At 40.6% G+C, this 71498-nt stretch overlaps 4 protein-coding genes across 4 annotated transcripts; 1 reads left to right on the top strand and 3 right to left on the bottom strand.

The window, feature by feature from the left end:
- Nucleotides 1–30052: 30052 nt before the first annotated feature.
- On the bottom strand, nucleotides 30053–39871 carry apbb1 (amyloid beta (A4) precursor protein-binding, family B, member 1 (Fe65)). Its single transcript, XM_063906870.1, has 14 exons — nucleotides 39714–39871; nucleotides 38456–39104; nucleotides 37074–37279; nucleotides 36936–36995; nucleotides 36722–36801; nucleotides 36548–36614; nucleotides 35972–36118; nucleotides 35240–35367; nucleotides 34116–34230; nucleotides 33923–34004; nucleotides 33760–33840; nucleotides 33510–33625; nucleotides 32665–32841; nucleotides 30053–32509 (listed from the first exon to the last, which is right to left on the bottom strand). The coding sequence occupies exons 2-14, from the start codon at nucleotides 39075–39077 to the stop codon at nucleotides 32354–32356; spliced, it is 2037 nt and encodes a 678-aa protein (XP_063762940.1). The 5' UTR covers nucleotides 39078–39104; nucleotides 39714–39871; the 3' UTR covers nucleotides 30053–32353.
- A 1223-nt stretch (nucleotides 39872–41094) lies between these two features.
- Nucleotides 41095–53856, bottom strand: LOC134879980 (integrin-linked protein kinase). The gene is made up of 13 exons (XM_063906603.1): nucleotides 53718–53856; nucleotides 52161–52423; nucleotides 46877–47042; nucleotides 45832–45927; nucleotides 45636–45732; nucleotides 45464–45547; nucleotides 45282–45367; nucleotides 45079–45188; nucleotides 44753–44880; nucleotides 44459–44580; nucleotides 44222–44321; nucleotides 42938–43068; nucleotides 41095–42797 (listed from the first exon to the last, which is right to left on the bottom strand). The coding sequence occupies exons 2-13, from the start codon at nucleotides 52247–52249 to the stop codon at nucleotides 42648–42650; spliced, it is 1359 nt and encodes a 452-aa protein (XP_063762673.1). The 5' UTR covers nucleotides 52250–52423; nucleotides 53718–53856; the 3' UTR covers nucleotides 41095–42647.
- Nucleotides 53857–54987: 1131 nt separating this feature from the next.
- rrp8 (ribosomal RNA processing 8) lies at nucleotides 54988–59210 on the top strand. The gene is made up of 8 exons (XM_063906602.1): nucleotides 54988–55213; nucleotides 55313–55429; nucleotides 55924–56182; nucleotides 56321–57164; nucleotides 57716–57845; nucleotides 57934–58040; nucleotides 58131–58227; nucleotides 58718–59210. The coding sequence occupies exons 2-8, from the start codon at nucleotides 55325–55327 to the stop codon at nucleotides 58829–58831; spliced, it is 1656 nt and encodes a 551-aa protein (XP_063762672.1). The 5' UTR covers nucleotides 54988–55213; nucleotides 55313–55324; the 3' UTR covers nucleotides 58832–59210.
- Nucleotides 59211–59643: 433 nt separating this feature from the next.
- On the bottom strand, nucleotides 59644–69886 carry si:ch211-149e23.4 (uncharacterized). The gene is made up of 14 exons (XM_063906600.1): nucleotides 69735–69886; nucleotides 67173–67502; nucleotides 66788–67096; nucleotides 64552–64833; nucleotides 64308–64464; nucleotides 63820–63989; nucleotides 63436–63717; nucleotides 63007–63306; nucleotides 62634–62918; nucleotides 62336–62498; nucleotides 61614–61774; nucleotides 61403–61478; nucleotides 60174–60201; nucleotides 59644–60045 (listed from the first exon to the last, which is right to left on the bottom strand). Exons 1-14 carry the CDS (start codon nucleotides 69799–69801, stop codon nucleotides 59896–59898), a joined length of 2760 nt encoding a protein of 919 aa, XP_063762670.1. The 5' UTR covers nucleotides 69802–69886; the 3' UTR covers nucleotides 59644–59895.
- Nucleotides 69887–71498: the final 1612 nt, after the last annotated feature.

The raw sequence follows: 71498 nt of genomic DNA, 5'->3' as shown, positions 1-71498 counted from the left end.
CACACAGACTCGTATACAAAAGGGATAAATTGGAACATGATATGTAAATGGGGACAAGTTACCTTTACCCCAGAGCCTATGAAATGATGCACGCTTTTATTATCTCATTTGTAATCAATAATGTGGGAATTCTCTATGGAGGCACTTAAAGGTATCCTGTGGGAGTTTCTGTGTTTGAAAAGCAAACAGGGAAAGAGGGAGTGGTCAGGTTTTAAGCGACTGCGGGTTAATAGGAGGATCAAAAGGCGGCTGGTTATAGCAATGAGTTAAAAATGCAAAATACATGCAAACGTCTGGTCTTGAGTGAACTTGGCAATGCCACATATTTTCCGGAGTCACGGGGGATTCAGGCTTTGTGTGAAAACCGCACAACGGCAGCATTTACACTTGCTGTTGCAGAGAACAGCGAGCAACCAAAAGTGACAGTGATTCAAATATTTATGGATTTCAAGACATTTTCTTCTTTTCTCCTTTGAGGTCAAAGGATTGAGATTAAGCCTAAAGATATTGCTCATATCTGCAAATTAGCTTTAGTCATTGTAACTGATGTGTATAGCATTCAAAATGATAAGAAAGGGAGCACAATAAAACCAGAAACACACTATTCACTGTGTTTTTTTAGTTGCCACATACCACTGTAAAAGTCCTTTACTGCCTCCTGAATGGAGTATCTGATATCGAGTAAGTCCTATTGCTGTAAATTATGGAGTGTGCCTGAATGGGACACATTGTTTTGTCCCTTTACAGAGAATGGAAAGCAGCAGACAGATAAGTAAGTGAGATGAAAGAGTGGAGCACCTGGCAGGTCCACACTCTAACATCTTTGATCCGCTGAGGCAAAACATCAAAGCTCTGTTGGGGGCTTTGTGTGGACGCCAGCCTGCAGGCACTCACCACTATAAGCACCAATCCTGCAGGGTAAAGTGCAGCTCAACAAGGGAGGAGGCTTAAGAAAGATGTTTTTAGGCGGCTGAAATTACAACAATTGTGCAGTCTCTCTAAAGCGAAAGTAACTCAGATGTGATCAATCCAGGGATAATAGGACGGACACTTCAGTGCAATTACTGTCAGAGGAAGTGTTTGTGGGAACATAAAATACCCATCAAGTGTGTGTGATGTGTTTACAGTTAGCTGGAGGCCGATAAACTAAAAATGGACAAATAGATAACTATTAGTGGGTGCTCGTGTCCACATGATCATTCTATACAGACTGCACATGTCTTGCCGAGTGGCACCCAACCTTTTTGACTTTTAACAGTTATCTGTTGTGACAGTTTCAGTTACAGTATGTGATGTTTGACATGGATGTGCCAGTTGTTTAATCCTTTTTTATTCTTTTAGAAAAAATAAAGAGACCCAACATGTTACGTCTGGGGCACAATAAAACGATAAAACCCAAATGCACGACTCGACACAAAAAGAGTTTCCCAAAAAAGTTTTTTTACTAGAGGTAATATTCCATAGTCACAAAAGTCTAAACACAACGCACACTAGCGCGGCGAAAACCCAAAACGATCTGGCCCTGGGCACAGAGACAAACACAGCTTAAATGTACACGGTGAACACAGGTGTAAACAATAAGGGCGGGGCAGTTAATCAGGTCAAGGGGAGGGACAACCAAGGAGGGGAAATCAAGCTACCGAGACACAACACAACAGCCCCGAGTCAAAACAGCACAGAGGTCTGGGTTGGCGAGGGGGGATTGTAACGGCTGACACAATGAACAAGTATCCTGCAAACTGAGTGACAGGAATAGATGAATGCAATTGAAAGTTACCAAACTGCAAAATAGAGAATGGCTGTTTGCAAAACTTAGAGGATTCATATTATTACACAAGCAACATTCAAAACAATAACATTGTCGCACTTGCAAACTTGTTCTTGCATTGCAGCAAATTGTCAATATTTGAGCCAAAGCCCTGCATAGAATTACTCCATCCAAGTCAATGAGACGGGTGGTTTTTTTTTTCACGCAGGGCTGTCAATTGTTTAGTTGTGGGGATACACCAATGGGACTGCTTGTGTTTATTGCCAAAACAAGAATTGAATAAAAAAGTCTAGCCCCTGAGAACTTGGTTGTGTGGTTTGATCAGATAGGATCAACGGAGGCCTGGCAACAGAAGCAGTCGGCTCCAACTCCAACTATTCGCTGCTCACAAAGTCCTTTCAAACTCACAAAGTCAGTTCTCTTGAAATTATGCATTTCACATCATACCTGCAACATAGATTTTCATAATTCAAAAGCAACAGCCATGACAACCTGGCACATCTTTAGTTTTTGCAATTGCTGTTTCTTCAAAACTTCCAGAAAACAGCATGCTATACCAATAAGCATCAATTCCAATTACAACTCACTGCTGGAATGAGTAATAAAAAGGTGGAAAGTCAGAGGGAAAACACTCAGAGTGTACTCTTACATGTGAATGCTCTGCACAACAGTTAATAACATAGCATCTATTTATGTACTATGCAATGCGTGGGGAAGTTGCAGATGTACCTGGAGCAGAATGAGACTAATTGTTTTTGTGAGCAGCTGTTCTTACGAGGCAGAAAGATGTGATTATATTGATATAAGATAAATATATAATGTTCACAAGAAAAATATATAATTAGTTTTTGCACCAAGTAGATTGGCAGGATGTTTTACAAGGGATGTTAGAAGTTCAGGTTTTACAACAGCGATAACGACTCAGTGAAAGATATTAAACTGAGTTTAAAATGTAGTTTTTAATTGTTCAAGGCATCTCCCAGCAAGTATCTTTGTATCCTAAAATAACATTCTCATAAATACTCGAGCAGACAGTTTTTTCATTAAAAGATGTTATTCACTGCAGCTATGCATGTGATTAACATGAAGGCTGAGCAGATAATGAAGGTGTAGGATCTACCTGCAAATTAGATGCAATGTTCTATTTAGTTTATTTGGTTGGTTCTGTTCAATTTTGTTTGTAATTTTCATTGTTTTCCCATCAGTGTGATTTAATTAGCTGTGGGAGAACAGGAACCCGGTTCACTCAGTGAGCGGCTGGTATACTGGCAGTGTTGAGGGAGTAGTTTGAGAAGATGTAATTAAACTAATACATTTGCATTAAATTGTGCAGTCCTCTGGTGGCGTTTCAACTTAATTAAAATTAAAATTGAGTGTTAATATTTTTTATCTTAATGGGCACTGGAAACATTTTGGCCAATGAATAAGGTATTTTACTTTCTGACTAATATTCAACATATAGTTTAGCTGGAAGCATCTTGGATGTGTACTGTAGATCATACAGTATGTGTGTGTGTGTGTGTGTGTGTGTGTGTGTGTGTGTTTGTGTGTGTGTGTGTGTGTGTGTGTGTGTGTGTGTGTGTGTGTGTGTGTGTGTGTGTGTGTGTGTGTGTGTGTGTGTGTGTGTGTGTGTGTGTGTGTGTGTGTGTTGATCCTTGATTGGGTCACTTGAAGACTCGTGACCCAATCAAGGATGTTTTAGATTATGAGCAGAATCAATAGTGTCTATCAGAAATTAAATTGTCAAAATGTTGTCAAACTCATCTAAAAATGTCATTAGACAAAGAAGGCAATCTCATGATACAATAAATTAACATTTTTAGATGAGTTTGAAAAGCATGAGTAAAGAAAAAGTTTGTAGTTGCTCAGATTTATTGAATTTAGAGATGCTTGTGAAAAGGTTTTGAACCACAGCTTTGTGAGTATGTATGGAAATAGACTCGGAAAATGTCAGGCAGCTTGAAGAGGAAAGTAGACAAAATATCTAGCAAGGTTGCTGTCTAAATGGATGAATAAAGGACATCAGAAATTGCTATTTTTACAGGTTTTACAAGTTAAAGTAATCCAAATATGCACAAGCCATTGGAAATGACCCTCATCCATGGAAAGGAAACTTAAAATTCAGCGCTTTCAGTTTTCAGAAATGACTTTCCACACCAACATTATTAAGTTTCTATTACTTGCAGATATGAGTCTAAATATGCTATTTATCAACTGCTACAGTGTATGATAGCTAGCAAGTTAACATTAGTGTAACGTAGCAGATACCATCACATAATTGTGGTTAAAATGTACTTTAATGGAAAACAGCTATTAATTCAGTGATACCAATTTCTTCAATTGGTAGGTAAAATGTAATAAAACAAACAAATGTATCAAATGTGAAATTTCCTGCCATTTAGGACAGTTTAGAATATAAAATACTTTATTTTTTAAAATCCAAAACAATGGAATTAAAAAGGAATATATAATTTTTCTCGTACAAGTCATTTTCAGCTCATTAATATATCTGAATAGTGTAGTGCAAACTACAAATGAGAGGCAAGCCCACCCTGTGGTAGACTGAGGGGAGTCGGCTTATTGTGACTCTCGAGGATGCCCCGCTGATGTGTTGCTCATTGAGCTGCACAGTCAAAAGGGCTGACGACTGTCTCCAGTATAATTGGACAAATTAATCAATTACATCAATAGCAAATTACAACATTCATAATTGATCCCTGAACAAATGCAATATAGATCAACCCGGCGCTCAATAGCGATACCACAATATTCATGTTACACTGAGCATATTCAGGGACTAATTAAATCTCAAAGGAGAGGATCAATATTGGAAGTAGCATGAGAGAACTATTGATCTTACCAACATCCTCTCTTACATCACCGATTTCAACTGCAGGTCATGATACAAGTATTTGTTGTGTTGAATTTGTATTTTCTTCTGGATAAATGTGACTTTTATATCTAGCACCAATTTGTGTGTGCTGTGAGGTATTTCCCCTAACACTCATGTGAAAGCAATTTTGCCCCTTAGGGAAACAAAATACATCCTTGCTATGACTTTTCATAAAACTTGTGAAAGGGTGTTTAGGTATTGGGCCGGCACTGAGCACAGTACTCATGCTGTTTAAAAGCTTTCACAGCTACCACAAAAGGGAGGTGGCTGTCAGATGAGAGTTCACTTGACGAATCAATAGCAGGATCAGCAGGGTAAATGCTTATGCCTGAATGCAGGAACATTTCTGCCTGGAACCCAGTAGTTATGAGTGTGCCTTCTGGTTACACCTGCTATCATGATACAATGGTTACTATTTTCTTTAGATGATTAAGTCAGAGTAGAGCTACCGCCGTTTGGCTAAGTCTTTACCTCACTTTGTAGTTACTACACATTTAAAGCGGTTCTCAAATATTCGCATAGCATTTATTTTATTTTTTTATATGGTTAAACATATACTAACATATACTTGAATCAACAGCTGTTTTAAATAGGTGTCAACTAAATCAGACAGTTTTTCTTTATGATGTTGAATGTAATTGCTTTTGTATTAGACTCTTACTGAGCAAATCTAGCCTAGTAAAAAAGTCAGAAAAGGTCTAAACTCAATTTAGACCAATTACGTAGTAAGAGAGTTGTGCCTTTGCAGGATAGAACAATTACTAAAGAGAAACAAGGTTCATCTCCTATAGTGAGAAAAGGTTCAAATCCATTCACGGTTGGTCTTGTCATTTAAAGTCTTGCTTCCCCTTCATTCTCCACTCTACTGCTGACCTTTTTCTACTGTCTACAATTCAGCGCCGGTAGAGAGCATTTTGGCCACACTCCATCTGATCCCAAATGAGGCCAACCGAGGAAGTGAATCACTGTGTTTTTCCCTAGTCATAGGAAACAGCTGTCGTCTGGTACAGAGCCGGGCTGACTAGATGCCAGAGCCAGCTGGGGAGAGTCAACGGGGAGGAGAGAGCTCCCCATCTCCATCCACTGGTACTAAACCCATCACCTGAGTGAATTCCACTTGCCATGCCTCCCAGCAACACTCAAAGAATGGGGATATAAACAAAGAAGCAGCAATGTTTCAGCAGGGTAGCTTCCTTGTACCGCTACTATATTTCAGTCTTAATTAACCAAGTATCACTTTTATATGTCCTTGGATTATATTTACTTTCACTCGTGCAAATGTTGAGGAGTTGCCGGTAAATGACTTGATATGATGAAATAGTGTGAGTCAGTGTGTTCATATAAAAGCAAAGATAAGAGGACAGGTGGATGATAGTGGAGCGATATCATGAGAATGAAATGCTTCAAAACATTCAAGTTAAAAGGGGGTTTCTGTGCAAACCTTTACCGTGTGTTTCATTAGCTGAACCTGACCTTATCTCCCACAGATACCACCAGCATGCATAATAGGAGTAGGCCCCTTTGTGCCAAATGCTGTGGGGCAGAGCCATACCGCCCTCCTGGTACAGACCACCACCCCCCTTTTTTCCCACTTTCAAGCCACAGCTGTACACACAAATATAAAGACACTCGGGGAGGCAGAGAAGCACACACAGAAATACACTCACCTCCCCTGTGTCTAGCACCTCTTTCATGTAGCTGTTTGCCATTTTCCCTCCCGGAAGATGCCGTATTATGAGTCAGGTGGTGAGGTCCGAGATCAACCAGGCTCACACCCTGTAAGAAACAATGAGATTAATTTTAATTTACAAGGAATTAATAAAAGACAACAGTGAAATCTTTCTTTCAATCATGGAAATGTATGCACGTCACAAAACCTACTTTAATAGCTTTAATTAGAGAGGGGGAACATGCATGGGTGTGTATTGTGCCTGATTTGTATATGTAGAGTGTGTGTGTGTGTGTGTGTGTGTGTGTGTGTGTGTGTGTGTGTGTGTGTGTGTGTGTGTGTGTGTGTGTGTGTGTGTGTGTGTGTGTGTATAATACACAGGACGAGCATCTGTGCAAAGCTGAGAGGCATGCCGAGGCTACCTGCTCCATATTCATGTGTTTCCCCATATGTGACCCTCTACTGTAAACAAAGGATATTAAACATGGATACTCGGAGGCCACCTAATGAACACGTACACATATAACTCAGAGTTGTAATGAATCGATGGAACTTCCACTTTCATCAAATATTTATTGAACTAATATTCCTGAGCGCTTCAAACTCAAACAACTGCGCTGTCTGGAGTTTAACTGCAGACCTGTGTGGCCTCAGAGGCAGGCTGAACACAGCAACTCATTACAAGAGAAAAAGAAATCTTTCACTTAATGAAATATTAAGCCCATCAATCATGCAGCCCAGGTGGATAAAATCACTGCTAAACTAATATTTAGAGGAAGCTCTGTTTCCTTTAACACATCCTTGTAAAGATGTGTGTAATATCAATGAAATATATATTGCTGCTGCCTCCTTTTTTCTTGATATAGGTAAAATATTTGAATCCAATCATCTTCAAATCATCTGTCACTATGAACACACATCCTCATTCATCTTTAGAGGATGTGTAAAGAGCCACCTTATGACTGGGTGTACTGGAGGACACAGCAGAACGTGACAGCATCGCAGGGTGAACCACTGCAATGGTTACAGAGACTGCAGTGTTCGAAAATCCTGTTGTCCCCCCGGAGACCCTTTGTCTCTTTTTCTGGAGTTAAAGCAAACCAGCTGACAGGTTCCTATAGCGACATGGAAAACCTCTGGAAAAAGTGACAAACCACAGCTGTTTCTGACTCCACACCCCCATCAGCATCAGCCCATCTGCTGGGATACTCGCGTTTCAAAGGCCTCTCCACTTTGTTTTCAGTTAATCTTCACAAAGGCCAGCGAATTGATAATAGACAGTGGATATCAGAAATCCTTTTCTTACATTATATACACTGTAAAAAACTGAAAATCAGCTGTCTGTGCTTCTAACTTTGTGAATTTTACTAATAATTTGGCTTTGATTAAGTCATTAAACCCTTTTGCATGTAAACAAACTGCAGTGGTACCCCCCAGCCCTGTCACAGCTCCAAGACAAATAGCTATTGGGCTCCCTCTATTGGCCTCTACGCATCTATCTGCATTCTGTCCAGCAGCAGGTTCGAGGGGTAAACGGGCCACTGACCATAAGTAAAAGGGATGCCACAGACTATTTTGTAAAGAATTATTTATAGTATTTTGTGTGCACGTTGACAGCAAAGATAACGTATGTTTTCTTGAAAATGAGTTCATGCCAGATGATTAGGGCTTTAAGTGATTATTGGTTAGTCTACGAAATGTCATACAGAAACAATACAGAGTGGAAGTTGACCTCTTCAAATGTTTTGTTTTGTCCGACCCACAGTTCAAAAACCACAGATATTCAATTTGCCCAAAAAGAGATAGTGATAATAAAAATTAAGCTAAAAACCTGTCACATTAGAGGCTTTATATAAACTGCCTTTTTGTTCTGCAGTGTTAAGCATTATGAAAAACTCCTGTCCTGTACAGACATGTATGCTACAACCTCTTTAATTGTATTATCTCATGCTTGTTTGACACAAGCTGCTCTTTGCACAGACCAGGTAATGCTATGCTAACCTCATTAGCATTATCGTATCGCCTGAACTGACCACTGTGACCTTTTTATAACACTATCAACAATTTCCTAAATCATTGTTCCCATGGAGCGGTCTTCTGTGTGAAGCCCCAATTATCCATATTCTTCAGGTGTTAAATACAAATAAATAAATACTCACATAAAGTCAGCCCGAAATCTTAGTTTGGCCCTAGTGTAAAGCTAAAACACAGGATGCTTGTTACTCCCATTTTATAACTGCAACTCATATGGATATGAGCTGAGCCTCAAGGAACTCTATTCATTTTCAGGACAAGTTCATGAATGGTAGTAGTGGAGTGGATTAGTGGCAGTATTAAGAAGGGCTTTTATTGGATGTCACTTATGAAGTCTGCCATGTCAGAAGTCACCTAAAAAAAAAGTTTACTTTGCTTGAGCCGCTTGAAACCAACTTGTGTTGCATCTCAAAGATGCCTGGTGAGAGACACTTTATTATTTTCCATCATTCCAGACACATTAAGTGACAGTGTGGTTATCACAGTCCACCATCTCAAAATGTCACTCCAATCTACAAGATCATTTGCACTCCCTGAACACCCCAAAGCTTGATTCATCCAACTACTTTTACACCTTGACACAAAATCTATTGATGAGTAGATAGGATGTCAGGTGTAGTATTTGATTCTTATGAGAGGTTACAGAGCCACTTTGCAGCCTGACTGAAAAAAATTGGTTTATTTTATTCTCTCAAGTATGTGAGACACATGGAGGAACAAACCATGAGAGAGTGCATACTCAGGGCAGTCACGTTCATGTCGGGCCAGAAGACTAAACAACACCGTGATGGTCTCGCATCCCAAACCAAGTGGTTTGGTGCTCTGTCAACAGCATGCTGGCTGCTGGAGGGGCCACTGACATTTCAAATGGGACATATGTTAACCTCCAATATTCATCCACTCAAATATTTATGATATATGTATGAAGGAGGAACCAGAGGGAGAGGAAGCGGGGAAATGCGATTGTAGACTTCATAAATAATTGGACTTGGAAAGGTTACATTTAGCATCAGCTGGACAGAGAGAGACGGATAAATTTGGCTCTGAAATTGGCACATTTGTAACCACAAACATGAAGACGCCAACAGTATTTATACTGATGCACTTGTCTTTATGCAGTCTCACACACCTCGAAACACATACATTTACATGTGGTTGGAGACGGGAGTGTAGAATGCTGATTATGCCAAACCTTGCAAATTTTGCTTATGTATATTTCAATATTTTTCCTTATTGGGAAAACATCATGAAGAATTGTATTTCTGTAGCAGTTAATGAAGTGCACTTTGTTCTAATTACAAACAACATTTTCTGATGCTGATGATTAAATAATTGAGTTGTTTGTTTTCAGTATATACATATAGTATATACTGTATGCAGGCATTCCTAAATTATTTTATAATTCATCTCAAATAATGTCTAAGTTAATTATTTCACTATATTCTCAGCACAGACAGAAGTCACAGGGGAACCTTTTGCTCAACTACCCTCATTTATAAGCAGCTCAAACCTGGCTCATTTATCTGTTGAAATTATTCAAAGGTGCATGCCTCATTAATACAAAAAAGAAGACTGCACTCACTTTATTTGCAAGGTAGACGCACAGCACTTAACAGAGGCAGCACCGTGCTGTATTTCATCATGGAAAGATGTTATGTATTAAAAGGTTTCTTTGTTCTCTCCTGTGATGCCATATTTAGTTGTATGTCCCATTAACAATCAAGCTGATCGGACAGTAAAATTCTGGATATTCAAAATGATAGGAGGAATTGTGTAGCAGCCCTTTAATCAACACTAAAATAATGGTTTAATTTAGAATCTATAGGAGGGATGCCAGAGGGACAGGCAAACATATCCAACTCTTTTCTCCATTTGACCTTTCCTGCCAGGATGAGTGGGGTCCTTAAAAAAAGAAATGGAAAGGCGGGAGCTGATGGAGCGTTGTCTTTAATGAGGTATGCTGGGGCTGTTGTCTCTCCATTTAATTAGACAATTATGCAGCCTCCTGCGGAACAGGGATCATCCGGGGTCACAGGGGATGGGGCGGGTGATGCCACAATGCCACCCTGTCACATACAAAAGTAAGGAGGGTAAATCACAGGTGAGTCCCTCTGGGGCGAGCACAGACCGGGCTCTCCATTTGGGAGCCATTATATCCTCATCCTATTTAAATTCAGTACCACCATCTTTGTCTATCTTCATTCTGTTTCGGATTAAGCTGGTTATTACCATTCCACAAAAAGACACTGGCAGACACAAAGAACAACATGGCTGCAGTCTGATGGTAATAAATGGCCTTCCCTCAACACTTGAACTCTTTCACGGACAGTGAAAACAACAAGCTTGCACCTCAAAGAAACCAGGATCACTGCTAGACCCTCTGCCAAGTAAACAACGATTTTTACACATAGGATATTTCAAGCTGCAGAAAAGGTTTCATTCCACCAGTGCCTTATTTTGCACCAGAGAATTGTGATTACGGATTCACTGCCATCTGGTATCCATGCTTGTCTCTGCCCATTCTTCACCCGTGCCAAAGCAGGCTCCAGTTTTTTTCCGTGGTGAATTGCTTTAACCTCATGTCTGGTGTCCCAGTGGATGTGTCACTACATTACACGCTCAAACAGACAAAACCAAAAGCACAGCACAGAGGTTTAAGATACAAGTGAGGTGAAGGTTGAGGTAGCACGGATAAAGCTCTAAAGAGGGGCCATAACTCACATTGATAAATGGACGGAAATCTCAGCAAATGATGAGACAAAATTCATTTTGGTGATGAATGGAACGCTTCTCTGGGTAGTATTGTTTGTACGCATGCCACTACTAAATGTCCACCATTTCCTTTTTGTTCTTTTCTCCGTCTAAGATTAGCAGAGATCAAGGAATCACGTTAAATCATGAAATGACTGTACTACTAAAATAAAAGTCCAACATTTAGTGAATTATACTACATTTTCAAGACATTGATATAAAAATCAATTCCAGAATTGATTTTAAATCCTGATTAAAACACTGATGATTTGAGCAGATTGGTTCAACCAGGAAAACAAAGATTGTTAGTTTAAATTATCACTACCAGACCAGAGATATGTGTATGTCAGTATCAGATGAGATAATACAATATTTACAGTCATCTATACAAGTGAAAATGCCTGAAGGGAAGGTAAGAGAGGAAGATGTCAGAACCATATCTAGGTGTTACATATCAACCCTCAGTCATTAGCTGATTATTTTAGCTTAGAAAAAAGACTGGAAACAGGGGACAACAGCAAGCCATGGTTTAAAGCTCACAAATTAACAGTAACACTGTGTTTATGCCAAGCTAGGATAACTGTCTGCTGGCTTCAGCTTTATATTTATCAGACCAATGTGACAGCGAAATGTATATTCTAATCCAACGCCCACAAAAAAGCATCTTTCCAAAAATGTCCAACTGGTGCTTAAGAACCACAGAGCTGTACAAAACTGTTTTGTTGGAGAGACAACAAGGTGTTTGAAATAAAATCCCAGAAAGCTCTTTGAAGTCATCATTACACAAAGGCACATTTTGCTGCATCCTTTTATATAATACATACATTCTAATGTATGTGCACAGACTCTGAAATTCCCAGCTGCAGCTTCCCAGATCACCATAAATCATAATCAGCCTGCAATCTTTCCTGCACATATTCATATGCAATTCAAAGAATGAGCGACATTTCCCAGTCGCCTTGAGAGCCATCATTTCTTACTGCATGCTACAAGTGCAACTAAAACAAAAACAGACAGAAGAAAAAACACTGTCCCCTACAATTTCTCAGCATGAGAAACACTCATATTGCAACGATTGGAAGCTGCTCTTTAAGACAATGAATCTATCATTACGGCTGGTTCATCCCAAGTTCAAACCCCGAGACTAATGATTGTACAATCCAAATATGGCCTGTGCATAAGTGAGCAGCTACAGGCTGTGTGGATCTGCTCTCTTGTATTAAAACATACTGCAGGGAATTTGCTCCATGTGCCGGTGCTTGGGCCTGCTGTCACAAACGACACATTTTTAAACAGACATTGTAGTGTTGGTATCACTTAGCAGTAGTATTATGGTTAAACTACATGGGAAAATCACATCAGTGCACTTATTAAGCAGCTGTTTTTCTCCAGAACACCAAAAAGTGATACATTTCCTATAATAATATGGGGACTTACACAAATCGGCAAAGAGGTGAAAATGAAAAGCCACATGCTTGAGGCAGTTTTTTATATTTAAGATCTCTCCTTTGTTTATTTTTACAAGATGTTAACATCTTGTAGGTGTTTGAGATGCATGGCAAGCAGGCAGCTGTGTTTTTATTTGAAGACTGAGAACAAAAGGTACTTGAAGCAATTGTCAAGAAGAAGGGTCAGTTGGAGAATAAGTCCTCATTAAGAGTCTAGGGAGATGTGATTCATGTTTCTCTTAACCTCCTACAACCCACAACTAATGTAAAAAAAAATGGAGGCAACTAGGCCTGCACAGTGGTGTCATTATTTCTGGCTGTTGAACTTTGTATGATAAGTTAAAATGTCAGTGCTTTATATTTTAAATCAATATACTTTTGAAGGACAATCTGGATGTAGGCCTTTGCACAGGCTCCATTGCAGGGGGGCTTACACTCTGGTTGATGTTCAAAAAAAAAGCATTTTAGTTTTTCAACACAATCTTATGTTAGAGTTTAAATTGCTAGATAAAATCTAGTGTTTCTGTGTATCTGTATAAATGTTTCTGCTATTTATGTCAGTAGTGGATGAAGTAAACTACATGCTAATTTCTTGTTTCCTGTAGACGCTATGGCTGTATTCCAAATCATATACCTGTACTTTCTAAATGTATACGTTTTACATCCTGGTATTTTTGGCACACAGCATTTAATATACCATGCATTGGGACATGTATGTTTTGGATTTTCTAAAAGTAGTAAATGTAATGAAACGCTGTATTGGTTGTCTTTGTAAACTACAGAAAACCACTACCCAATAAAAAATAGCCGATATATATTTGTTGATATACAGTATGTTCATCACATTTTCTATCACTAATATAAAGAAGTCAACCTCGATTTATGGTAAGAAACCCGGCATCTCGCATTTTGACTTGAATTTAAATGGATATTTACTATGTTTTTAGTCAGCCCATGTACGGTTTTTCCTGCCAACGGCATGATGGGGGATTTAAAATGTAAAACAAGCTGAGGTGCCTTAAAGGAACTTTTGCTAGGTTTTACATTTCATATTCACATATTGTAAAAACCATGGCAAAAAGGGTCTCAATGGCAAATGGGTCTCAGGTAAGGGACCACACTAAGATTGGTTCAAAAGACCCCATGAAAAACACACTTGAAAGCGAGGATACCCGGCCCGGAGGAAGCCCGGGGTTCCCCTTCTGGAGCCAGGCCCAGAAGGAGGACTCGTCGGCGAGCGTCTCGTGGCCGGGCTTGCCATGGAGCCCAGCCGGGCACAGCCTGAAAAAGCAACGTGGGCAACACCTCCGCTTCCCCGTCCCGCAGGCCCACCACCTACGGGAAACAGCGATGGGGTCGAGTGCGCTGCCAGAAGGGTGGCAGTGAAAGCAAAGAGGGTCTCGACGGACCAGACCCGGGCGACAGAAGCTGGCTTTGGGGACGTGGAATGTCACCTCTCTGGGGGGGAAGGAGCCGGAGCTTGTGCGGGAGGTGGAGCGTTACCAGTTGGATCTGGTGGGGCTCACCTCTACGCACAGCGTCGGCTCTGGAACCTTACTTCTTGATAGGGGTTGGACTCTATTCTTCTCCGGAGTTGCCCAAGGTGTGAGGCGCCGAGCGGGTGTAGGGATACTCACAAGCCCCCGGTGCCGCTTTGTTGGAATTTACCCCAGTGGACGAAAGGGTTGCCTCCCTACGCCTGCGGGTTATGGGGGGGAAAACTCTTATGCACCAAACAGCAGTTCAGAGTATTCAGCCTTCTTGGAGACCCTGAAAGAAGTCCTGTATGGGGCTCCTGAAGGAGACTCCTTAGTCTTGCTGGGAGACTTTAACGCACCCGTGGGCAATGATGGAGACACTTGGAGGGGCGTGATTGGGAGGAACGACCCCCCTGATCTGAACCAGAGTAGTGGTTTGTTACTGGACTTCTGTGCTAGTCATGGATTGGCCATAACAAACACCATGTTCGAACATAAGGATGCTCATAAGTGTATGTGGTATCAGAGCACCCTGGGCAGAAGGTCCATGATCGATTTTGTTATCGTATCATCGGACCTGAGGCCGCATGTTTTGGACACTCGGGTGAAGAGAGGGGTGGAGTTGTCAACTGATCACCATCTGGTGGTGAGTTGGGTCGAGTGGCAGGGGAAGCCTCTGGACAGACCTGGTAAGCCCAAACGTGTAGTGTGGGTGAACTGGGAACATCTGGAGGAATCCCAAGTCCAGGAGGCCTTCAACTCACACCTCCGGCGGAGGTCTTAGGTGCCTCAGTTGGTGGTAACCCTCGAACCTCCTGGTGGACACCGGTGGTCAGGGAAGCCATCCGACTGAAGAAGGAGGCCTTTCTTGTATATGTTATCCCTGGGTACTCCTGACGCAGTTGCAAGGTATCGATAGGCCCAAAGGGCAGCAGCCTCAGCTGTGGCCGAGGCAAAGCAGCGGGTGTGGGAGAAGTTCGGAGAATCCATGGAGAAGGACTTTCGGTCGGCACCAAAGTTGTTCTGGAAAACCGTCCGACACCTTAGGAGGGGGAAGCAGGGAACCATCCAAGCTGTGTACAGTAAGGATGGGATGCTGTTGACCTCAACTGATAGGGTGTTAGGGTGGTGGAAGGAACACTTAGAGGAACTCCTGAATCCGACAACTCCGCCCTCTATGTTACAGGCGGAGCTGGAGTATGAAGGGGGATCAACTCCAATCTCACGGGGGGAAGTCACTGAGATAGTTAAACAACTACACAGTGGCAAAGCCCCGGGGGTGGATGAGATCCACCCAGATATGCTGAAGGCTCTGGGTGTTGAGGGACTGTCATGGTTGACACGTCTCATCAACATTGCGTGGAAGTCGGAAACAGTACCGAAGGAGTGGCAGACCGGGGTGGTGGTTCCCCTTTTTAAAATGGGGGCTCAGAGGGTGTGTGCCAATTACAGAGGCATCACATTACTCATCCTCCCCAGGAAAGTTTACTCTAAGGTGCTGGAAAGGAGGGTCCGGCCTATTGTCGAACCTCAGTTTGAGGAGGAACAATGCGGTTTTCGTCCTGGTCGTGGAACGACGGACCAGCTTTTCGCTCTCGCAAGGATCCTGGAGGGGGCCTGGGAGTACGCTCATCCGGTCTACATGTGCTTTGTGGATTTGGAGAAGGCGTATGACCGGGTTCCCAGGGAGATACTGTGGCAGGTGCTGCGGGAGTATGGGGTGAGGGGGTCTCTACTCAGGGCCATCCAATCTCTGTACTCCCAAAGCGAGAGCTGTGTCCGGGTCCTCAGCAGCACGTCAGACCGATTTCCGGTGAGGGTTGGTCTCCACCAGGGCTGCGCTTTGTCACCAATCCTGTTTGTGATATTCATGGACAGGATTTTGAGGCGTAGTCGTGGGGGAGGGGGTCTGCAGTTCGGTGGGCTAAGGATTGCACCACTGCTTTTTGCAGATGATGTGGTCCTAATGGCTTCATCAGGGATAAGGTCAGAGGTTCAGTCAAACGGGAGGGACTCGGAGTAGAACCGCTGCTCCTTCGCGTTGAAAGGAGCCAGTTGAGGTGGTTCGGGCACCTAGTGAGGATGCCACCTGGGCGCCTCCCTAGGGAGGTGTTCCAGGCTCGTCCAGCTGGGAAGAGACCGAGGGGTAGAGCTAGGACCAGGTGGAGGGATTATATCTCTTCGCTGGCCTGGGAGCGCCTTGTAATCCCCCAGTCAGATCTGGTTGATGTAGCCAGGGAAAGAGAAGTTGGGGGCTCTCTGCTGGAGCTGTTAACACTAGACGATGGATGGATGGGTGGATATTGTAAAAACACAGCTCCGGTAGTTTCGAAGCTCATAACATCTAGTTCTATGTGGAATCATTTTAACTACAAAGTGGTGAACATTTTGGGCGAGCACAACAGACCCAACCCCTTTTCCCATGTTGGTGTCAGGACTGGTTCCAAGATTGAGTCTAATCGAATCATATGTATTTTAAAGCAGTCCATCAGTCTCCTCATAGGCAGTGCAGGGTTGTTATTCCACTCACGTATGATTCAAATGTCCCACAGGCTTTATGTTAGATACTTTGAGTAGTTTGGGGGTTATTATTCTGAGCATTTATGTAAGCCACAAAAATACACACACACACACACACACACACACACACACACACACACACACACACACACACACACACACACACACACACACACATTAATATATCGTAGTTTCAGGAGAAAACTGGAAATTATGGATCTCATGTGCAAATATGCATCACAAACAGACCCACATGCAGACAACATCCATTGGATTGTTATAATAGTCATTAGTAATCCAAATGTAAAGGTTTGGACCAAAACTTTTGTTTCATGTGAGATATAAAAGCACTCATTTGTTTACTCCTCAGTGGGGCTATATTCTGGGCTTTCACAATAATCCATGAGGGGTTCTGTCTAATCCATTTGAACAAAACACCATATGCCAATGAGTGCACACATATGCAGGACACTGGGCCTGTGAATCCCCGTACAGACTTGATGGATTTGTGTTGATTTTTTCCTCTGCTCACGACTCAAGGTCACGGTTCCCAGTGACTCTGCATGGCCTCGCAATTCCTGCTGCACACTGGGTTCTATCTGAAGGCCATGCTGTCTCAGCTTTCTGTCCCACAATCTGCAAATGCTGCCCTTGCCCTCTCGACCTCCCAGAGCTCAACCTGTCAACCCGCACACCCCCAGAACCCTGCTGCAGTGCATCCGAGAGGGGGCGGGGATGGAGAAGTTATAAAAATGGAAGAAAAAGAGAGATTAAGAAAAGAAAAGTGAGGGTGGCAGGAATGGGCTATAGAGCAAAAGACAGAAAACAATTTTACTTTGCAAGAATGGGAAAGCAAAAGCCCTTGAGATTGAAAGGCCTCTTTCTCTAATTTACACCGTATTCATCACCTCAGAGGGCAGACGCTCTTATATCGCTTTCAATTCACTTCCTCACCCTTGGCTGCAGGTCAAAGGAAAAGGCAATTTTCGCTCAGCCCATGTACGAGCTGCTCCATCCCTCATGGATAAACTGTACTTTTGAAACAGAAAGAAGTGAGGGCATTCATCACCAAGCCAGGTCTCCCCTCCTCCTCTGCCGGAAAGGCTGGAAGAAGCAAACACATCTGATTAATAACTTTCTCCTTGTGCAGTTAAAGACCGCTCGGCAGGGCCACTGTCAGTCAACAGGGGCTGTGTTGGGCATACTGCCCACCTAATTCGCTTACTGAGCACTGGGCAGCGTGCCCACCTACTGAAGCAGACAGTCTCAGGCTGTCCGACTTTCATCTCAGAGATCCACCATGCTGGGCCTGCCAATGAAGACACCGGGAGTCTGTTACAAATCTACTCTTAACACTCTCCCACACATCTTCAGCTGGGAAAAGAGAAGAAATGAAGGCAAATGAAAGTCACGAGAAACAAGCAAATCACAGCTAGGCTTCGATGTCAGTACGCAAGAATATCTATGAAGGCAAACAGGGATACAGGGTGTGCTGTGTTGCTTATTTATTTACGTAAAGAAAACTGCTGTAAAAATGACTCAATAACATCCCTGTTAAGGTTGCAGCAAGCAAGCTGGGAAAGAAAAAATAAATACACAAACTTGAACCCGGACACAGCCATTCCTCCATCCTATCTCATCACATTTCCATCTCCTGTTCACGTAGTGAATTCCTCTTTAAAACAACACTACTTCAGAGAGATAGAGAGAAGAGAAAGAGGTTTGGAAGTAGGATGATGATTATTCAGGCACACTCTCTGCTCCTCTCCCCATTGATCCTGTCCCATCAGAGAGGCTATAAATATTAATTAGAGGGCTTTGTTTTAGCAACCTGTGTGAAGATCAGAGTGTAGAACAATAGAGTTATCTGGACATGTATTTTTTTTTTTTTTGCAGGCAGACAGAAAGGCAACCTGCAGAGTGTCCTTGGGGGAGGGGAGCCTGGGGGGGAGCCCAGCCCTCAGCCCAGCGCCTCAGGCTCAATGCGTTCAAGTCAAGGGCAGCTCAAGGGGAACTGTTAATGTGGGAGACATGAGTCTGGTTCAAAATTAGCCTTTCAGAGGATGAATCCTGCATGAAATCGCAGACAAACGTTCATTAAAATGTGTAGAAGGTACAACACATTATATCTGTTTTTCCATACAAATAAACATTTGTTATTTGCCAACAATTGAAAGATATATTGAAATATTTCTCTCTCATCTATTTTTTTTAAGGGTCAGTTTACCAAAATTACACATAAAAACTAAATCCTAAACGAGCTAATGATACAAAGCCATCGAGCAGTTGTATTTTCAAAGGAATAGTTATTTTATAGCAATTAATAGTTAAAAACGGGAAAGGCTTTCTGGGAAACAGCTGGGTGAGAAGATTGATAGGACTCTAATGTCTGTACAGTAAAAGGCTGCAGTAAACAAGAAACCAAACACTGCAAACAAATGTAGTTTCTGGAAATATCAGACTGCTCCTTATGTCACATAAACATATTTTATAATGTGATTAATATTTGGGGAATTTTGATTTTGGATTAGATTAAATTCACTGTCCCCAGGGGAAAATTCTTTTTCACATCACTGTACATGAACATTATATATACAATACAATATACAGTTAGCGACATACATGGAATTTTTCTCTGATAAGCTTAAAAGTGTGTTAAACTGAAAATGAGTCCAGTACTTTATCAGTCTATTCCTAATAAAGTCTGATATGTTATTGTGTAATTTTATATTAGAAGCAACAAAACAGGGCTTCATATATCTTAGAGACAGATATTCCAAAATAATAAATAACAAACGGCTGCATCTTCATGGTTAGATACCACAAGAGGGTAGGTTAAAAAAAGATTGTTTTATTTAGTTTGAAAGAACTGACCCTTTAACTCAATTATAGGAAAACCCTACAGAGATAAAACAGGTCAAACATGATCCTAAATGTATTTAACTTTCACTCCCTCCAGCTGTCATTTAGTGTCTTGGAATAATATGTGTTTATTATGTGACCTCCATTTTCTCATCCTGACCTGTGTGATGGTATAATGGTGTGGGGGCACGCTGCCCCTCCACTTGGTTAATGTTTTAATGCTGTACCAAACATCATTGTGTTCACAAACCACAGTCCTCCATCTGATGGGGGGGACAGTGATGGAGGGTCTGCCATGCTAAGGTTGCCAAAATAAAACCAAGACAATGGTTTGACCAAGGAGAAAGAGAGAGAGAGCTGATGTCTGGTGGCAGAATGGATCCCTTGGGTTAATGGGACTTTATGATTTACAGCAGATGTTGGCAAACTCCTTTTCAATCTAGAAACAATAAGCGTGACATGGGGCCCATTTTAGAAGGGAACGAATTGATGCTACAGAATGGGGTGGGTTTTATGAGAAGTTGGGCTGGATTGGCTGTGGGGGGGTGACTGATGCAAGCCATCCAAGCTGATCCACTCAGTGCAGAGGCTGCCATTGTGATGTGTGGAGGCCTCTCCTGTTCTTCCATTACATTGAGGTCACAAAGCAGGCATTGGGTCAAAGAGGGGCAAAATGATATGAAACTTTTTCAGTCAAATCTTGAAGGCTTTTGTTCTTTTTGAGTAAAACTTGAAACATTGTAAAGGCACAGAGTTAAGCATCCCATTGACTGTTACCTCTTTTTAGAAGATATTTCCAGAATTCTTAAAGACTCTTTAATCATGTGGATGAAAAAAACATTCTGTTGCCTGACAAAACTGATTTTTTTGTATTGATTGTACCATTTCGTGTTTTGTTAAACTTAATAATATTTGTTTTGTTTTGGAAAGTATTGGAAAGTCAAATCCAAATGAACCAACATGCTGATAACACAATTTTAAAATGTTGTCACAGTTGTACAAACTCAGCAAGGAGATGATGAATACCATTCACGTCTATTGTTTGATTGATTTGAAAAACAAACATTTGTTGTTATGAAAAACAAGATTATAATCCAGTTGTTATGGTTGAAGATTGACTTCATTTTCTTTCTTTTTTTTTGGAGTGGTTCTCCAAATTGAGCTCCAATAACTCCTCAATCACATGGCAAACCAATTATGTCTCATTTTGAAGTGTTGATTCACTGCGGTTTTCATCCAGTTAAATGTCATATCAAATCAAACCACCCTCTACTGTTAGTAGGACTTGAAACCATCATTAAGTGCAATGGTAAAAACACATCTGAGTTGAAAGTGGAAGGTTACATTTTATTCTAATTTGAGACAACATACAGTGGTATGCAAAAGTTTGGGCACCCCTCTGAGATTTCATGACAATTTGCTTTTCCTTTATAATAGAAGATCACAGCAACAACATTTGTTTTCCTACAAAGATGTAGACGTTTTAGTGTTTTCCAGACCAAAATTCTTAGGGTAGCATTACATAGTTTTATTATAATAAAATAAAATGCAAAAAATGGGATGTGCAAAAGTTTGGGCACCCTTATAAATAGCATTCATTTCAACACCTGTACGGATTTATAGCTGACAGGTTGCTGCACAAAATTGCTTTGATTAGCTCATTAGACCTTCAATTACAAAGACAGGTGGAACCAATCATGAAAAAGGCTATTTAACATAGGTAATAGCTGGCTGTGCCTGGCCTAGGTTCTTTCTTAGGGAGTGGCAAGATGGGGACCTCAAAACAACTCTCCACTGACCTGAAAGCTAAGATAATCCAACATTATAAATTAGGAGAAGGGTACAAAAAATTATCTGACAGGTTTAAACTGTCTGTCTCCACAGTCAGAAACGTAGTTGTGAAATGGAAGGCCACAGGAACAGTCCGTGTGAAGGAAAGATGTGGTAGGCCGACAAAAATAGGGGAAAGGCACAGGCGAAGGATGGTGAAAATGGTCACAGAGAAGCCACAGACCACCTCCAGAGAACTACAACAACATCTGGCTGCTGATGGTGTAGTTGTTCACCGTTCCACAATCCAGCGTACTTTGCACCAGGAAGAGCTCATTGGAAGGGTGATGTGCAAAAAGCCTTTCCTGAGTGTTAATCACAAGAAGAGTCGCATGAGGTATGCAAAAGCACATCTGGACAAGCCAGAAGCATTTTGGAACAAAATACTGTGGTCAGATGAGACCAAGATTGAGTTATTTGGTCATAACATGAACAGGTATGCATGGCGAAAAAAACACACTGCATTCAATGAAAAGAACTTGTTGCCCACTGTAAAATTTGGTGGAGGATCTATCATGTTATGGGGCTGTGTGGCTAGCACAGGTACTGGAAAACTTGTTAAAGTTGAGGGCCACATGAATTCCTTACAGTACCAGGAGATTCTTGACAAGAATGTTCTAGAGTCAGTCACAAAGTTGAAGCTACGCCGGGGTTGGATTTTTCAGCAGGACAATGATCCTAAGCACCGATCAAAATCCACCAAGGAATTCATGCAGAAGCACAGGTACAATGTTCTGGAATGGCCATCCCAGTCCCCAGACCTTAACATCATTGAAAATGTATGGATTTATTTGAAGAAGGCTGTCCATGCACGGAGGCCAAGAAACCTGACTGAACTGGAGACGTTTTGTGTGGAAGAATGGGCCAAAATACCACCTGCCAGGCTTAAGGGACTTGTCTGTGGCTACAGGAGGCGTCTACAGGCCGTTATTGCAGCAAAAGGAGGCAATACTAAATATTAATGGAATTATTTCTTAGGGGTGCCCAAATTTATGCACATGCCTATTTTTGTTTGAATGCACATAAACATGTTTCTGTTTGACCAATAAAAGTTATTTCACTACTGAGATGTTTCTGTTACCATAAGGTATAACATATGTTAAAATGAAGTTGCTGCTTCAAAAGCTCAGCAAGTGACAAACTGATGCAGTGGTTTTCCTAAGGGGTGCCCAAACTTTTGCATACCACTGTATCTCTCTTTTCAATGACTGATCAGAATGGGGAGTGTTGACTTCAAAGGGAAACATGGTAATCAGCAAAAGAGTCCTGTGGTGTATTTGAAACATTCTAGGTCTTATATTCTAAAGAAAGTTTGTTTTTAATAGTAAGATTCATCAGCATGACTCGTGTGATGAGAGGTGATTTATTCACATTGTTGAAATAAAATGCACTGCCTTGATTACACATAAAGAACAACAACAAAACAAAGATGTGTAGCAGTGGCAGGAAATAATCATGGCTCATTAGAGTCCACATGTTATGAGAGGGAAGGAAACTGAAGCCTTAAATCAACAGCTTTAATTAAAAACAATGGGGTGTGCTGAAGACAGTAAACCTGTCTAATAATTTAAAACATGTTGTGACATTATTCCAGCAGGGGCAGAGGGGTAAGAAATTGCATTTTGGTACAAACATTGGGATTTTACGATGAGTGTGGCTCTAATTCAAAATGCAATGAATCACCCAAGAGAAGGTAAAGAAAGAACTTAGCAGCAGCATATCCTCTATTATTCAGACAGTTGGGTCACAATAGGATCGACAGCCAACGGGAGACTTGCAATGAGCCAATGTACTGTATATATACACTTGACTGCTTAGACTATATGAGGTTTTTTTGCCCCCTCTTAAAGCCCTATTGTGAGAACCAGCTAGGTGTGTGCCTGCATTTCATTTGTTGCGAGCCACTTGAGAGTCACTCTGACCTGTAAACAGGTTTTTCTGCATCCCAGCCCACGGTGCATCGCTGTCGCCTGTCTGCAACAGTGCCGAGCCAAGCATCGCCCATGTCACGCTCCGATAGCTCAATTTAAATGGAAATTGGATGAACTGCTTGGAAGTGATCCAGCCATCCAGAACAATTAACCCATATTACTGGCAGGCCTTGAAGGAGTAATTTGACTTTGAGTGAGGATGTGGAGGAAAGCCTGTGGTGTTTAATACTATTGGAAACAAAATAGCTTCAAATTCACAAAAGAGCCAGTATTGGTACCAGAGATTCAATGTTGATCAGGGTCTTTATCCTTTTTACATCTTTAATGTGATGTAAATGCATTCCTTTGACAAAGTTAACCACTTCCTTTACTATAAATTAAATAAATAATAATGGCTCTATGTGTAGTTAGTAATCACTCACTAATAACACTTTAAATGCTTTTTGCCATTGCTATGCTGGATAGCATGAAGCCAACATGCTTGTCTACAGAAGTCAATAATACGCTGATGCATACCTGGAACTACGTTATGGGCAACCTGGGCCCCTCACGTCCAAGCAGCCCTTCGAGGTAACAGGCACTTCTTGGATATGAGAGTACTATGTTGGGCTCAAGAGAAATATGACACAATGTATGACCCATCCTCTTGATCTTAATGATCCAATAATTATATGTTTAAATAGCGCCTCTCCTCCAGTCTCAGGGCATTCGGCAATGTGTAATGCAGCCTTCGGAGACTTCCACTCAGCCCTTTTGGCTCTAGCTCCCCATGGGTTGCATTTATGAGCTTCAGTGCTCAGGGGCCGCTGGGGTACTAATCCAGGCTTGCACTGCTGCGTTTAGGTAAAGTGGACTGAAGAGGAAATAGAGTTGAGGTTAGGGACAGTCGGACTTTTCACAAGGAAAGGATATTGGACATACTGCTTAAAGTCTTTAACAAAGCAATCATATTACATTGAGGCTTACGGACCTCACAGTAAAGACAGTTGAACTGCGGAGTGATATCTAGCCTCTTTCACAGTTTACTAGCATAACCTAATTGGTATCAACACATTCATCATATTTTAAGATTAGTTCAAAGTATACCCGCAGCAGCAGTAGTAGTAGTAGTAGTAGTAGCAGTAGTAGTAGTAGTAGTAGTAGTAGTAGTAGCAGTAGAAGTAGTAGTAGTAGTAGTAGTAGTAGTAGTAGTAGTAGTAGTAGTAGTAGTAGTAGTAGTAGTAGTAGTAGTAATAGAAGTAGTAGTAGTAGTAGCAGTAGTAGCAGTAGTAGTAGTAGTAGTAGTAGTAGTAGTAGTAGTAGTAGTAGTAGTAGTAGTAATAATAGAAGTAGTAGTAGTAGTAGTAGTAGTAGTAGTAGTAGTAGTAGTAGTAGTAGTAGTAGTAATAGTAGTAGTAGTAGTAGTAGTAGTAGTAGTAGTAGTAGTAGTAGTAGTAGTAATAGAAGTAGTAGTAGTAGTAGTAGTAGTAGTAGTAGTAGTAGTAGTAATAATAGAAGTAGTAGTAGTAGTAGTAGTAGTAATAGAAGTAGTAGTAGTAGTAGTAGTAGTAGTAGTAGTAGTAATAATAGAAGTAGTAGTAGTAGTAGTAGTAGTAGTAGTAGTAGTAGTAGTAATAATAGAAGTAGTAGTAGTAGTAGTAGTAGTAGTAGTAGTAGTACTAGTAGTAGTAGTAGTAGTAGTAGTAGTAGTAGTAGTAGTTTTTTTTAAAGTTTTGAACTTGCTGTCAATACTTTACGCAGAAACTGCTAACAATGTTTAGGAGCTCCAGGGAGGGCACGTTTTGTAAGCACAAAGGCCCAACACACCAATCACATAGTCGGACATTGTATGGCAGTTTACGACAGTGAAATAATTCACTCTGATTGGCCGTTCTATTTACGCAAATCGGTGCACGAGAAAATAAACAGACATGAAAAACAAACACATTCAAAAGCACATCAATGTTGAAGTTTAAAAGGAATAAGTGTTCAGGGTTTGAGAGTTCCGTTGCCCCCTGTGGTCTTGACAAAAGAGCGATAGAGGAAAGGCAAAGGGAGAACAGAAAAAAAGCAGAAGCATCTGAAATCACAGCACTCTGTATGCAGGGGACTCAAGCGTGTTGGACTTTTGAGTCAGTCAGGTAATGGGTGAAATTGTGTCTGCTGCACAGCTTATAAATCGCAGTGCTGGCAGTATTTATCTATGTCTCAGACAATCCTGCTGGGAGATGGGAACGGTGAAATGAGAATCAACAGCCTGCTTCTCCTCCCCTCAGCTCCCGGCAGGTCATTTCACCCCCCTCAACCCTTCTCTTGCAGGCAACATTTGAGGAGAAACTGATAAATATAAAGCAAGTTGAGAGCCCCCTGCCTCTGCCCTTTGCATTTCGCTACAATTGCTGAGGTCATTTTAATGTATTTTGTCCAAACCTAAAGGGAATTTGACTAAGCTGCCTCTCTTGCCGGTATGATGAAGTATTCATTCCTCTTTTAAAGCACTTCCTGTCCTGGAGTGCTGCATTAATGGCTATCAACTCTAATCCTTCATCACGTTTGTACAAAAACTTTGCATTTTTCATTTCCCAAATCAGGCTTTTTTAATGATAAATCTGCCCTAACAAAAAAGGCTGGACAAGAGCTATTTCTGGTCTCCCATCTAAGACAATTGCCTTTTGGCTTAGTCTCTAATAGTCACACCTTGTTACCACATCTCCAAAGGAGAATAGAGGAGACAGACGGTGGGGGCATGTGGAAAAGTATGGATGGAGAGAGAGGACAGGAACACAGGAAGGTAACAAAAGCACGCAATTTCAGGCTTCATTGTAATTCCGCTCTCATCTCAGTCCCAAGTGACGAGCAGCTAGCCGCCCTGGATTCTAATCATTCCTGTTGTCAGATTGGTACCCCAAGTGAGATTGAGTTGATTGCTTGAACAAATTTGCAAAGTAACGATGCAATTTGCTGCTGTATGCCTTGGGAGGTTTTGGGCCGTCAGATTGGTGGGGTCTGTGGAGTGGCTCGCAGGAGACCAGAACGGGAAGTGGTTGTCTTCTAAGTGAGACTTGTCAACAAGTAAATTATTCTTTCTCTTAATCTGTACATCTGTAACACCAACTGTTTATATCTGCGTGGGCTCGGTTCGACAGCTGCAACACTGCAGCTAAAGAGGGTTAAAGGACGTTTTTTGACATTTTGGGACATTACTTTAGAGTTACATCAGAAGATTCATACTACTCTCATATCTGTCCATTTAATATGAATCAAATGAAAAATAACATTTCCCCATACTACTCCTTTAACTAAACTCAAAAAATGAATCAGAGATGAGGAAATATTCAAAATGATGTGTCGCTAACAATTTCTGTAACACTGGAGTGTTTCATCTATATGTGTAATGAGACATGTCATTTCCCACTAACTCCAATCATTGAACATTTCATCCTGGTCATCTCACAGTAGGAATATGAATTGGCTGTCTGTCTACAAGTTTATTTATTAGTCATTACAAGGATTTGTTGGTGCACCAAAAAGACCATTGCCAGCATGGCAGGTCTGTTCTTCATAGAACATACTCCATTAGGGAATTTGACAAGTTTGAATAGAAACTACTGATTGGGGAAAGGAGGGAGGCAGAGATGTAGATGTAGATGTGTCTTGGAACAGAAAGACTTGTCAATGATTAATATTGGCATCTTGTTGACAAACAGAGGCCTTTAACTTCATGGAATCATTGCGAAATGTATTTAGTAAACTTTCAAAATATGAATTAACTGGTGGAAAGTACCATTCAATATTTCTAGTCAAATCTTTTCCCAGAAATGCATTGCTCTTTTTATTAGAAATAACTATGATATGCCAAAAATGCAGAAAGACAGCATGCTATAATAAAGCTGAGCATGCAGTGTCATCATAAGCAGAAATAATTTTAAAATGTTGTCCGAGATTTCTTTAGAATATTTCCAATATCCTATACTGCCATATTTCAACCCTGTCATCAATACAAAGCTTTGCATTAGATGTATATTCTCCTGCTCTCAAAGAAATATCCAGTAGGTTTAAGTGATAGAAAACATTAGCCTTAGATTTTAAAGGAATATTTACAAATATGATAGTTGAGGTCATATTAATAACCTCCTAAATGTATTCTAGCAATCCCTAAGTACTCTTTGTGTTTGACCTGTAATGAATTAGTTTTACACTGTGGTCAAGCAAAGTAGCTACATACTTTTTTTTCTGCTTTATAGGTAAATTCAAAATGTATATTTGTGGCATATGTGTGGTTTGTTAACATAGTCATGCATCATCACATGCTGCATGCTTCATGACAGCAGGGTCAGTAAAGACAGGGCTTGCTCTCAGATTGGTGTGTGTGCACTGAACTGCTACTTAACCGTCCCTGGGCCGCAGGGATGGCTGGAGGAGCACTGCAGAAATGATTACCCAGACACCAGTTGGCAGCTGGCTGCTCCCCCTGGCAAAGCAATCATTGTTATTTGGGAGAGAATGAATTTCTGAACATTGTGAGATTAGAGCGCTTAATCCCTAAATGAATGGCTCAGGGCGTTAATAGAGATTGTACCAACATTTGTGTTTTGCATCTGCATTGTCTGTTGTTTATTCTCTATCACCTGTCATTCCATATTTTTTAATGCATCTCATAATATTGTGGATTTTCTAGGACTATGAACATAGGGATTGTGTTATTGTAATACTTTCATGAAAAGTATTATCCCTTCCTTTGTAGTTTTGCAACTCCTGTGGTTGAGTTTGATTTGCTGTGGCCAAGCTCAGCACTCGCTGGTGTTCTCCCTGATCGACAAGAAGCAGAGATCTCTGCAGAATCGGGCGAAATATAAAAATAAAAAAACTGAAATTGTGGTGGATAAGCAGTGTAGAAATAGAGGCTGCAGAGGATATGAGAATCCTCGTTCAAAGAGGTGTATTATTGCAATCTGAATGAGTCAGAATAGGCTGTGCCCTGCAGGGAATCCCATCATCTCTCTCAGACCTTGATACCAGGTTGAAGACGGAGCTTGCACCGGCTCTTTTATCTAGCCTGAGATTGGTGATTAGATTGAAGAGCAGCAAGAGGAGATGCAACTCCTCTCCTCCTCACCGAGAGGAAAAGCAATGTTCCACAAGACTACACATTCATTACTCTAAATAAATCTCCATTAAACAAATGCCATATGCATAATTAGGCTATAGGAATAATTATAATTCTGATTAGTTTCTCCATGGGCCGACCTATGTAAATTGTGATTGACACCAGGAAAAAAAGAGTGCATAAATATGGCTTCAGAGATACACAGAAACACACACTGCACAGAATAACAAGCATCCGAATACAGAGGAGACAAAGGGGTTCATGGCATGGGTGTCTGTAAACATGCCACCACCGCACATTCATAATACAGGACTGTACACAACCACTGTGTGTTTCTGTAAACACCGTATGTCTCCTGCTGATATAAATGAGGTGGACTAAATATTAGAAACTCACTATGAAACAACAGCCTCACAGCCCCAGAATGAGCGTACAGTTAAATAAACACCTCTTAAACAGATGATAATAAAGCATTTTAGTCCAAAATAAACATCGTCATCAGAGGAGCAATGCTGTGTGTGCATGGTTGAAAAATCTAAATAAATGAAAAATAACATCTTTAACAACTTTAATTGAATCTATTGTCAACAGGTTCCACATCATTGTATTATGTTAGTTGAAAGCAATAGTATTTTTATGAATTTAGTATTATAATATTACTTAAAGTTATTGCTTTAAATTACCCTAATACAATTATGTGTAATTTGTTTACATAATACATTTCAGCTGCCAAGTAAATTCAAAGTTTGCAAGAGGGATATTGTGTTGGTATTGAGTCCTTATTCAAGATCCTCTCAGCCTCTGGATGGTGTAAATTATTTTGACGTCTTGTGGGCTACATGTTGCTCAGTGAATTTGAATTTAACTAACTCTAATTAAAAGGTATCATTTTCACTAAAACCTAAACATAACACTGATCAGGTTTATTTGGCATACTTTGGTAGTATGACCTAGGTGTACCTAAAAACTGACAACTGAGTGTGAACATGAGCCATTATCTGTCGAGATGGTAACAATTCACACACACATTGCCCCCCTGTGGTGTGAACTGAGCAGTATCTGCACTGCAACACAAACAATTAGTGTTTTAAAAAACCACCCGATATGTTTGACACACTCGAGGCAACCGGACAGACAATGGCGGTGGACGGCGATATTTCATCTATACAAACTGAAGTCAATATGTCAGCTGGCACAGAGGTCCCCGTCTGTCCCTTCAAAAGAAAGCGATTATAGCCGAGCCTTGATCTGTCCCGCTGCTGCAGGGTCCCGCTGGCAGTGAAAGTCCTCATATTTCTGTGGAAATGGTGGAGCCAATTATTACCGCTGTGGATTCCACTTGATGTGCACCTTTCATCTCCAAAAGCCATCTCTTAGGGAAACAATAACCAGTCCTTCCCATCCTTTTGAACTCGCACGGTTTGGGCAGCAGTGCTGATATGACCTGAACAGGTGACTGGGGCGGGAGAAAGTGGGGGTGTTTCGCATTTTCTGTTCATACTCTGAGAGGCTGGTCAGTCGATACATATGGTAAAACTGGTGTCAGCTGGTTTAATGCATATGCAAAAGAGCCAGCCAGGTTGCGTGAGGCTTCTTTTACATTTTAATGGAAAAGCTGGAAATGAAAGATAAAGCCATCAATAGAAAATGGAGGACAAAAAGACGACACTTCTGCCACAACCGAAAACCAAAGGAGACATCTTCAAGCTATCGGATCCAGACCCACTCAGCTTCACACAACCAAAAGCTGCCAAGATACCAAAAGACCACAATACAACCAGGTATGATATGTTCACATTTATTGTGCAGTGACTTTTATATACATACATTTTATACACCTAATGTACATGAACAGAAATAAATTAATCTGCTAATGTTCTTTAACTCGTGTTGCCACTGACTGGACACGGCAAACTGGGAAAAAGACACCATAATTCCAGGTGACACGTGAGTGACATGGCAGTAATATGAGGCAATGAAGACTTTCATTAGTGTTATATATTACACATTTAAAGAAGTTGGTAAGAGATTAAGGGTTTTAGTGGTTACTCTAAAATATTTAGGAGCATAAAGTAGGTATCTATTTAATTGGTTTCAAACATAAGTTATATATTTCATGTTACTCTTGGCCCAATTCTGATTTCAGCTTTGTTTTAATATAAAAATCAAATGAGTGTTTTTTTAAACAAAACATTGTGTAAGTTAAAAGGTTGTGAACCATTTGTTGCTGATTGATGTTAATTGAGACTCAAAATGTATTTTTAAAAGTTTAGACCCCTACTTTAGACCACAGATGTATCATTATGCACCACTTTCACTCATTTAACAAAACGTGTCACTTCTTAACATTCATATATGCATTTGTTTGTTTGTTTTTAAAATACAAAGCTGTATTATCTATGCATGTAAATACATTCCTTTCCACAACATGTGTTTTAATTTGATTAAGTGATGTGGTTTTGTCTCCTTTCTAGATGTATTTTTATCTCTCAGTAGTGGAGTCAGCTATAGCCTGAGGAGTAAGTAGCTACCAAAGGTCTCAACGTGGCCAAACAAAAGCCCTGCAGGTCAAAAATCTTACAAACTGCATCTTTAATATTAGAGATGACTATTACTATTGTGCTACAGACAGTATTGATCACTGACAGACATATAAAGATAGCATACAACTTATCTAATTAGTGTTTTCTTTATAAAAAAGTAAATCTAACAAATTAATGTTAATCTCATCTTAATCGCGTACGTTGTAATTTGTGGACACATTAAAAAATACATTAGATCAGGTGGCCCGGGGCCAAAATGTGGCCACCAAAATAAAAATAAAAATGTAAACCAATCGAGAAGTAATCTCTAGGTTTTCCATATACACAAACTGTAAATACAAACATTATAACCTGCTTTCATCTTTTCAGTCTGAAGGATCTGACAGTAAGTCTAACTTTCTACCGCTAGCTTATGATAAACACTGACACTTACTAGAGTGACATGCCTATGTAACACGAAACAACACATCAACTCCAGCCTCCTCCTACCGTACGGAAACACAGAGCAGGAATTTACAGGATACATTGATGGGTCTTAAGCACTATACTGCTGCGAGCAGTGAAAACTCTAAGCTATCAAAACATGCAGCTTGTGGTGAGTTTCTACAGTACTAATCAGTAGTTGTTGATGGGTAACGGCTGTGTGAAAACCATGAGTTTTGTTTTTTTTTTTAATCACTATTATTTCTAGCACACAATAATGGTTTTCTTGACATGGCTCTTTTGTTCCAGTGGCCTCACACTCAATCTGGCCAGACTTTCTCATTTAAAGTGAACAAACGAATCACAAGGCAGCCGTCATATCACCACACACACACCACACAGGAACATCTGATTATTGCACACTAGCACTGAACTTGCAAATGTCCATGCAGAATGTATGAGGAACACACTACACTCAGTGGCTGCTCACTATGTGACAGATGACCATACAGTTCTTTGGAAGACTAAAATACATAGTTTGGGAGGGTCAGGGACACACTACAGCGCTTGTATTACAACCTAGGGTGGTGGAAAGAGCGGTGCAATGACGTTTTAGTGAATCAATATTAGGGTTCTAGACACCAACTGACAACAAGTGTGTGACAGCAGTAAAAAAATAGGAGTGTCAGAGATGAAAGTTGCACCATGGAGGAAAAGGGAACGAGACGATTTCTGTGAGAGAATCTAGCAACCTCATTTTCAAGCAAATTCTAGCATATGCATGTATATATTTATATATATATATATTACATCCACAATCCAACATTCATAGCATTGTTTCTGTTAAAACACAAAAATAGTTAAGACTCACAGAAAGAATCCCAGAAAAGAAAAACAATAGATGCTTGGGTTTCATCTGTTTGGAGATGGGAGAAGCCAATAAATGCAATCTTTCCACACAGACATTTTCCCAACAAACTACTCCACGCACTAGACTGGTGACTAGACAAGTGAAACGCTCGTAAGGCGAAACTGTGGCAGAAGGGTGAGAGAGGAACAGTGAAAAGGGACTGTGGTGATGGACCTTGCACTTAATGGGGATCATCTTCACTCCAACTCAAGGGGACTGAGGGCCTGACCTGTAGCTCTTAAAGCTGCCCAGCAGACTCTGCACCCCCTTCTTCACCCGGCGAGCCACAGAGTCAGCAGGAGGGGTAGGGAGGCAGGAGGCCAGGCTAGGCGGACGAGCATCCAAGCATTTCTGGTAACGAAGCTATGAAAAGAAAACACACAACATGAATGGTGTGTATTTGCAATGGTGATTCACACTTCTGCCAATTTAGCATTCACTTTGGGACAGTGTTGACAGAATTAAACCTTATTTACATCTTAGCATCATCTCTCCACCTGTATTTGTTCGGGACTCACCATGCAGGCCGCCTGTACGGACTCACTAAGACTGGCCGCGTTGGGTTCGCACCAAAACATGTGACAGGTGTAATCTCCTGGACCCTCGGCCATGATGAAAGCAAAGCTGTGGACGTCCTTTCCCACACCCATGAAGGAGAGGAAACGCACCCTGCACTCTGACAGCACGTCCTCAGTCTGGAGTTAGAAATAGAAATGAAAGTAAATAATGTGCATTATTATTAATTAGGAAACATTTGTCATTGAAAAATGTGAAACCCATTATGATCAAACTACAACCACCCAGCAGAGGGCAGCAGCGGGCAGTGATGAGAGGGCACACCGGAGAACAAAGCGCCTGTCAGCATCAGGAATACCAAGCCTCCAGGACATGAGTCATGATTGCAGAAGGCGTTGTATTAAGTTAAACAGGAATAAACCATCCCAACAGGATAAAAGCAGATGATTCAACTGAGTGAGAAATGTATGAAGTCCAAACACAAGTAGAAAGAAGCCAAAATGTATCTAAATTAGCCTCCATCGGGCACGACGGTGAGTAAAATCATCATATGAAACTATATAAAAATAAGGAATCCAATGGTACCTACTATATTGTAATCTTTAAAGGGTCCCTTGAACTGGCTTATGATCAAACCACAATAATGTGTTTTTTTCTTGCATTCTTGCAACATTTATACACGGAAAGCAAAACAACAAATAAAGTGGTTAAACATAAAAGACATAATAATTTCAACCTCCATCTCGAAATATTAGGCTTTCATTTTATTAAAAGTTAATGCCCGTAAGAAATAAGCATGAAAGATTAGCTCCTTATTAAAACAAACAAAATAAATAATGTGCGTTACCTGTTTTGAAAGTATTGTGAGCGTGGCTGGTGCGATATTCACAGAGACAGGAGTCCACTCATTCTTATCTTTTCCATTAATTGCTGCCTCGAGCGAGTCATTAATTATATCCATACCTGAGAAACATAAACATGAGAAATACCCGAAGCACATTATAACAAAATCATATTTGTGATTGGGACACACTTAATATAGTTAAGATTTCAAGCCAGCTCAAGTAATAACATTAACGTCTGAAGGTGCTTCTTACCAACTGGCTTTGCCACAGCCTCACAACCAAGGTAATAAACATGGAAGCGCTGGAAGAGCTCGTTTTTCGGAGCAGGGAACTCTGTTAAGGGAGGGGGAAAATGTTAGTGATCTCTTTTTACTTTGATTTATTTCAAAGTGTGAAACCCTGAAAGGTACTCTACCTTCAATGGTGACCACAGGTTGATTCGGGTCAGAGCTCAGCCTGCTCAGCCCCGGTTTGTTCGCCTTTCTCTCCATCATTATCTAAACTCAAATTCAGGGGGAAAAAAATGTGTGAATTTAAAAGTATAGCATTTGTGGTTGGCATTGCAGTGAATTCACCATGGAACAAAATGATATGAGATTGTGGCTGACCTTTGAACACATCTCATGCAGGCTGGTGGCGATGTTCTTGGCAGGTGAGTCGCAGCGGAAAACATGACACTTCAGAACTTGAGTCAGGTTGTCCCGAGCCACGTAAGCAAAATCCCTGCAGGTGGGATCAAATGGAAAAGGTCACATTTACACGGGGAATCATTAACACAGCAGACACGTGTGAGCCCACTTAAACAAATAAATGCTTTTGAACACATAAAGCAGGCACAGGACTAAACTAGAATTATTATTAAGATTTCAAGATAGTAATTGTTGATGTGTACCTTTCCCTGTTCATGGTGGAAAATGCAGCATGAAAGAAAAAACACCATTGTTAGAGAACAGAGAGAGCAGGCAGAAACAGTCAGGTTAGCTTTGGCTGCAATGCTCCTAACCACCCAGCAGAGGGCAGCAGCGGGCAGTGATGAGAGGGCACACAGGAGAACAAAGCGCCTGTCACTGCAGCATCAGGAATACCAAGCCTCAGGGACATGAGTCATGATTGCAGAAGGCGTTGTATTAAGTTAAACAGGAATAAAGCATCCCAACAGGATAAAAGCAGATGATTCAACTGATTGAGAAACGTATGAGGTCCAAACACAAGTAGAAAGAAGCCAAACTGTATCTAAATTAGCCTCCATCGGGCACGAGGGTGAGTAAAATCATCATATGAAACTATATAAAAATAAGGAATCCAATGGTACCTACTATATTGTAATCTTTAAAGGGTTCCTTGAAAGCTCACCAAAATATTAGAATGAAAATTGACTTTATGGATAGCTGCTTTTATGTCCCATTCACACACATTCCCTCTTTATGCTCATGCCATGCAACTTGGGACTAAAACATATCCGTGTAGTTAAGTGTAAACAAAGTGGGTAAGGGGCGGCCATTTGTTTTTTCTAATTTAAGTGAACTCAGTAGTAAATATGTTTTCTGTTAGCTGAGCATTTTCACAGAAAGGAAAAATGTGAACTGCAGTTTGAATAAATCCTTCCACCCCGCACTCCACCCACATTATGTAAAAGTTCAATCCGACATGAACACAAATCAGGTTTCTAAAAGCAGTTGTTAAAAGTGAGACAAATAAGCCTCTTCATTCTGTTTGGTGGACACTGACTGACCTGCCGTTGTCTCTGCCAACACCCCACACACGGATGCTGCCAATGGGCTGAGCGTGAAGCAGAGTCTGGCCCAGAGGGTCGATCAAGTTCATCGTGTCGTTCTCCAGAACCATCAGCATGTCCTTACCCTGAGACGACACACACGACCTCTTAGTATGAGCAGCCTGTCTTAAAAACATTCCGACTATCAAAGAGTAACTGCTGTTTTCCAACCTGCACCCTATTTGCCCATGTTTTTTATCTAGATTACTAATAGGGAGAGCAATTTCTGAAATTGCGCTGGTATCGAGCGAGAAAGCTTTTGACAGCAGCCGCTAAACAGCGATGTGATTTCTAGGGGCAATGGCACATCGTCTATGTCCATTCACTTAAGGGATGGTTTCTGCTCCTCACCGGCTCCGATTGTTATCATCATGTCTGAAAGCATAATAAAAAGGACCCTCCAGAGTTTTATGCTTTCTTTATCTCTCACCTGACACGGTCTGACACAACAAGTGAAAATGCCTTTTCTGACTTGAGTTATTTTGCTTCAATTCCCCTATGGATTTATTCGAGGAACCTTTTCTTAACAGCTCAAACACCTGTGATGAAATAACGTCTATCACTTTCTTCAGCAATAACTACCTAATACAAATTGTTTGTGTTAGCCTACAATTATAAAATGTAGAGAGTTTAAATTTAATTTTGATATCCATCACAGTGGAAATCACAGGAACAGTAAAATCCTCTCACCTCTCCCCAGATTCCTGCAGTGTCATGGAGGTTGTGTTTGTGATAGGAGAGCTGTCTGATGCAGTTGTTCACAGCAACACTGCTCTTGCCAGGTACCATGTCCTCTTCAGACATCTCCACCCAGCCCAGGGAACGCACTGCAAAACACTGGCAATACAAATATGCAGCACGTTAGCAAAAACAGATCGGCACAGGCTGGTTAAGAACCATTTAATAAGAATATTGGTCTTTTGTTCTGAGTTAATGCTGCTTATTTCCACCTGTTTACAACTCTTTAGTTTTGTTCGTTACTGCATTACCAAAAATATGCTCGCTTGGCTAAAAACATACAAAAACAAGAAAACATTTTTGTTCTTAAGTTTAATGTGCCCCAAAGTGCAAAAAAAATGGTTCATGATGACAGGGAACTATTGAGTTAAGTCCTATTACAAATCCCAGTAGAAGAATTTCAACCTCTCTATTGGACCAGTCCTACATGTTTTAGAGTAAAACCAGGTCTGTGACAAGTCTTTTGTCATCTCAAGAGTAACAACACATATTATATAATGATTACATATATATATGAACCTTATCTACCTTAGTTTCTAAGTCTGTGCAGAGTGGAGCGAGCTTCTGTTCTTCCTCAGACATGGAGCAATTGTAACTATAAGGAGAGAGAACGACATAAGGATAAGCGACAGAGAGAGAATGAGAACAGGCTGAGAAATTAGAAATACTAACTATTACTTATTTTTTTTAAACAGCCCATACTTCAGGTTGATGGATGCATAGCGTAGAGTTGCCCCTTCAAACTCCTTCAAGCTTTGATCAGAAGCAACCTCTCCCTCCTCCTGAAAACACACACAAGAAAAATAAAAGATGTATTCACAATTTAATCCAAATCCATTTGTTGCTGCCAAAATGTGAAAATATGCATCTTTCATGGATTTTCAGCACACTAAATTACATTCTTGCCACAACTTACGTTCCACAGTTCCCCCTCCCCGACTCCTTCATCAGTGCTGGAAAGCTGAGCCCAGGATTCCTGGAAAATCAAAAAGAAGAAATTATTTTCTGTAGACTCCATTTTCCCTATGCAGGCAAAGTTTGCATCAGACCTCACCTCAGTCTCTTCACAGGGCGTAGTCTCCAGGGACATAGTGGAGGACATCGTGGAGTCGCCAACTTTACCCAGGGGTGAAGGAGGCTCCCACTGGGTGGTGCCTGTGGGGATGTGCCAGTAGTATGTGCCGGATGTATCACGCACTCTCATCCATCCTGAAGGCAGGTCCGTGTCAGTCTCAAAGGCACTGGAATCCCAAAAGGAATCTGAAAGAAGGGGAGCAAAGAGAAACACGAGAGGGGAACAGCGTTCAATGTCTGGTTGAAAAACAAAACAAAGATTCTGACAAATATTTATGTATACCAAGGGTATTGAAATTGTTGATGCTTAAAATGTGAGATATGATCTGTAAACCGATATGGAAACACAGGGATAATGATTCACTGTGGCCAGAAGTCTATTTACCAACAATTAACAACCATAGCTATCTGTTGTTGTTTCTAAATATATCTCAGGGTATTGAGTTAAACAACATTACGGAATAAGCGGATAAAATACGGATGACATTATATTATATTACCATACTACCATTGTACATTGTTGTATTCAACATTCAACTGTACCATATATCACAATCATATTGCTGAATACCAACAGGGTTTTCTCCAATGCAGATTTCAGTGTTAAACACACAGATTAAAAGGCAATAAATCAGTTGAAAAACATAACAATGTTTAAGGTGATCATTGGGGTGAAATGAGGGCCTATGGTTCAATATAGATACTATATCCTTATATATTACACATACAACAGAAAAGTAATTGTTATCCTAAAGATTACAATGCATTTGATGCATGCAACCCTGTTCCAACAAATGTGATACAAAACAAGGAAGAATATCTGCCAACTTCCAAACATGCCTGCTTTGTTTTCCGTGATTTTAGGTCTCCCGATGTAGCATTTATTAGTGGTTTACAAACATTTAACAAATGGTTATACACTATAATGTGTGTGTCTTACGCAGTAATAAGGACGTAAAGGTCTCAACAATTAAAACCCTTTTTCTGGTGTGTGGTACACCACAAGAAGAGTTATAGTTGTTTTAAAATAAATGTATAATATACAAGAACTGTTTGCTTATGTGATAGTTTAATAAACCATGTAAATAGTATATAATTATTTTAAATGCTATAAAAGGTGAAGTGAAAGGTAAGTGTCTAACTCTAACCTGTGTAATCTATGTGATGCTCAGTGCTTTATTTTGTGTTATCAAATCCTGTGTTAAGTTTTCCCCCATGTCCTCTCTGTCCCTAATGGTATGTTGTTTTCATACACCTGGTTGTATATGCAAGCTGTGACATACATACATTTTGGGCATGCCAAATGTTGTATTACAACATTGATATATGGCATAAACTTCAACACCTGGTAAGTCTATTTACCTTTGTTGCCATTTGGAGAGCTGTCAGCGGTGTTGTCCTGAGTCAGTGGAGGCCAGCTGGCCTCTTCCTCATTCGGTGTCCCATTCATGTTGGAGAACAGGAGGCAGGGATTTCTCCCCACAACACAGGCCTCTCTCTGAGACTCCACATCTTCAGTCTCTGACTCTTCTATGGTGTCCCCTGATATATCTTCCTCTTCCTCTGAGTTTTTTTCCTTCTCTTTATCATCTTCTTCTCTCTTTTTGTCTTTTTCTTCTGTACACTCTGCAGTGTCGATGAGCAGAGGCTTCTTGGACTCCTCCTGACTGAGCCCAGGGGTCATTGATATTTTGGGAGACTTGTTTTGCTCCTCGTTTCCCTGCTGTTCTTCCTGAGTGGTGTTCTGATGAGGGAAGTCATCTTTGTTCCCATTCTGACTGATGTTGCAGTTGTGGTCCTGGTCCTGATGGTTCTCAGCTACTTTCCGCAGCTGGTTCTGGCCTTCTTTAACCCACTTGGCATTGTTGCCAGTAGACTCCTGTTCGCACCAGTGACTGCTGTCATTCAGCTTGTTCTTCAGCTCTTCGTCGTGTTTTTGTTTATTCACAACATATGGCATATCTTCATCATCATGGCCCCCCATATTAGCTTCTCATGTAACGTAGTAGTGCTGATGGAGGAAGAGGTTGATATGTATTAGCATTGCAGCTAGCATGCTAGCTAGCAGGCTAAGAATGGTACGATTCAGACAGTTACTCATCACAGTTCAAGAAAATGTGCTTTGGCCACCTAGATGAGAATATTTTAATAGCGGTAACAACATCACTATCGCTATAATGTGATAGTTAGTGGTTGTAAAACAACTAGCTAGCAACTTTAAGCTCTTCAGATTGAAGTCTGTTTCTGTTTCGTCTATTCCGGGTAGGCCAATACTGCGGTTTCACTGTAGAATGTTCCCAACTAATATCAAACGTACTTCTGCAGCTTCACCTTTCATTTGCCAACACGACCTTTTTTCTCAAAACGATTTTAAGGACCTTAGTACAACATTTTCAATTCCGTTAGCTGATTGCAAACAGAAATTCAGTTCTAATAACAGACTGCATACTGAAATACAGCAATGTTATTCGGAGGCCATCACCGCAGCTGGAAATAACGGGATCCATCGGCCATCATCACCGTCGTCTCCTAGGCTATGCTAATGTTAGCCCCATAGCTAAATCACAGAAACACGCAGAGACAGTGATTTATCAAGCTTATGTTAAGAATTTGTACTTACCAGCTCCACCAAACCCCCAGTTGTCGAAATATGCTGAACTGTGCGAGCTTACTACATATTTCCGAAACTCGCTAGGCCTCGCGTCGTTTCTAGGTGGTGTTTTCTGTCAGTGGGCTCGACCAGTGATGGAGGCTGAACCTGCGTCACAGAAACGTCACCGACAGGCTCACTGCTGCCTCTCAGGCTCAGAGCAGGAGAGGGACTTAGTGAAATCAAAGTTACTGTATGTTTTTGGACATTATTCCGGTGCTGCACCTATCATCAACAGTGAAGCCCAATGCATTTCTTTCGTGCCAAAATCAGTATCTAAAATTGCTAACTTGCATTTTTAGGCATGACACCCATTAATTTGAACATTAGATTTAAGTCACTCAAATATGCGGGACAGAATATGCCATAATAAATGAATACATTAGGCTACACAATACATACATTTATATACCATTACATTTCTCAAAATAATATCAAAAATACATGCAGCCAATAATTAATTGAATAAAGGTAATATACATTGATATTTCAGTTTAACTTTCTTATGTTTGTATAAACCTTTGTATATAACTTCCCTTTGTTTTGTTTATTTAACCCTTTTAGTTAAAGGTCTTGCCGTGTTTCATTTCAAAGGGAAATTGTGCACTTTTTGCTCCATTATACTTATTCGGCATCTTAAGTTACTGGTAACTTATGTAAATAGTCATTCAAATAGGCTGAATATAAATCAACTAGTATTATGTTAACCTCCACAGCACTATATAAAGTAATTTAAATGAATCCCAACATTACCAGTTGCAATTTAATCAATCATTAATTATATTAGATTAAAAAAATCTGAAATGCATAATTAGTCTACTGTTACGGTGTTAAGTATAGGGCAAATTTGTGTGTGTCATTTTTGAATAAAGGGCAGAAAGGGGGTGGAAAAATCTCTATAGCTAAAGACACTTGACACTTGAGTTGGTCTCAGCTCTGGAAATCGTTTGACCACTCCTATAGACCCTTTGACCTCTGACCTCAAGGAAAACAACTGCTGGGCAGCTGAACCAGAATCCCTATTACTATTCCTTTCGATTTAAAAAAGTAAACTTGATACATTTTTACAACAATCTTTTAGTAATGATTATAGTCAACTACCATTTCTTACTGCTTACTTGAGTTATTATTTATTTTTTCCCTTGATTGCTAGTTTACTAAAGAACAGCTTCTTCTTTTTTAAATGAACTTTGAATGATTCGCCACATAGTTATTTTCCCAGCCTGGCTCAAAAAGCCTAAACAGTGTTTTCAATAGGTAACAGTTATCCCATTGTTTTCATTAACCTGCATTGCCGTAAATCAGTAATTATTCATATGACCTAAATATATCCGAAAAGCACTACTCCATGTTGAATTAAATATCAGTAGTTGCATTACATTGGCCTGATATTGTTTATTTTTTTAATTGTGATGTTTTACACTTCATAATTATTGTTTTTTGATTCATTCATCTTATTCAATATCATCAGATTTACAATATGAATTCACATATTCAAGATGCCCGTATTTTTCCTTTTTAATATACTTATATATAAATACATACATTTGTGTAAGTCATTCTTGATTTTGGCTTCAACCTGTATTTCAGCACAAATAAGCAAGCTGGTGGAGGCACATGGACGATGCAGGTAGAAGAAAAACCCATAAGATTGATATGAAGTCAGAAATAATGCCAAAGCAATAAAAACAGGAGAGAAAAAAAAAAAGGTGTGCAGGATGTTAACACCCCCTCTCATTGTCCCAGTCACTGTCTGTTGGCAGCTGCTTCTGATGAAGCCATACAATTTGAGAGCAAAGGCAGCCCCATTTCTTGAAAGCACAACATATTTAAACTGTGTCTTTGATATCTATGAATAAATTATCTCAGTTGCAGAATTCATTCCTAACACAAGATAACACAGCCAGCTTTCACCATGAAAAAAAACAGTTGTGAGATAAACACAGACACTTTTAGACATTTCAGGAGATTACACTCTGTCAAAAAGTATAGCCAACAGTGTTTGATTCTATAATAACATTTACATTCGGAAGGGAAAATAATGAAAAAAAGTAGATAACATTTGAGTCATCTAGTTAATTACGTTACATGATTGCAATCAACAAGAAAATCAGCAATCTTGCAATCCATATAAAAGTAATCTGCCCAAAATTGCCATTATTCCTGCAATGAAAATAGAGTTTCTATGGCCAGTTTGACATCACTGTCAGCAGTGTGCGGTCAGGCTTAGACATATCACAGCACAGCCAAACTGAGAGGTACATCACTGCTAGTACTTTCACAGGCATCGCTCATTCATAAACATTTTTATAATCTAATATATTGTTTAAATGCTAGGTTTCAGACATGTGTCATGCTTGCCTAGTTGCATACAGTTTGTAGCTAACACAACAACTTTTTCCCACATGACAAGCTTTGAGTTAATATGTTATTTGATTATTAGGGGCCATCATTATAGAGAAGCAGTTTCCTTACTAGGCAAGCCCACGCCAGGTAAGAAAAATAAGGCCTTAAATTCACTGAAGGAGTGCTACAGTCTGTCATGCTGACCTCCACAGGTTATTCAGTCTAGAAGAGGATATAACTCAGTCCACATGGTTATAGTTAGGAGATGAACAGTCAAAAAAAGCTCCTGTGAAGACAGCAAGTCAGTGACAAAGATGAAGACACTAAGAATGAAACTTGATACTACATTAAAAAAAAAAAAAGGAAATGAAAGGAGGCGTAAAAGACGTCACTGCTGCTGAATTCATCTCAGAAGCAGAAGCTACAGTGGTGTTGAATGCAGTAGAGAGTGAGAGTTTAAGGCAATACTGGCAAGCACCACACCACAATTTCAAAGAGACATTTGGGGCAAGACATCCTCTAATGCAACTGTTCAGTACAGAGGGCCGAGGAGGTGTTTCACTTGTCCTGCATTTTCTCCAGAATTGGCACAATCATGTCAAATTTGGGCCTCTTTGCTGGGTCCTCGTTCATGCATATCTTCATGAGCTTGCAAATGTGGGGCGAAATGCCGGGGGGGATAGTGGGCCTCAAACCCTCCAAGGCAACCTGAGAGTCAAACAGACAAAATGCTTAGTACAGCAGAAAATATATTCCTAATTGCATTAAAGCTATGAGTTATATTTTATATTACCTGCAAGTATTCTACCCAGCTGGGATTATAAGTAGTTAAAGAAAGCTCTGCTAACCTTCATGCCAATCTCCATGTTGGAGAGGTCAGCGTACGGCACTTCTCTGGTCACCAGCTCCCACAGCAGGATGGCAAAGCTCCACATGTCTGCTGACCGACGGTTGATCTCTTCTGGCTTCTTCTGCAGGGCTGCGTATCCCAAAAGGGCAACAAATAATCATCATGCAAAGCAAACACAGTGCACCTCACAACAGGAGCTGCCTTTCTCTACACACAGATTCAAGCACAGGTTTGTTAATATTGGGTTGAAATGCAAAAATTCTACTGGAAAGTGAATTAAAACATTACTGGCTGATCAGCTGGAACTGGATTTTTTTAACGTATTGTAGGTTTTAACACTAACATCTGAAAAAGACTACTTGTGATACTACAGTTATTATTACCAAAGCTGAGGAGGCTATGTGTTTGGCTCAGTTTGTTTGTTTGTCAGCAGGGTTAAGGGAAAAGTCCTGGCATGCTATTCATTATACTTGGTGGAAGGGTGTAGCACCGGGCACGGAAGAACCCATTGTATTTTGTTCATCATAAAGCGTTAAAAAGAAATGGCTTAACTATTTGCATATTCTGCAGTAACCTATTCATGACTTGGGTTACTGAGGAGGTGATCTAAGAAGTGCTAAATAACCACATCATCCAAATGAGTGGGTCCTTTAAGCTTATTACATTCAAATAATGAATTAAGATTATTTTTAAATGCCGTCGACTATAACAGAGAAATATTATGCTGTTGGCTCAGCGATAAGTGACCGACAGACCAGTGTCTTTGTATCAAATTAAATCCCGTAAAAGGATGTTTTCATCTCAGTAGGTGATAATGTTTCTACATCACAGACCAGTTTTGTTGGAATGATATATTGTTGCCATCTGTTCAACTGTTACAAAGACATTCAGGCTGAAGATAAAGCCAAAAATGTACATTTGTGTCTTATCAGTAGCATCCTTCTTTCTGTGCTCTCAATTTCCCAGCTCACTACCCACTATACCTAGACTGTGTTTAGGTGTTTTTATGGTAACAAGTCTGCTGTATCTCATGCAATAACCGCCATCATGCTACATACACTGTTCTGTGAACACAAAACCTTTACAGTGGATTGCTACGACTGCTCCCTGGTTATTTTTACGTATTGTGACCAGTTCATGTCTCATGGATTTCACTGTATCTCGAGGGGAAGTTTGCTGTATCACATTTAGTTCTGAGAGAGTCTAGAGTCCCCTGCATCCATTATACACCCTTGTGTCTTCAGCTGCCACTTTGGATCGGTGCTGTATGAGTGATGCCTACCCTCAGGGGCTACCCATGCAGGCGAGTACATCCTGCCAGGACACTGGAAGGAGAACTTGACATCTGCCATGCTGATCCTGGCTGTCATGTCTTCATCTATCTGTGGGAACAAGAACACTCACTGAGATGACACTTTGAAGAGGAACAGAATTATGAGTTGATGGTTTGTTTGGTAACACAATTTGCTTTGAAAAGGCAGTTTATACAGTCCTAAAAAAAAACAGCACTTCTTCTTACCATAACACTCTTGCTGTTGAGATAGTGGCGAGGGATCATGGGTTCGAGTGTGTGCAAAAAGGCCATTCCACAAGCAATGTCCAGCCCAAACTTCACCGCCTGTGTCTGGTCCACCACAAAGTCTGACAGCACAGTGAGTGACAAATCATAACAATATATTAGCCACCCTTACTTTAAGCAATTAACAATTTGACAATTACTACCGCACCAAAAGTGATGACGACATAATGACAAATGCTCTACAAATCACAAAAAAACAAGTACAGGTTTTGTGACCAGAGCAGAAATACTCACTGGTGCCTTCATGCAGCACGTTGTAGAGCGAGCCATAAGGCATCCAGTGTGTGATGATGATGGGGTGAGGGGCGGGAGGAGACTGACATGCTCCCAACATAGGAAGGACATTCGGGTGGGAAAATATCCTGGGATGGAGCCCAAGAGGGAGGGACAGACACACAGACAGACAAAAAGAGGAAACCCAGAGGATTTGACATAAACAGTGCAAGATGCAGCCCATCCAAAAAGAAATAAGACATAACGGTTGGTTCAACACAACGCGAACAGACACATGAGTGGCCACAACATAAAGTCTGCAGAAAATATCAGGTGAAGATAATAACCTGAGTTTGGGATATTCCTCATTGAAGTCTCTGCTTTTCCTTGTGGTCCAGTCACGAACTTTAAGCACTTTAACAACAATCTCATTTCCTTGCCAGCGTCCCTGCCACAGCTACAGACAAGAATGAAATAGGGAAAAGGTGAAATGAATGCATGGACCTTGGCACAACAATTCAGAAGGGTAAAAGAATAAGATCAGAAGTACCTCTCCAGACTGGTTCTCGTTCACTTTAGCCAGGAGAGAGAGCTGTTTGTAGTCAATGCCTGCTTGTTTGTTCAGGGTGCCATTGCCTATTAACACAAAATCAAATCTAGAAACAGCACTATACAGACATAAAGCAGGAGGCGTTTCAAACAGCACGTTTAAATTGACTGATGGAAACGTACGGGGTCGAGTTCTGGTGGTGCCTTTCCAGAACGTGTCCTTGAAGGGAATTTTAGCCAAGTTCTGTCCCATTTTCTCTGCTTTTTCTGGTTGGAAAAGGGATAGTGTGCAATGAGAAAATTGAACACAAAGACAAACCAAAAAGCAGCTGAAACTGTTGGAATGCCAGGATACCTCTGAGGAGTTCACGCAGGTGCGGTTTGGCTTTGTCCAGGGGCGTTTCCCCATATTTGTTACAGATGCTCACCTGAGCCCCATTAGTCACCAGATCCTAAGTAAAAGGATACATTGTTGTTAGCTACATTTTAATAGTTTATTATTAGTAATTAAACATAAAAACAGCTTTAATGCCACCAGGGGGCACACTCACCTCAGCCACTTGGTCTTGGCCCCAGAAGCAGGCATAATGCAGTGGTGTGTTCCCGTGCTCATTGGCTGAATTTGTGTCTGCTTTGCACTGAATCAGCTGAGAGGGAAGCAAAAACAAAGGATTAAAAGCAAAACAAGGCTGGTCAGATCTTGTTTGGGCTGCATACATGGATGAGTGTTAATGCTGGCAATGTAAATCCTGGAAGTTCGTCTTGCCTGTGGACACATACCAGATGTATTGAGACATAGCTCACATTAAACTCAATACCTGAGTGGCAGCAAATCTAAATAAGACACCCCGGAGCAGAGGCTTCACATTCTGGCAAACAACACGCTATATTACAATATCTCTTCATATTCTTTTCGGAGAGAAGTTAATGTCTTCAAATACAGAAATCTGGTAGGAAACCATTTAGCTTTATTTTTTAACCAACCAGATCTGCTGCAAACCTGCTGTAACATGGAGCTGCGTACACTGCATGTTGCATGATTAAAAAGCCTTAAAACAGATCAACAGTATACCAATGTGGGGCATCTTAAAAGGAGTCCTACAGCTTGTGCAAACAGAATGATCCCCATAATGCTGGTTAAATTGCAGCTACTGTGCACAAATGCTGTTAAATGGTTAACTATTTAAACGTATCTTGGAGAATCAAGAATGGCCACAGAACCAGCCATAGATAACCTCTTCTCTTTAAAAATTAATTGCTGACGGGGGGGAAAGTAAACTTTAGTTGCAGCCACTGAAACATCACATTTTCCCTCAACACTGAAACATTGCAACATCTCCCTCCTCCCTGCAGTTTGTAATGTCTTATGGTGGAACAGCAAGAAGAGACAAGACCTGTGCATCTATAATTGCTCTTGAGATGACATCATTTGAGGTTTCATAATATCCTGGGTTTATGGAGCAAACTTGAAGAGTTATATCAGCATTTCTTCAGCAAGGGGAGATTCTGACAAATACACCAGAGAGAAGGTCAGTTATTTCTATTTGTTGTTTTACGCAGAGTTAAGAGGTGGCACACACTGTGCATGATCCCCACCTTTCCCACGATGTCACGATGTCCGTGGCTGGAGGCCAGGTGTAGAGGTGTGTCGTCCCCCCGGTTCATGACGTTAATGCGAGCCCCTCTCATGATGAGCATGTCCACTACGCTGGAGCGGCCCTCCCTGCACGCCCAGTGGAGCGGGCTGAAGCCGTGGTCATCTCTACAGAGAAAAGGGCAGCATTTATATTCAGCACAGGTTTCACCAACAGTGAGTCAGCAATAAAACTTTCATAAGGTCTCATCAGCATTTAATCCTGTACGCCATTTAAGTCAACAACACAACAAGAAGGCCGCCAAATCATCATAAAGTTAAATCAACACTGTTTTTAATGTTGTAACTTTAAGGAAGTAGGTCTATTCTGTGGGATGTTGAATAAAACAGTATGAATACTATGCTAGATGTTCCTTAGATACTATCAGTTGCCAGTGTATATCTTAAACTACAGCATTGTGTTGTTTTAGGTTTTGCATAAGTTATAGAGGGACTCAATGAGGAATTTGTTTATTTGGTATTCTCAGAAAAAGGAAGTTGATGCAACTCAGACTGATACAACACATCAGTCCTCTTTGCCTCAGGGACACTGGCAGCGACACATGTAGGGCAGTGGCCTGAAAGAGCGACTGATGGCGTGCCTCCTCAGAGAAAACAGTTCAAAATACAATAAGGGCTGAGTGAAAGACAAAAAAAGTAAATAAAACAGAAACAGTAGTTGGAGCATTTGCTGCAGTCCTTTTAAGGCCCAGTGAGACTTCCTTGAGTGGCGCTGCACACACTCGGGCTTCTGTTTGTAATTGTGTCACTTTACTCTTGACTTAATGTGGTCACTCCCTTATCCAAGTCTTACAACTCAACCATTCTCTCATTCAGATCTCTCCTCTCCGAAAACTGGAATGCACTGATGACATATTCCACTTTCCAGACACCTTCCTTTTCCATATGGGCTCTATTGCGCTACACAGCATAAACCCCTAAAAATAAAGTTATGCATCTACTCTGAAATGATGGCATAATAATGGGATCTGAGAACTGAGGGAGTATTATGAATCTGCAGGAATCTGAACCCTATGCCCTCGCCATCAATTCACTGGCTTGTATTCACACTTCCTGCAAAGCCCTGCTCAAAGCAGCATCATGAGCCCCACAGAGAGCCTCAGTCCCACAACACACATCTGTCTGTGCATCTGGGGGAACTGCTGCAGTCACATCCCATCTGCTCTGTGAGCAATTTCCTCAGACCAAAAGGGCAAATCCCAAAAACTAATTAGTGTAAGTTTATGAGAGAAAAACTCCCCAGAGCCTCACTTCTCTCATTTCATTAGCGATGTGTGTTAAGCTGAAGTCTGTTTAAGGAAGGAAGTAAGGTTACGATGTCAACACATAAACAAATGTACCATCCTGCTTATCTGTAACAATACCTAAGAAGAATCTTGTATCAATCCCAACCTCTAGTAGTCGTCTGGCTTCAGCTTCTTTGAATCGAGGATTCGATGGCTTTCTGTTTCATGTCATTGTTAACTAAGTATGTTAAATCCGATTACTAGTCTTGGTGTTGTGGTTGGTGTTGGACAGCAGAACATCTGATAATACCTTGCACTCTTCGGAACTCATTCTGATTTTCATCCACCATCTGATTTTATAGACCAATCAATCAATTGCACATTAGCACATTTAAATAACAATAAAAAGTTGCATTCCGTTCATGAAGACTTTTTTCTTCCTGTGTGATTATATTTGGAGACATTTTGTAACCATTTTTCATATGACAATGTTTTTTGCAAATGATAAAAGTAGTGCATCATTGCTTTATCCCCTAATGAGGAACAATTGAAGTACCCCAATCCACATTTCATCAAGTGCTGAAAATGTTCCCAAAACACATCATCTGAGGCTGGGGCCCCTGGTTTCCTCTGCGTGTATTTTCCTTCAGGGAGCCTTTTTATAGGATGGATTTTCCCTCTAAGCTAGCTTCATCCCCACAACCCAGAGGCACTCGAGTGCCAGGCTCTTCTCCTGCTCACCCCCTCCACACTGGCTGTGGTCTTTTATTTCAGGCACTTCCACCTGCCAACAGTGCTCAGTTTGGCAGACAGAAAGCCAGAGGAAGAGCCCCTGTCTGCACACTGTATGTCTCTGCCCAGCCTTCCCCACCGGATCCATAACACGCCTGAGGAGGGTAAACTAAATTCTCACTAACATCTGACAACTAATAAGAAACAATGGCACACTGATTTTACTTGAGAGATATAAAGTATCGTGGGACTTCCATTATTTATTATTATTTATTTTATGATCTATATAAAATCTGAAAACACCTCTTGCTAGTGTTGCATTGCTGCTTTACTCTTCCTTAGATCAAGATTATTTCTAAGTGAAGACCCTGGAATTTGTATTGAGGAGCTTGAGAAATATAAGTTTTGTCAGAGTAAGTACAACAGCTGCTGCTTCCATGTGCCACATGCCCTAATGAAGCAACATTTTCATTTGTAAAGCATTGCATTGGACTTATTCGCAGATACCCAATATGAAAAGGCTGATCAGGGCATAACATTGTTATTGTTCCATACACATATTAATGTGTGGCCAATACATTATTCACAGATAAACACTTGTTATTGTTCTGATAATTACATTTAATTATTCTATCTGATAATGTTGCTCTTTTTTTTTTTGCAATAGCTCCAGACTAGGGATATCACCATAAACCTGTTATGAATACAGATTTTAAAAAGTGGTGTTAATTCTTCTATCAGGACAGTAGAAATAAGTGAGTGATATTAGCAGAGACTGGAAAGCATATCTAATGACGTCTTGGAAGTTCTAACACTGATTCTTCTAATAACATTACTACCTGCTCCAACAAGCCTCTCTGAACCACTGTCAGTTCAATAGTACTCACTGCAGGGCAACAGGCTCATACTGCGGTTCCCAGCAACGAGAATATAGATTAAACACTGAAAATCTACCTCTTTCCCAGAAAAGGATCCTGCAACCTAAACATGGTAAACTCGATTAAAATCTGTCCTATGGTTCAAAGAAATTTTGAGTGAAATGGAAAAAAGTTCTGCTCTTACTATTTTTGACACGTGTGCAGGGCTTTTTTTGGATGCAAATTTACACAGGAAGCTAAATACAGATAACCACCAAAGCCTCAATTACACACTCGTAGGCCAAAGTAATCACACGAGCATTGACCTCAGTCCTCCCCTGAGAATAAACGCAGCGCAAATGGGGCACTCGGCAACAGACGTTTTGCTCAGCTCATTATTATTATTCAAATGATGCAGCAACAGACACTTACTTTCAGTATTTATTAAATATAACACGATTTTTCATTTGTTCAGATGTTGAGCATCGCAAAATTCAGGTAGTCCCAAGTTGACGATTTGTTTTGCACTACTGTCTGACTAAAAACCTTGACGATACTGTATTCAATTATTATAATGGAACACACGGAAACACAGAAAGTGTGCACATTTGAAAAGCTGGAAAATAAAACTATTTCTATTTTTATAAAAAATAATACATTAATATTCAGTTAATCCTCACATTTACAGAACCTTTTAAGCAACTATTTTGAAATGTATCGAGTGTTTGGTCCATTTTGTGCAAACAAAATGTTTAGCATTCTCTGAATCTGAACCTAAAATGATAGGGATTTGCTGCACTCTTGTTTATACAACAGCAAACTGAATTTCTACAGGTTTGGCACAATGTTTGGACAAAACAACGAACCTGAAAACATCACCTTGGACTGGGAAAGCATAATGGACTATTATCTGACATGTTTAATGGTTAGGTGCATCCTTAGCTTTAGGGTTTCAGCTTTACAAATAACTTCCACTTTAACCATGGGTTTCCCTCCACACAATGCAAAACTATATCACATACTAACATTACTATATTTTGTTGCAACATTACTCTAAGAGGGGATTGAAACATATTCAGAGAAGACCAGAGGGGAAGATGACTACAGTGTATACATTTAGGAGAAACTTTGTAATTATCTCTTGTAAACTTAGGAGGAAATGGAGAGGGGAAATGAGCGCAGCTATCTAATAGCACTGGGAGAAGAATAACAGAAACATAAGTGAAGGAGGGGAATGTGATGTCCTCTGCAATGGCTTACTCTGCATTTTCTGTTTTGAAAAATTCACTATTTGCCCCCCACACACAGACACACACACACACAATGAGTCTCTGTCTCGTCACACATAACTCTTTGAGCCCGACCCAACTATAATCTCTTCCCCCTCTCCCTTAGTTTTGGTAGGTGGTAGACAGTTCCCTTAAGGCCTGTGTGTTATTCCTTGTAAGGAGATTCAGCATTCCACTACTACTCTCTGTCTGGGAGTAACATCAGCGTAAACACACCATCATTGAGGAGCACAGCAAATATCACAGAGATATCTGATAGGCTGAGATATAGTGAGTTTACTGAAATATAAGAAGGGAATAAGAAGAAGTTCTGTGGGGAAAGAATAAAATGTGTTTCATCCACTGGGGGAGATATATCAACCGGAAAAGGGAACTTGACATGCAATCAGCTAATGGACGAGTCACATGTTGGGAATGCATGGATACACATTGTCTTGATGCAATCATACTGTCTAAACAGTGGGAAAATTGAATAAAATGAAAGCAGAAACCGAGTACACACAAAGTCAATGCAGACATCAAAAAAGGAGAACAACTCCTCCTTAATATCTGTAAATAAATAAAAAAATGGACTACAAAAGTGATCCAAAAAAGGCTATTTGATATTTTGCAATGCTGATGCCTTGCATATGTTTATATTTCTTATTATAAAAAAGGTATGAACCCTTCTTTAATCTTCACAGAAAAAAATCCTTAAATATGAGAATTAACTGGAAAGCTCTGCCACTCCGCCACAGAGTCATCTGAAGATACAGAAGGACTGACTGATGATTTGTAACTACCACACAGATATTTTCTATGATAAACATGTTGAATCTTACAGAAGCCTGCAGGTCTGTGTGAGGTGATGTTTATTCTTTATTTTAATTTCTCCAAGGGTCTCAATTCAAATGGAAGCCTGACTAACTCTACCATGACAGCAGGCTTCCTGTCCTACATCGAGCTTCTGAAATACTCTGGACATAAACATGTGCCTGAAAGGAAATTAGTTCAATCAAAGGCCACTATCTCGCTGGGGACTGAAAAGGCGGGCTCTCGGCCTGCACTAGAGACGCAGGCTTAAAATGTAACATTCAAAGTAAGCAACGACACTACGGTGTAACTAAGTAAACTTCGACTTACCCTTGATTGAGGTCATTCTCTGTATTGTCCAACCATAATCGGACTGCCACCGCATTGCCTTCCCGGCACTGCGTGAAGATATCATCCATTTTAGTTTGTGTATTCTCCGCTTCTTAAGCAGCACCCGTGGGAGTAGATGCAGAAGTGAACTGGGACAGATGAGAGGCGACCCGAGGGGTTCAGCAGGGGCCTGGCCAGCATCAGTCCCTCATCTGGGAGACTGAGGGACACAATGACAGACGCTCAATAGCGCTCCAGCAGTCCTGAGAAGGGGGACACAAACAAGGAAGTTGTTCTGATAACACATTTTTAAATCAGTTTGATTCATGAAGAAAAAGGCTTTGTGGAACTGTTGTACAAACTTTAAAAAACGTAGAAACCTAATGTTGAGTAATCTTATCCGCCTTTAATACTGGCTGGGTGTGCAGTTTACAGCATAGTGACTCACAACACTGTTTTATGAGTGTGACAAAAGCCTGTACACCATGAAGGACACATCTGTATCCACTCTCATACTTAATTATATATTTGGTAATACTTTAATTAGTGCTGAAAAGTTTAAGGGGTTGATCAATTAGTTGATTGACTGTTTTCAAAAACCACTCAGTTGTTTAAAACATTTACAAAACAAACATTAACTGGTTCCAATGTCTTACTTCTGATGAGTTACTGCTTTAAGATGTCTTTTGTTGCATTAAATTGAAAATATTTTAGTTTTGGGCCATTGAGGAAATAAAAGAAACAATGTGAATAATGTCAGCTTTCTTTCATTTCAACAGGCATTTTTAATACACACTTTAGATTCGGGGAGGGTGTGAATGACACACTTCCTTATATTAGAAACAGCCGGAACCAAGATTTAATATATATATATGCTTGTTAAATATAAAGCATAGCTTAATTGCAATACATAACTTAAGACAACAGCTTGTGAAAAGGTTTAGTTTAATTTGGCATGACATTAGCACACTACTTAGAACACAATAGTCCCTGTACAATCACTACTATAAAGTAAGACATACATTTCTAACTTAATGTTAGAATAAGCCCATCATTCAAACTTTAAAACAGATAAGGTGGATGCCTACATGTTATATGTCAGTGCAATTTACCACACCTTTGAGGTCGACTTTGTGATTTGGTGGCATTTGTTCAAATAAGTTAACAAAGAAATAGCAACAATCTGGTGTCAGGGTAATGACTTCACCATTAACCACCGAGCAGTCTGACTAGCTTCACTGCTACCAGCTAACAGAGAGGGATAGCTCATTAAAAACAAGATGGTTATGCTTTCAGCTCCTATCAGGAACACAATATGGTTCCATTACACTCGACTTAACCAAAAGTGACTGAATATGCTCCACACATTACCTAGCATCCTCTGCTTAACTAAATCACACACAGGCTAATACGCTAACAAACTATCTATACGCCTCGGACTGTATCGCTTTCACTCAATTCACGCTGATTTGACTGAGCTAAACACAAAACGATGTAAGTAGGTCGTTTAAACAGGGCAAATATGAACTAAATAGGCCTTCAATGCGATAAACTTACCTGGTATATTCGCCTGTTGCGGTGTTACGCGGTTAGTAATTATTAGCAGCGTTATGTTTCACGATTCAATGCTGCGGGACGTCCACACCCTCACCGCCGCCGTACGTAGTAACGTCCAGAGGAGGAAGAGAGCGCCCCGTCCCCTACAGGCGGGAGCGAGAACTGCAGGACGAGCAAATATTCACTGCCTCAGGTCATGCTTTCTAAAATACTGTTACGAGGCATCAACAAATACCAGGTTACAGATTTCGAGAAACATATTTTGCTCATGTAAAAGAACCAATACTCGGTAACAGGATGTGGTTCTGCATTTTAATTGCATTTGATCTTGAAAACGTTATCCCATTTGATGTCTTTCACCTATTAATATAATAATATTAATAACATTAATTTACTGCTGCATTTTGTAAACGTGTGGCCACTGGCCAGAGATGGAAGAAGTACTCAGATCTTGTTCTTTAAAAAAGTAGAAGTACCAGAGGAGAGGAACATTCTCTTAAAAATAAAAGTCCTGCATTTAAAATGTTACTCGAGTAAAAGTAGCCTACATTATTGCGTCAAAATATACTTGGTGTAGGCTACCGTAAGTAAAAGTATTTATTATGCAGATTGGCTCATTTCAAGCTAATATATATTATATGTTTTGATTATAAGTATCTATGCATTTAAGTGTTATTAAAGCTGGTAAAGTTTCAGCTCAATTTAATTATTGTATGCTGCAGGGTAGCTTGTGAATTTTACTCCATGTGTGATTACAGTCTTATTTGAGTGTTGATAATAATTCTAATTATTAATCAAAATCTGCAAAGTAACTAAAGGTATTTTATAAAATGAATGGAATAAAAGTAGCCAATTTATCTCTGCGATGTAGTGGGATAGAAGTAGTTCAGTAACAAGAAATTGAAATACACAAGTAAAGCACAAGCCCCTCAAAATTATACTTGAGTACAGTACTTGGGTAAATCTACTTAGTTTCTTTACACCACTGATCCCAGTTTATAGTTACAGAGTTGGAAAAAGGTGAGGCTTATTTTTTTACTTTATCCACCAGTGTTGTCTGTATTCCTGGTAGGCCTATAATAATTTTCTTTTTCAGATAAATACTAATTATAGTGGAGTAGAAGTTAAGAATTGAAAGAAATGAAACTCAACCTATAAAGTACAGTAATTGAGTAAATGTAGTTTGTGATTCACGAATACTCGAGAGTAAATCAGTTGTATCAAAATATCTGGTAGGACACGGGGCACTGGACTTCATGTCCCATACATCTCCGCCTGTGTGGTTACGTCATCAACATGCGACAGTAGTTCTGTTTTGCTTCCTTCAAGCACATGAGACAAACCAACGTGGCTTTGCTTTTGACAATACATTTCTGAAGCAACTAAATGTAGTTACATGGTTATTAAATCCAACGTTTTTAAACCATCACCGACTTTAACAAAACAAGCGGATTGACAAGTAAAACATCTCGTTGTTCTGCTTTAGAGACAAACTGGTGAGTGACTAAATTAGCAGTTAGCACTTCGATAGTGAAGAAGTGACACCCGCAGAATCTTTCTCGTCTCTTTTACATTTTTGGTTATGATTTTTACAGGCATCCGGGATCATGTTTAATGAGGACGAAGAATGGAGTGATGAACAAGACGATCAAGTCCTAAGCAAACCCGTCCTCAAAAACATCCAGAAGGCTAACAGCAGCACAAATGCCAAGGTAAATGCAAATGGAGATAAGGTACCTGTTGTTACTAAGTTCTAAAACAAATGTGCAAAAGCAGTTATTTGGCTATATATGGCTAAATATGGGTATAGAGTATCCTGAGTCGTATAAGTCTATCATACAAAGCAGAAAATGGTGCAACCACTATAAAGGCAGGCAACTTACCAGCACATTTCTCTGAAGTGTGTTTTGATTTTGCCTACACGAAATTATGTTTACCTGTCAGTTGGATGGATTTGAATAAAAAAAAGTCAACATAATTACTGTGTTTCTTTTCTTGCCACATTTGGTAACAGAAGGACAAGTATTATGTTAAAAGTAAATCTTTTCTCTTTCTTAAATAAAACTAATTAAAAAACACTTAAGGCACATGGTCACAGAGGAAGCTATTAAAAATGTGTTTTTCACACTTACACACTGTTTGTACAGAATACTGAGTATTTGAATTAAAGGGCTCATTAAGGTATCCAAATGTATCCCCTGATCAGGCTAAGCTGGTTGGAAAAAAGAGCCTGATGCGGACCCTGCAGACACTGGGGTCGGTACCAGAGTGGAAGAACGAGGACCATCAGCAGGGCAGTGACAGTGAGGCAGAAGAGGTCCCGACAAACAGCAAGAAAAAAAGGAAGAAGAAGAGAAGTAAAAGGCGAAAGCAAGCAGAAATAACAGGAGAGCCGCAAGAGAATGGGAAGAAAGATCAGACTGCTAATGAGGAGAAATCTGTACCAAAAAACAAGAAGACATTTGGTGAGTAATAACATACATTCTATCATTTAAATGATGTTTTAGTTTTGTTAAGTATTTAAGTATTGAGTAGTTTCAGAAACAGGACAATGTGGTTATTAACTTTGAGACACTATATCAAACTGTTTTTTTCTTCCTTAGTGACCCCGAAGGCCAAAACCACATCTGTGGCCAAGACAAAAGAGAAAGAAGTGACCCAATCTGCAACAGTAAATGGCAATAATCCAGAGGACACTGAGCAACTAAACAGAAAACAGTGGAAAAACAAAATGAAGAACAAGAGGAAATGTAATAATAAATACAGACAGAATAAGGATGAGGAAGTCAATAAAGGATCGGCAGAGCCAGACAAGACAAAGCAAGAAGGCAAAATACATTCAAATACCAAGAGTAAAACTCCAGCCAAGAAAAAGGAAAAGCAACGTAAACCACAGAAAAGGAAAAACACTAAAGAGGAAACTGATGTATCCGCCTCAACAGAGAGGCTGCAAACTGTTGGCAAAGTTAAAAAAGCTGCAAATGAATCTTCTGCTGGTGGATCAAAACATAAAGCAGATGAACCTATAGTGGAGATCACAGACGATCAGCACCCATCTCCCATCAAAAGACTGAGACCTGAGCTGAGCAAAGCAGAGATTCTGAAAAGAGAGAAGCTGAGGAAAATGCTGCACAACCAGGAGAAGGTCCAACAAGAGCAGGTCCAACAGGAGAGTCCTGCGGAGATGAAAGACGAGCCTGTGGTACCAGAAGAAGAGGTGCAGCAGGACCGCTCCGCCTCCTTACGGTCCCGCATGGAGCAGCGTCTGGAGTCAGCTCGTTTCCGCTACATAAATGAAGTTTTGTACAGCACTTCAAGCGGAGAGGCCAGGCGCATGTTCAAACAGGACCCAGAGGCTTTCGGGATCTACCACAGAGGATACACAGCGCAGGTCCAGAGATGGCCGGCTAATCCAGTGGAAGCCATCATCTCTTACATTCAACAAAAGTGAGCTTATAGGCCAAGTGTGTTGTAAACTTAGCTTTCAACTATATCACAAAGTCTTCATCAGCAACTGGCGCTAGCTCAAGTGTCCTCAAGTGACCTAATACGCAAAACTTGGGTCACTTAATAACAAGCAGACCCTTTCACAACAATTTTAAAATGTTTTTGGGACACTTGAGCAAGCTCCATTCGCCAAACAAGACTGAAGGATGCATTTTAAAGCTGCGAAAAGATAGTTTACATAGGATTTTGAATATATTCTTACACATTTTTCAAAGGGTCTACACAGATTTCTATAGTTTAATTCAATTGATGCTGATGATCGCAAAAAAACAAGCCGCAGCTAAAGCAGTATTTTACAAAGACAGCAGATTCTGTCCTTCCAGATCAAAATGCGCACCAGTTTCAGCCTTCTCTTAGGACGTTTGCACAACCTTGCTACACCCTCAAAAGAGGGAAAAGAATACAATAGCCTTTTTTGTTTCTTCCAAAACTCCCAATTATCTGCTGTGCACAGTAATTATCATAACTATCTTTTTCTTCATCTATTTCAGGCCTCCCTCTCTGGTGGTTGCAGACTTTGGTTGTGGCGACTGTAAAATAGCGAGCAGTGTGAAGAACAAAGTGCACAGCTTCGACTTGGTGGCTACATGTGAGCTTGTCACAGTCTGCGACATGACCAACGTGAGTGTCATTCTGTAATTTTTCAGCACACTAATAAATGTATAATCTGTGTGATTGTCAGAAAATAAAACAACTTTTATCTGTGCAGGTTCCGCTTCCTGACAGGTCTGTGGACATCGCTGTGTTCTGCCTTTCTCTCATGGGAACCAACCTGGCAGACTTTCTAGCAGAGGCCAATCGTGTCTTAAAGATGGGGTAAAATGTGTAATATTATTCATTAGAGGCATGGAAGATTTAGGTGTTAATTCTTTATGTGTGTATAACTGTTTTGCACCATTATTGTAGGGGTGTCCTTAAAATAGCAGAAGTGGCCAGCAGGTTCGAGAACGTGCGGAACTTCGTCACTGGACTGGCAAGCCTGGGATTCAAGATGGTGTCCAAGGTGAGGCAAGAAACAAAATGAGGGGACGGAAACACCATTATGGTTACCGAAATGGTTGTAGCCCTGTCTCCTTTATAAAAACATAGATTTATATGTAAATATAGATAGTCTTGCATGTAAACATCCATATTAAGATGTTTTTCTTCAACTGTACAGTCCTAATTAAACATTCAAAAGTCGTTAAAAGTATCATAATTTTAAGGAAGTCAAAAGGGGGAGTAAGTAGCTAGAATCTGCACCTTTCCGAACTCATATTGAGGCTATGGTAATGTGGGCAAAAACAACATCAGATAGAAGAAATATCCAATGTACTTTGTTACAGTGACCAGGCTAAATGCATCAAAGGTAGATGAACATTTTATTTTTAAATGTGAATTAGAGTTAACCCACCTGAAGGCTTGTAGCTTTTACTCAAGTTAGCTTATACAGTCACACAAATACCCAGTGACTTAAAGATAAATAATATTTTGTTTCTTTTTTCCCCCTTTAGGACGCAGAGAACACTTATTTCCACTCCTTTGAACTATTGAAGACTGCAGATGCTCCAGAAAATATAAAGACATTTGGACTGCAGTTGAAGCCCTGTGTCTACAAGAAAAGATAAATGAATGTGTTTATATCACATTGTACTGCCACAGTTCAGTTCCTTCACCAAAAGTTGTACATTTGTATTTAACTGTACAGTACAGTGCTCTGTAATCATATGCCATCATTATCTGAGAGCATGCAGGTTACCTACCCTTGTCTCTGATTTAAGATGTGCTGATCAGTAAAATACAATGTGTGGTGTTTTGTTGAAATAAAACCTACATATAGTTTGGTTGTCCCAATATACTTATGCCCATCAAATCCAGGGATTTTTATAAGAAAAGTAACGTCAATGTTAAGATTGCAATAAATGAAAAATACTGACAGTTCTGGTAAGAGTGAAACATTTTATTTTTGTCTGTTTAGTGACTAAATTATATCACTGATTATATTGAGTCATTTTTTTGCTTTGTACAGCAGTTTTGTGGAACCAAACCTTTTATAAAATCTATCGTTTTATGTTTATCCTCAAGAAACCATTTGTTTAACTCGCAAATACGTCTTTGAGGAGTTCTGAGTAAAAACTTTAAAAGGAAACTGATTTTTGTTTTTGTGGCTGTGACTGAAACCTCAGCTGTGTGTGTAATCATTTGCCACAAGAGGGTGTAACAACACCTGATGTGGCCGGGTGAGCTGAAGATGAGGGCCTCTGCATCTGGATCATGTACTGACTGAGGATTTATTTTTAGAGTTTCGCCGTCGTCACAGCAGATGGTCCTCACTGATTTTGTTGAACAAGTTTACAACAAGGGCAGATGGTGTGAAGCTAAAGTAAAAGTCTTCTAAATCTGGACATGTGATGGTTGTTGTTAAATCGCATGGTAAACATTTATATTTGGGTTATTTTATTCAGAAATTTCAAAAAATACAATGTGCATAAAAAAACTGACGAAATTCAAGTAAGTCAAAAAGTGCCAAAGTAATGCATTTGGTCAATGATACAAATTGTTTAAAAAAACGATTTCACAACTAATGCTCACAAAAATACAATGAAATCATAAACAATGTGGCAGTTACAGTACGCCTTCATATAGTTGGTGCTCAATGTGCAGCAGAATATGTAATCCAAAGCTGTTTTCTTTACACTGTACTCTTGACATCAATGACTATGGAGAAATTGACCAGCTGATCGTTTTCCTTACTGTCGTTTTCTGTCATTGCTGGCTTCTTCACCTCAGGAGAGCCGGGCTCCTGCATCAGAGAGGTCAAGGCTGAGAGAGACTCCTTCTTCTGAATTATTGAGACAGTAAGACAAAAAGAACACTTTAAAATAATTAATTTTTAGTTTGAAATGTGCATCATAAGTGAATTAAAACAGAACAAAACCCTTTTTGCATGTTAACTGAATTCAAACATACCTTATATTGTACGTTGCTATATCCTTTGCTGTAGAACAAAAAACAGATCGTATGAATCATGAGAAAACCTGTGTACACAGTTCTGAGGAACTAGAAGGGCTGAACTACACCACTAGATGGCACTGTGACTCAATCTGACACAGACTTCACTTCAAATGGACATGTTGCAGGTATGAATGCCTTATGCCAGAAGAGGGTCAATGAGACAGACAGCGAGGGGTGACCTGAACCCTCATCATTGCTCTCTCATGTCCGAGGAAGCAGCTCACTTTGTACATTTCTGACCTCAGTGACAACCAAATGCAGACTGCTGGGGTCAAAAAATGTCCCCAGCACTGGAGGGGAGGGTGAGGGGGGTTAACGTTGGTCCAAAAATAGTTTTTCTCCCGGGGAGTCATGTTTTCTTGGTGTACGCTGTGTGACTGACCTTCCCAAATTAGCCTGACAGGACCCTCCCACTGGAGCAGGGGATAATGGGATTGAGGATCTGTCAACCAATGGCACCTTGACCGAAATGTTCTGACCACAGAGCCAGGCCTATTGAAAATGCTTCTGAACCATTGTTGTGCTGCACAGTGCAGATTTATTCACTGTGAGGTCTGATCTGATCCTGATAAACGGTCCTGAGAGAAGTTAGATCTGGCAGTGAATTTGAAAATGTGGAAACTTCTGCCGGCAGAAACCATAAACAGTTTGTGACAGTTATCCCACATCAGTTGAAAAAGACGAGTGATTCACAGTTTTTTATTTTCAAAAGCAAAGATTAGAGTTGGATTTGTGGAAATTCTCATTGATGAATGGGAGCTCAAATTTCATTATGCTAATAACTTCCCGAAGATGTGGACTTTTTATCTTCATTTTCGGAATGTAGTGTTAGTGATATTGTGCCAACAAAGTGCACTGGAGTTCTACTGGAGAAAGGGCCAGTAGTAACACTGCTGAAAGCCAGTCAAGGAAAGTAGAAAAGGCACCGATTTTCTCACAGACAAGGGGAACATTATCTACCTGTCTACAAGCTGGGCTGTGGTGGCAGAGGCATCTGTGTGCTTCAGCCACACTGCTTCCTGTTTGTGAATAACAGCCTGGGCCTGGGGTTTGGGTTAGTTGGGTTAACGATCCGCATCCTGTTTGTCTCGTATAATATGCCACAGACAGCGTTGCCCTCATTTGCTCTTCAACACAACACCTGCCCCGCTCCACCCTGTAACCTGTGGAGGCATTTAACTTACCAGCAGATCCACAGGTTGATGGCGACGATGAGGACAATAGCCAAAGCTGAAGACATGCAGATTATGGCTGCAATTGCTGAAACACATACATAGACACAGTTGTGTTAGCCACAAATAATAAAGAAAAGTCTCAGAAAAGCTAATACCTCAATTTGAAGAATGTCTTGAGGTGACATCATTTTGATTTTAGATGCAAAAGGTGACAGCTCACCTATCTGTTTTTCCACGCACGTGACCTCCACTTGTATGTTGACTGTGGCTGTGTGGTGATAGAAGGACGCCTGGCAGCTGTAAAGGCCTTCATCCTGCTCCGTGAGCTCTGACGGGAACACCATTGCAACACCGTCCATTTGGACAAAGGAGCCATCACTCCTGAAACACAAGAGACTTTTAACAGAATTCATCTGGAAATCGATTGTCTTTGTTCCTTTTGAGAATATATCACTTGAAAAGACAAAAACCAACTATGTGTTAGCTCATCTTTCAAATGTTTCCGACTTCCATACTCCATACTGTCTCCCCCCATCTGTGCCTACTTAATACATACATTTGAACAATTGTCCCACAAATATGAAGTTTAAGTTGTTTGAAAAAGCTTAAGAAGTTTATAAATCAGCCCAACGCTTTAGTATTAGGGAATAATGTGGATTAGTTGTGGGCTTTTTTCAGCCCCGAATACACAGTGATTATTAGGGCTGCAGGGTGTTTGAGGAACTGAACAGGTGTTTTGGACAACAAAAGGACTGTGGAACTGAGGAACAAGCTGTATCAGGCCATGGCTGATGTCCATGTCGTGGGAACAATCCAGTTAACATTATAAGTTTGATAAATCTTAACTCTCATCAAAGGGGGAAACATTTGTTAGGTGCAGCATGGCGTTGCATGCAGGTGCTTCCTGCTGATGGTTTTCTGAGATAACAGAGGATACACCACCTTTTACAGTTGAGATTGTACTCTGGTACATTCCCCTCGACTCGGAGCATTATTCTCTGGTTGTGATGATCCTCCTGGAGAGCCAGTCTGTGTGCAATGGGTCCATCACCGTAGCGGCTTTGCAGAAGAGTGGTGTGGTTGAGGACTGTCACAGAGGAGATATCTGCAGGAAAGTCAGGTGAACCATAAGTAGGAACTGTATCCTTGGAGTGCTGAATGCATTACTGTGAATTTTTGAAAGTTACTGAAGTGTGCAGGTGTTAAATACACATAAAAGTATATTTTGTGTTAAGCTCACAGTATCTGGGGATGGAAAGGGTCTTTGTCTCTGTAGCTCCATGTTCAGAATGATACACACAGGTCAGCTCCCGCCCCTCATGAAGGGCCAGAGGGAACAGATAAGTAAGCCTGGCTTTCCGGACACACCCTTCATACTCTGAGTGCAGGGATGTTAGGCCTTTGGCGTTTTCAGGAAGGACCCAGTCGAGGTTGGTCCCCACACCCTCCCCTGTGCAGTCACACACTGCCAGCCAGAGGGGAGAGTCCTGCTGTCTCACCACTGACACACTCATCAGAGGGGCTTCTGAAAAAGAAAACAAGGAGTGACAGGAAGGGGATGAGCAGCTGTGTGAATCACAGAGAGAAATATCTCAAAGAAAAAACTAACGTACTCTGCACAAGAATGTGTATTGTTCTTGTTTCTGGTGCCGCCAGGCTCGGATGCTCCACCGTACACGTCAAATTCTGACCATAATACAAAGAAGACAGGAAGCGGGCAGAGCTCCGGGCCGATACCAGACCTTCAGCCTGGTCTTGGGTCTCAGACAGATAACTGATGCTGTTGTCACTGTTTTCAACATGCCAGGTTATTGTTGCTGCAGGGCCAACACTGTCCACAGAGCAGTCCACCTCTGTGTACTCGACACCGTCTTTCAACTCAGTGCTGGAGTTGATGGTGATGTTTGGGCGAGCTGAGTGGGAAAGAGAAGTAAAACTAAAGGAAGTGGTTTTGAGAAAAATATCAAATCTATGGCGCTTCTACAGCCAAATATGTCCAGTACTCAGACAAAATCATCCATTGCATGATTTGTCGAACATACCGCAAAGAGGGAGAGTTATGCTTCTGTTTTCTGGCTTCTCAAACGCAGGGTGATTTATCACACACTCTGCAGTGAGCTCCCAAGGCGAGCAAGCAGGGAGGAGTAAAACTCCTCTGACAGAGTGGCTTGCATTATGAGAAGTGAAATTGAACCAAGAGACTCCAGACACACCCTCTGGTAGAAGCCAGGACATGTTAGCAACGGGAACTGCATCAGCTGCTGAGCACTCAATCACCCTGTGTCCATCTTCAGTCCGCAAATCAACACGTATTGTTGGAGGCACTGAGAGGAGAAAAGGATCCACATCAATAGTTTAAAGAAGGAAAATGCAGAAGTTTAAAAATGTAGTCATGGAAATAAACATATGCAAAGACTTTCACCTACCAGGCTGTATAACTTGAGGTTTAACTGTGATGTTAAACTTCAGCGTTGCTTTAACATGGCGATATGAGAAGCAACATTCATACAGGCCGGCGTGCCAATGCTCCACAAGACCCTGAACTGTAAGGTTGCTGCCAACCATCTCCACACCCTCAGGCAAAGGTCCATCATCTCTAAAAGGCAACACAGGCAATAACACAAAGAGGCATTCATTATTCAGTTTTAATCTTTTAACAACATTATATATGATTGTTTTTCATTCAGGAAACATTTCTCAATCTGGTTCCTGCAGTCTATCGCTCGTGGTTTGGTGCCAACAAGTGTGTTACCACATCCTCTATAGTTGTTGTTTCAGTCTACGTGCACGAGAGGAAAAAAGTAGCATGATCTTGTTTTGTTAATATGTCTCCAGGTTTTTTTTTTCTTTCCAATAGAAATCAAAACAAAAAAATCAAAACCAAGATAAATAGTTGCCAGTTTTACATTCTTACTTCTTGCAGGTAACATTGTAATGTGGCACATTCCCTGTGACCTGCAGGCTGAGGACGGTGTCACTCTGTCCTTCCTGTAGCTCTAAAGATTCAGTGCCTTGAGAGTCATCACTGTTGTTTCTCAGCTCTGAGGACAATAACTGAACTCCAGACAAATCTGCAGAATAAAAAGCACATATTTTCTGTGACTTCTACGTCATGAGCATCAGCAGTTTTTCAGAAGCAGAATGCTGATAACACTCACAAAAAGACGGCAGTGTTAGGACTCGTGACACTTTGTCTGTAAATCTAGGATGGTCAAACACACATGTGACATTGACCCCCTCATACACAGCTGCAGGGAGGAGGACCAAGCTTGTCTTTGTGTCTGAGTCTGAGTGCTCCTCTCTCTGCAGCTCTTTGTCGGTGTTCAAAGCCAAGGTGATGTTGGTGTCAGGTCTCCCTCCAGACGAAATGCACGAGACCACCCAGAACTCACTTCCTCCTTTTTGTACCATCTCTGCTTTAATAGTCACATTTGGACTTGCTGAAAGAGCAGGAAGAAAGGCGAGAAGAGTTATTTAAATATTTTTTCCGGCAAATTAAAAAGTCAGATATCAAGTTGATGCTCAGGGTGTTTTTGTTGAATAGGAAGCCGGGGCCGGATGAGCCGAATGTTAGCTAAACACAAGCCGTAAGGGGCTTCTGCTTGGGTTCTGGAAAGTGCTGACTTAAGCTTATCACCTGTCCCATCTGTTGGCCGGGCTGCAGCTGAGAGCAGATGTCTGGCCCAGCTGCATACCAACCAAGGCTAAGAGAACCACAGGATTTAATAAAGGGAATCAGCAGAGATCACATGATATTAGCAAATATATAAATGTTGTGGTGTAGTACAATAACCAGCCATCCCTAATGAGTTGAGGAAGGTGTGTACGATTAAAGTGAGTTAAAGCACTTTGGCTTTAATCTGTTAACAACTCAGTTATGTGTGGATTTAAACACTGCAGTTGGAGAATTACCTAAGCTGCATTACTTCAGTGGAGTGTGAATGTATTATGGATAAATGAGCTGGCACTACTCATGCTAAAGAGAGCAAAGCAGCCAATATGCAGCCTGTGGCCAGTAGGGGGCATCTCAGTTTGAAACCGACAGTCCATTAGTGAGAGCTTTTAACGATTGATGACCAAATTTAAAAGGTCCTCACTAGCAACATTATGCTGCACTGCAAGTACATTTGCTAAGTTAGGGCAGCCAGGCAGGGTCCTGGATCTAGCTGCCCTTGAGCAAGACACCAGACCCCCACAGATCCCCAGGCTCTAAATAATAGCTGCTCATTTCTGCTGGTTTAGGATGGGTTAAATGCAGAGACAACATTTCACTGTATGTGCTGTGAACATGTATATGTGACGGTTAAAAAGGAATTCAATTGAATCCTTCATTCCAACACAACATAAGGCAGCTGACTTAATGTGGGGTGTAATCTGAAACATTGCTGGTTCAGTTGAGGTGACCAGAAATCCAAGCATTTGACTGTTTGTTTATCTTTACTACTAGCTGTTTCTTGCTAACTTGGGTTGTTTTGACTTCTACATGACAGTGCCATCTGAAGATGAATTATGCTAGATTAGAAAAAAACTAAGAAATGAAATTAATGTCAACAGTAACTCATTTAAATCTGCATTATCTAACTTGTTTTCTGTTGGGGCAGCAGAAACAAGTTGTAAATACAACATTGACAGACCTTTAAAAATATATCATATAAGTTACAACATTAACATCAAATTTAGCTTTGAGTCAGTTATCGTCACTTAGCAATTTACTCCCTTCAACTCTGTTTTTGTCTACCAAATACTGGATGAAATATCTGGCCAGGTGCCAAGTCTGTCTGCTGTTTAGGTGGGTTAGGGTTAGAGGTTAGGGATAAAAACTACGGTCAGGTGATGTAATAAAACAAAGTTAGAATAGCAGCTACTATACATAAAAAAGAATGAACAAATTGTTCTTGAGTCGAAATAAAGCAAATGTCGTCGAGTTCTACTTGTATACACTCATACCTAATGATGTGCAAAAACTTTACTGGAGTTTAAAGTGGGAAAATTGGAAAATAAATGTCACCACTCGACTACAATGAAATAAAATGGTTGATTCAAAAAAGCCATTTAATTGCATGCTGCACTGTGCTGGGTTGTTAATAATTAGTTACTGGGCTGTTGCTGCATTATGTTGTTCCATATGCTCGACGCCAGTGAAAAGAATGCATTCCCACATGAATGCATCGCATTGTGCAATGTGATTTATGGTCTGTCACTGTGTATGTGGAGCAGAGTGGGAAGGAAGGGCCAGTGTGAAAAATCAGCTGGAAAAAGTTATTGTGTTGTGAGATGCTGAGTCATGATGCACATTTACAAAAAGACCATGACTGGTGATGCAATACAATATGTCACCTCCTGGCAGCACAGACGGAGAAACAAAGCAGCACTGAAAACAGAGTGTGAGCTTACTGAAGGTTTCCACCCTCACTGTGGTGAGTGTGGGGTTTGGGAGGGTCGGGTGTTGGACCACGCATGTCACGCTGTCCTCGTCTTGCATGTGGGTGGGGAAGCGCAGGATGCTGCTCCGGGTAAAGGTGCCGTTTGAGTGAAGGGTTTCACTCACGTCCACAGTGAAAGGGTAATCTGAAGGAGGGCGGCTGTTGACTAACCAGCTGATCTGAGGTTCAGGTCGACCACCGAAAGCAGAGCACAACACCGCCTGGTAGTGAGAGCCGTTTATAGTTTCTGAGGTCACCAGGACCTGGATATCAGGCCGAGCTGAGAAGAAAAGTTCACGTTTAACCTCATTGTAAATGTTTTAGATGACTAAAGAATTACACCCAGTTTAGCTTACCTACTACAGTGAGGAATACACTGTCAGAATCATACTCTTCCTCTGATCTGAACTCACAGATATATTCTCCCTCCACTTCCACACTGGACACCTGCATCTTAACAGTGAGGTTGGTGAGAGAGACTGGGTTTGAGACGTTATCACGGCTAAACGGTTTTCCATCAGTAAATCCTGCCAGTCTCTTAAATTTAATTTTGGAGTTTATCCGGCGCTTCCACTCGGCACTCTGGATCTGGCTCTCGCCCAGATATCTACATCTCAGGTACACGTCCTCTCCCAGGACTGCTGTGATGTTGTGTGTGATCTCAAGAATTGACTCTTCACCTGGACCTGAGACACATAACAACACAATGTTCAATAACAATCAGAGGTCAAAAGTTTACCAGAGCAGTCCCAAAATTGCAAACATCAGGGAAACAGGAATGTCATGGTTGTTATTGAAAGGCAGCAGGCTGATAGATGTCTGTTTTTGTGCTTATGAAGGTGGTTTGTGCAGCTCCTGTTGTCTTTTACTAGTTAGGTGAAACTGTGATTAATGAGAATAACCGGGTCATTGGCAATAAGGATCATTTTATCATAATTAGAACGTGCCATTGACCAATCAATACAAACAAGACTAAAATCCTGTCAGCAAGCTAGGCAGCTCAGAGTGGCAATGCTAACTTGGCAATGTTTAGCTGTAAGGTTCATCATGTTCACTATCTAATATGAGAGTATTTGCAAGTTATAATAAGGAATTACCAATGAACACAAAGTAAAGCTGAGGTTGATGTAATATTTTTAGTTATGCAAACATAAGGTCATAAACACACGATCGGGTTGTGCCGGAGGTCATCTGGAGAATGGAAAAAATTAAATATTTGACCTAACAATCCATCCAATATTTGTTGATGAAGAGAAAAAGTCAAGGGGTCACTTAAGTTAGCAAGATACATAATCCGGTGACCATGAAGTTCTTTACAATATTTCATAAGAAACTAGTCTTCTAAACTTCAGACTCCGTACCAAAGTTCTGGACCAACCCACAAAATAGTAAAGGAAGTGCATTTATACAGCACTTTGCTAGTCTTGGTGGGTGCTTAAGCGCTTTACAACACAAGCCAGCATTCACCCATTCACAAACACATTTATATACTGTGACAGAGGCAAAACTAAACCCCCAACCTCTCTGTCCTGCACCCCAACACTGATATGAAAGTTAAAGATAAAGTTGCCCTCTAATGATCGAAGGGCTGAAGACAGAGAATGGACATTGTGCACAAAATGACATTTGGCTAATACAACGCTGTCCCCTCAGAGTATATTCAATAGAGGACTTAATTATGTTAATGAAATGAAAACAGTCCAAAAGTTAGGCCTCGATCCATACCCAGACAGTGGCGGCCGATCAGCCGCGGTTAGGGGAGTGTTCAGAGGAAAGGACATTTAATTGGAGCTGACATGTTTTAACACTTGCAGAAAGGACAGTGTGGTGTGCAGACTCAATGCATACAAAGTCCCTTTCATCCTGCTTCCTCTGCTGACTTTATCGAAGTGCACCTGAGGACACAGTTTGCCCCATCAGCCAGCTGAAGCCAAGAACCTCTATTCAGCTTTAGATAGATGATGAGTAAAAGTATGATGCCTCATTGCTTCATGGTTAAAAAGAGAGCATACAGCCAGCTGCTGCAGTCTAAACTTAAATGTTTTCATCAAATGCTGTGAAAGCTGAAATTCTGTGTGTCTTACTATACATCACAGCAAATGGAAACAATGTGGAAAGACTCCAAAGCCTTTTAAAAGGACATAGGGAGAGAAATAAATATGCTGGATGAGTTCAATTGTGCCTTGTGGGTTTGTAATTTATTTGTCCTTGCAGGTTACTGCCAAAATTAATGTCAGCCAAGCAAGGAAAAGGCACACCTTAAGGATACAAACAAAGTAATAACTGAAGGAAAAATCAGTTATTCATGCACTGCATCATATTTCCTGAGCCCCAGGGGCTTCTTTTTCTCACCAAGCAGCAACCATTCACCAGTACACAGCAGCTCTTGATCACAGACTGGGGATGTGGTAAACAAATAAGACTTTCGACTTTAAATAACTGAGATTTTCAAACTTTGATCTCAGCTACAAGTCCTAGTGACTCTGCAGAAACAGAGACTTCATAGTGAACCGAGAAACTGTAGAGTAGGATCACTACATAACTATAGGCTGCCAAGGGTTTTCCCCTAACACGAAGAAAAACCTTAACGACCCTAATATATTAACTTTTAAAGGCTGTAAGGAAACTAATAGGGTTTTAGGTGACACCACTAGTCAATAGTAATGGACTGAGTGCTGCCTATGCCAACATGCCATCAGCAACATATTGCAGAAACAGTTATTATTTAGTGTGTTCAAGATGCATTCAGCATGTGGCTTTATTGCCTTTTTGCATCAGTAATTGGACTAATCACATAGGAAAGCCACAACAGCGCTGCTTAGTGTGAATGCCACAGGTTAAACAAGCCCTTAAGGACCAGTAAAATAAGCCTATAAACAGCTGACAGTCACAGATGGATTGTAACCCTGCAGACTTACCCAGAATGTCCCAGCAGTGAGCAACATTTAGGACAAAACCCAGAAACAGCAGCCCTGAGCGTCCCATGATGGTGTCATCAGAGCTGGATCCAGATCAACTGACTGTATGTAAGGCAAAAGGGTATTTAAATTGTGTGTGTGTGTGTGTGTGTGTGTGTGTGTGTGTGTGTGTGTGTGTGTGTGTGTGTGTGTGTGTGTGTGTGTGTGTGTGTGTGTGTGTGTGTGTGTGTGTGTGTGTGTGTGTGTGTGTGTGTGTGTGTGTGTGTGTGTGTGTGTGGTTTATGGTTAGAGGTGTACACCCTCTACAGCTGACACTGTTTGTGCCTTTACAGTAGGTATGCATGTTTGTTGCCACTCACACACCCATATATGTACAAGCACAAACACACAGCATGTTAGCTGTACATAATGCCGCTTCTCCTTTCTTGTTTTCTGAAACAGAAACTGGGCTTTTGTGTGTCATTTAAACAGATTTACATGTCTATCACAGTTTTCACTTCAGTATTTTGAGGCATATGCACTATGTGTGTGTTCAGTGACTCTGCAACCTCTTGTAGCAGTGCGCCTTTGGAGGTGGTAAATATCCCGGCTTGGGCACTCAGAAACTGCCTGTGTTCAAGTTTGAGAAATCATTCACTTCTGGATATTTTTTATAGAGTAATACCACTCTAATTCACTTGGAGATTGTGTGTTTACCCAAGACGTTTTTGCTCTGTGCAATTTGTCACCCTGCAAAAGCAAACTGCAAACAGCAACAAATGTGGGTAAGGAAGGTAAGGATGTTTTTCACAGGGCTGCGCTGTTTTTCAGGGTGATCTCAGTCTGAAGTTGACAGTTTGTATTTCCTGTTAAAGTTGATTAACTTAAGAATTGAGTCATCAACATCAGAGGGGGATGACAGTGAATTAAATGACCTGACAAAAAGAAGAGGAAATGCTGCCAACACATTTTGATGGTGTGTGGTTTGTAACGGCTTTTTGAATCTGGTATGAACCTAGCAGCCAAGTGAATCATTCTGTAGCCTGTGAAAGTGGGTTTTACAACAAAGACAAAAGTTTTCTAATCCTTTCTCAGCACTAACAAACCGCAGACTTCATGATATATCCAACTAACGTACACTAGGCAACTTACACCAAAACAATGACCAAAAACCAGAGGAAAGAACTTTAGCACGATCCAGGGCCTGTACATCTCCTCAGGATCATATTTAGTTGTTTGATTGATTTATATCATTATGCCTTCAAAGGGGTTTGTATCTAAGTGTTAATCATATCCTGCATGTTGAGTTAGTTTGTTTTAAAGGCAGATTGAAAGAAGGATAATAGGAAGCAAGTGTTTATAATCAATATGTCTGTATTAGCTTCTGAACCACACAGTTAGATGAGAGGTTTTGTCAGCAAGACTTAATCAAGATTAAGCTCTTTTTACTTCCAGTGTTGCTCTCTGACTTGATTGTGTGGATGATCATATCTCCGGAAGGTGAAACACATTCCAGTCTCTCACTGAAGTTTCATGCAACATTTGATCTTGGAGGGTAAACACTTGACACGGAATCCAGTCTGTTTCTAAAATCCGGTGTAATCCCATGGAAATTAAGCCAATGGTCATTTTTTTCCTGCTGATTTAGTTACCTGAAGTTGTTATTCCCTGTAGGTGGAGTTTAAAATAGGAGTCTGGAAACCTTCAATCTTTTCCGTGTGCGCCCTATACTGTCTGTGAGCTAATGCATTTTACTGACAGTGGATTGTTAACATTTCACCGAGA

This window comes from Eleginops maclovinus, chromosome 18 (assembly GCF_036324505.1).
Source record: "Eleginops maclovinus isolate JMC-PN-2008 ecotype Puerto Natales chromosome 18, JC_Emac_rtc_rv5, whole genome shotgun sequence".
NCBI lineage: Eukaryota > Metazoa > Chordata > Actinopteri > Perciformes > Eleginopidae > Eleginops > Eleginops maclovinus.
This window is presented reverse-complemented; position numbering and strand designations above follow the sequence as displayed.

Bases quoted from the DNA above. Each gene is read 5' to 3' on its own strand.
- apbb1 (XM_063906870.1), bottom strand. From the start codon at position 39,077: ATGGGGGGCCATGATGATGAAGATATGCCATATGTTGTGAATAAACAA. The intron at 36,802-36,935 runs GTAAGTTGTGGC...GTGTGTTTTCAG, and splicing joins GGGAGGGGGAACTGTGGAAC to GAGGAGGGAGAGGTTGCTTC. The intron at 33,626-33,759 runs GTAAGAAGCACC...TATGTTTCTCAG, and splicing joins GGCTGTGGCAAAGCCAGTTG to GTATGGATATAATTAATGAC.
- LOC134879980 (XM_063906603.1), bottom strand. From the start codon at position 52,249: ATGGATGATATCTTCACGCAGTGCCGGGAAGGCAATGCGGTGGCAGTC. The intron at 45,368-45,463 runs GTACGTTTCCAT...TTGTGTTAATAG, and splicing joins CACCACCAGAACTCGACCCC to GCAATGGCACCCTGAACAAA. The intron at 42,798-42,937 runs GTTAGCAGAGCT...TTTGACTCTCAG, and splicing joins ACATGGAGATTGGCATGAAG to GTTGCCTTGGAGGGTTTGAG.
- rrp8 (XM_063906602.1), top strand. From the start codon at position 55,325: ATGTTTAATGAGGACGAAGAATGGAGTGATGAACAAGACGATCAAGTC. The intron at 55,430-55,923 runs GTAAATGCAAAT...TCCCCTGATCAG, and splicing joins ACAGCAGCACAAATGCCAAG to GCTAAGCTGGTTGGAAAAAA. The intron at 56,183-56,320 runs GTGAGTAATAAC...TTTCTTCCTTAG, and splicing joins AAAAAACAAGAAGACATTTG to TGACCCCGAAGGCCAAAACC.
- si:ch211-149e23.4 (XM_063906600.1), bottom strand. From the start codon at position 69,801: ATGGGACGCTCAGGGCTGCTGTTTCTGGGTTTTGTCCTAAATGTTGCT. The intron at 67,503-69,734 runs GTAAGTCTGCAG...TATGTGTCTCAG, and splicing joins TCACTGCTGGGACATTCTGG to GTCCAGGTGAAGAGTCAATT. The intron at 61,775-62,335 runs GTGGTGTATCCT...CTTGTGTTTCAG, and splicing joins TACAATCTCAACTGTAAAAG to GAGTGATGGCTCCTTTGTCC.